Here is a 61,235-nt window from a genome sequence, read left to right as displayed (position 1 = left end):
GTGCAGTAGTTAATTGTCTTCAGAAGCATTTTTTGTTGTGCTGGCTAAAAGTCTCTTCACAGTCCAGTAGTAATGATTACAGTAAATTATCTAAATGTGTTTATATGTATTTTTATATTCTGAGTAAGGCATAAAACTAAAAAAAGTTCATCCAATTAAATATTGTCGGACCGACATCTCCCATAATTGCGATAAGTAGCTCAATCTGTCTGTCAGCAAATGCAGATTTGGGCTTGCCGCCGGCATGAACGCCTCGCTTGCATGTCTAGCTGGGCTTGCTGAATTGAAACTTTTTAAACTTCTGAATCATTCCTGAGTTATTTTTGCACGCTGGAGGAAGGACGACACCCTGGCTCAAGTATTACTCTTAGCGGGTAATGTTCTGTTTTAAAACTATTTAGTTTCATGCAGAGCTGATGTAGAGTGTGTTGTGTATTTTCGGTTTGATAAGGGCCTTTTACGGCATCGATAATGTAGATTTATATTTAGTTTAACAACAAAACATCAGTAAATAGCGCTATTCTGCCTAGCCTGCTTGCTGAGCTGGATCTGCTTTTATATTCACATTGGGTCATTTCTGAACAATGACAGCTTGTGACGCGCTCCCTATATTGTTTACCATGCTAGTCTGAATATTCGCTCTGAAATTGCATGTAAGTGTGGCTTAATAAGTGAAATTCCTGCACGCAACCGGGCCAACCACTATGTACACTTCTAACTGGGGAATGACATGAACTAGTGGGTTGTCTGCTGTCGTGTCGTCGCGGTGGTCGCGTTTGCAATTTCAGGAGGCGTAGCTTTGAAACACAGTACCTCCCCTTCCATCCAAAGCTAATCTGCTAACCGATTAGCATTTTGGCAGATCACCTACTGCACCTTTAAGAATAACAATGTGAGCTAGCAAAATAAACACTGTAAATTTAGATTTTGCACAGACTTTAATATAGTTCTTTCATTAAAAATATATTTTTGTCTGTGCTAAAAAACAACCTCAAAACAGTTCTTAACCCATTTCATGTTTGATCTAGTGATGGACAATACATCCACCATTTTTCCACGAGTTGCATTAGAGGGAAGACAAGATGTCGCTAGTGTGGGTTTTCACTGTGGAATAAACAATCTTCAGAAGTGTACTTTGTTAATAATTTTAAGAAAAGAAAGATCTAGTTTTCTTGCTGTTTCTTTCTTTTCTGCAGTTTGGATTTTAAAATAAAATCAGTTGTCTATTGTCTACACAACTCTTATTTGTTTTGGTTTTGTTTTCGTAATCAGACTCAGAAAAATTCATATCAAGTTTTGTACTTATTGTCCTAAATTTATTTGTAATCATCTTCCACATAGTTTTTGGTGTCAGGTCAATAAAGTGGATTTCTAGTTTATTCTGTACCAGAATGCTTGGCAAGAACAAACTATCACTATTTATATTACTGAAACAAGCTATTTTTAGTGTTTTCAACTAGCTTTTTGTTAGCAAGCTAAAAGTTTAGCATAATGCTAACTGCCTAGAAATGTGTTTTAGATTAGCTACATGGAAAAAAAAAAGAACTTGTTTCTACATCTTAATGTAAAATGTAGCCATAACTTAAGTTAATTAAAATAGGAGAATGAACTAGTAAGACATAACCATGATTTAACAAACAAAAAAACAAACAAACAAACAAAAAATTAAGTGGTCACAGTTAGAGTAGTTTGCCCAAGAAATGAAAAGTCTATCATCAACATTTTAGAGTTTCAGAGTTTGAAATTTTTGTGTGTGCATGAAACGTAACTCGGGGGGCCACTTCTTCAAATGTTTGTAGGTGGCGCTGTCGAGCCATATTGCCACACCTACTTCTGAAACCCTTATTAAACTATCTTTTTTACCACTTCAGCTGTGTGTGCAAAATTTCAAGAGTTTTTCGAGAATGTTTAGACCCTCAAAATTTCCTCACATAGGGGCGTTATGATAATAATGATGATGATGATAATAATAATAATAATAATAATAATAATCAGAGCAATTTCAATAGGGCCTACACATCTCCGATGCTCAGTCCCTAAAAAATCCTCAGGAGAGCTTATAATTCTGTCTATGAGGCTAGAGTAGTTTGCCCAAAAAATGAGAAGTCCATCATCATTTATTCACTATTGACTTGTCCCAAACCTTTGCTACTTTTGATGAAGATACTTAAAAAATTAAAAAAACTGTAATCATTATTGACTTCAATAGTATTTTGCCCTACTATGGATCATGTCAATTATTACCAGTTTCCAAAATTCTTCAAAATATCATTTTCTGATGTTAACAGAAATTATAATTTTGGATGATCTTTCCCGTTAAACTAATTAAAATTACTTAAAAACTATTTAGTTCAACATGACTATAATTTAATGAAATTTAAATGAGTGAGTGATTTAGTACATTCAACTTATTTACAACGTAAATAAGCACAACAGTCACAATCTCAGTAAAACAAATCAATAAAGCATAACCACAAATATATATTATATAATAATATATAAGTAATATATAAATATAAATAATATAAAAAAGTATATATATATATATATATATATATATATATATATATATTTTGATTTGTTTTACTGAGATTGTGACTGTTGTTCTTATTTACGTCCCCCATGTTACATAGTATCACAATAATGACAATAATGTTTTATATTTATAATTTACTAGTTATACTTCTATTATTATTTATCAGTTGAATTATTAGCCCTCTGTTTCCCTCCCAAAAATATTTTCCCATATAATTTTTAACAGAGCAAGGAATCTTTCACAGTTTGTCTGATAATATTTTTTCTTCTGGAGAAAGTCTTTATCTGTTTTATTTCGGTTGGAAAAAAAAGCAGTTTTAAATTTTTTTATGGTCAATATTATTATCCCCCTTAAAATTGTTGCTAGAAACCTTAAGTATATGTATGGTAATCAGAAAGCTTCTCCACAAACAAGTAGAGGGAGAAAATTACAAGACATTGCCTCAGAAAATTAATTTCAGAAACTTCATTTTGCATGATATTGCCATCAAATTCAAAGCAAATACTCAGGAGATGTGTAGCTTTTGACCTTTTACTTTTCTGTATTGCTTCAGGACTAATTTCAAATATTTGTTCATGAAATAATAAAATGTCTAGTGCGTTAAGTTAAACTCTTGAAACATTCGGCATTCAAGTCATATTTTTTTCTAGGATATTACATTAATGTTTTCCTGTGTAGCTTGCTGAAGTCAGGAACTGTTTACTATTTAAAGTTAGGCAGGTTTAAATCCCAAAAAGCTTTGTTTTTCAATTGTCTACAGAACAAACCACTGTTATACAATTATTTCCCTAATTACCGTAACCTCCCTAATTATCCTAGTTGAATCTATAAATTACACTTTATTATATAATTTGTTATTATATTATTAATTACCTCCAGAACTATCAAGAGTGTCTGTGCTCAGCGTGTCACGTCTTCAAACGCCATCACGCATTCATTACATGTCGACATAATCCTCTGAGGCGAAAGTCATTTATTAAATAAGCAAAACATTGACGCAGCTTCTTCTACAACAGCAAATTCTGTTTTTACTGTTGATATTTGGTGTCAGTTAATCAGGAAGGGACGATTTTGTTCTCTTTGACTCGATAGATGGAAACGCTGCTTCATTCGCATGTCTTTTATCTGATATATCAGTTTTGGGCATAAAGTTTATTCACATTTTTGGATGGAAACATAGCTAATGACTCCAAATGCAGCTAAGGCTCTAAAGCAGCAGAGCTTTTATTATGCCACAGTTCACCATTTCCTGTTTTTCCACGTATGAGCAGGGCTGTTTTATCATACTAAATACATTTAAGGCAAGGCAAGGCAAGTTTATTTATATAGCACATTTCATACACAGTGGCAATTCAAAGTGCTTTACATAAACAAGAATAAAAGAGACAAGTGTAAGAAAATGAAAATTATAATGAAAAAAGTTAAATGAAATTATAAAAAATAGATAAAACAGATAAAAATGTGTTAAAATGTTATAAGATAATGAAAAAGAAAAGAAAAACACAATAGTGCAATCTGTCAGACATAGCACAGTGCTCATTCAGTAAAGGCACAGCTAAACAGATGTGTTTTCAGTCTTGATTTGAAAATGCCTAATGTTGGAGCACATCTGATCATTTCTGGATGCTGATTCCAGCAGCAAGGGGCATAGTGGCTGAAAGCTGATTCACCCTGCTTTGACTGAACTCTTGGTACTTCTAGTTTATATGATCCTAATGATCTGAGTGATCTGTTACAGTAGGTTTGTATTCAATCAGCATATCTGTTATGTATTGAGGTCCTAGGCCATTTAGTGATTTATAGACCAGTAATAATACTTTAAACTTTATTCTGAATGTAACTGGGAGCCAGTGTAGAGACCTGAGGACAGGTGTGATGTGCTCTGATTTCCTGGTTCTAGTCAGAACCCTAGCCACAGCGTTCTGTCTGTCTATGTCTGACTGTCTTTTTGGGAAGACCAGTGAGGAGGCCGTTTCAGTAATCCACCCTGCTGCTGATAAAAGCATGAACAAGTTTCTCTCAGTCTTCACTGGAAACAAAGCATCTAATTCTTGCAATGTTTCTGAGATGATAGTATGCTGATTTACTTACTGCTTTGACATGACTATTGAAACTCAGATCTGACTCCAGAGTCACACCAAAGCTCTTTGCATAAATCATACAACATATTAAAACGTCATTGTTGTTTTACTGTTTTATATCAAATCTAACCGGACATAGAGGGTCAGGATGTCATTGACATGGAGACATGAACCATGTCACTAGTTAAAATTAGTTTTTTTATGGATTTGAACATTTTCTGAAATATTTAAAAAATGGGTAAATCAGCAAAATATTAAAAAAAAACATTTTACATATTGTCCCTTTAACCTGCTCAGGACATAACTTTAAATAATGATCTTATTAGCTAAGTAGTATAGGCTGACTACAGGTTGAGTAAACACTGCAATACAAAGTGCAGCATAAACTTTAATGTAACAATGACAACAAATGGCAATGCGGAGAATGCAACGCACACAGGTAAAATGTCCAACTAATAAATAAAAATCGACATTTTATAGCCTACCATTTTGTTTACAGCACTTTAAGCTAGAAACGTTTCTAATGCTGGGGGTCTGTGTGTTGTTGAGACAAATCACTGCTTTTGCCCAGAAAACACTGCAAACATTGCACAATTGCTTTACAAAGTTTCGAGATTCACTAAGCTCCCAGTTTAGTGGGAGGAGGGATTTGGGGATATGTCGATATTTTAGCTGCTTGTTTTCTAGTTATTTCTGACATATTGAGTGGCGGTTACTTCAGCAGGACGATGCTTCTTCAGCTGCTCTTATGGGGGACCCTGCTCTGTCAAATCTGCGATGGAAAGGCCTTCCCTCAACGAAAGTGTGTTTAACTCTGCATTGTTAATTTTAATGTGTAAAAATATATTCTTATCTTATCGACGTTGATTTTTATAATGTGTTTATCTTGTCAAATGAGCAGCAAGAGGACGGTTTGGGGACCTAATATGCAGCAAATGTAAGTAGCCTACCCTGTTTAGTTTCGTGTCCCGAAAATGAACGATTACATTAAAACAATATTAACTACAAATTAAGCATCAATATGTTTAACAATGTTGTTTGTTGTAAAATGTGCTTATACTAATGAAGTCATTGCTATTTTTTCGTACTATTATTTCTTTGGTACATATGAGAGAAGTGTGTAGAAAAATGTTTATAGATATACAGTCGAAGTCAGAAATATTAGCCCTCCTTTGATTTTTTTTTTCTTTTTTAAATATTTCCCAAATGATGTTTAAAAGAGTAAGGAAATGTTCACAGTATGTCTGATAATATTTTTTCTTCTGGAGAAAGTCTTATTTTTTTTATTTCAGTTAGAATAAAAGCAGTTATTAATAAAAGAATTGCATTTTAAGGTCAATATTATTAGCCCTAAGCTATATATTTTTTCTCGATAGTCTACAGAACATACCGTCGTTATACAATAACTTGCCTAATTATCCTAACCTGCCTAGTTAATCTAATAAACCTAGTTAAGCCTTTAAATGTAACTTTAAGCTGTATGGAAGTGTCTTGTAAAATATCTAGTCAACTATTATTTACTGTCATCATGGCAAAGATAAAATAAATCCGTTATTAGAAATTAGTTATTAAAACTATTATGTTTAGAAATGTGTTGAAAAAAATCTAATCTGTTAAACAGAAATTGGGGAAAAAATAAAGAGGGTGGCTTATAATTCTGACTTCAGCTATATCTGCATATCAAATTCTATAATGTAAAAACTGGTTGAACTGGAGTTCATCTGTAACTGAGTGTGTTTTTCTGTTTACAGTGAGCCGGTCAAAGACCCTTCTCCGTCGTGAGTAACTGTCCTCTGCCCTCAGTAAACACACATGCACAGATAATCATGGGTAATTTCACAGAGTTGTAATTTATTTACTTAACAAATAAGTGTGCCTTGTTGGATATATTTCAGTAAGACTAGATGCATCTTAAATATTATAACATTTTTATTTCTTTTTAGCTTAGGCAAAGTTGACAGTTTGTTTTGGATTGCAGATCATTTACATTGAAACAACATAAAATATCCTACAGTACCATACAAACACATAATACATAAACTACATAATAACGATTTTACAGTTCACATTAGGGCAGCACAAAGTACAATTTCAGCATCAATATGGCAATGTGATCATTCGCATGTATGCAGTGTTGATTGTGGTTTATATTTTATTATTTTGCAACAGTTTTTTGTAACTTTTGTAACTTTGATAAATTAATAACAATACATTTTATTGAATCGTTGGTAACACTTTACAATTACAGTACATGAATAATGAAGTATTAGTAAGTAAACTGAACGTTACTTTATTATGAACTAAGGATGAGTTAAGGTGCGCACTAATCTTTACAACCTGTCGCATGAGTTCATGTGTGGATAACGGTAAAGTCACAATATCATTATACATTAACATGTCAAAAGTTCATAATGGTTAAATTTAGCATAAGTTAATGTGGTAATTTATACTACATGATAATGCTTAATTTAAAACCCTCATAAACTTGTTTTGGTCACAATTCATGCTATTAACTGCAGGCTTACTACGTGCCTATAATTAAGATATTAACTGTTTAATAGTAGTTATAAAGCCCCTGTGGCCACCCCAATATGATTTAGTTGTTGATATTATTAATTTAAATGTACTTGCTTAAATTCACAGTATTTCCATGAATAAATAAATTAATTTATAATTAAACTGCAGCCACTATAATATTGATCAACGCCACCGACGTAGCTGATTCACTGAGATTGCACACTTTTTATTAAGAAATTATTATTTTTTAAATGAAAAAGTTGTGTTTTATCTGATTGAAAATCACAAATCCAAATAAATTAATAGATGCATTTTGAAATCGGCTTTTCAGAATCTAGTTTATTTAGCAACTACATTATTTTGCTGGTTTACTTTAGAGCCAAAAATCTCAATGATTTTGTGGATGTATTTTGCAAAAAGGTACATCATAGAAGTATATTTATTAATAATATTGTGGCTCAAAAAGGAACATGCATAAATGATATTATTGGAGTCTGTATAGTAAGTGTGTGTGTATGTAGTAATGTCTTTTGTTCGTTTGTTTGTTTTATTATTTCATTTATTAATCTTCATTAATTTTAGACATGGCATATACTGTATGTTGTACAATAAAAGTATGTGAAAAATAACTTACCTGAAAGGTGTTTTTAAACTAAATATTGGTTTTTATTTGGTTTGCATGTGTACCTGCTGTATTATTTAAGGAAATAAATTACAATATTAATGAGAAATTAATGAAAGAGTAATTAATGGAATTATTTAAAACGTCATTATTTCCTTTACCAGAAACAAAAACATAACATTACTCATTGTTCACAATATATACACAGTTCATTATTGTTTTGTGTGCCACCCTAAGATTTGGTGTGGCCTTACTTGGCCACCCCTAAGAATATTTTCTGGGGGCGCCACTAATCCCTAAAACCACCCAAATGCCCAAATGTCTACCTTACTAACTATTAATAAACAGCTAATTAGTAGTTTATTAAGCTTTTAGTGGTTTGTTAATATTGTGAATTGTGACCTAAACTAAAGTGTTACCGAAAAGTGTTGTCAACATCAACAGTTTAAATACAGGAGTTCATGAGTAGTTAGGGATGAGTTAATGGTGACGTGCCCCTTCAAGTAAAGTCATGATATAATTATACATCAACAGCTCATTCATGTCAGCAGGGGTGGACTGGCCATAGGGAGCACTGGGATATTTCCCCGTGACCTGACGGGCAATCTGTCCTGCCACCATGACTCTAGCCTGCCTGTTGACTCTGGAGGTCTCTTCACTTACCGATCGCACTACTCCCACCCTGCTCTTCACTTTCTTGATTGCATTATTTACATGTGGCCTGAATAACAGTTACTTTTTCCTGGGTAAAAATGCTGTTCCAGTTCGCCTCTGTATGTTGGTTTACTTAAATGTTAATTAATAAATTTATTAACAAACAATCATACACTAACAAGTAAGCTAGCCATTATTCACACATGAACTCATGTGACTCATGTTAAAGTTAGTTAGTTCATGATTAGCGCCTACATAAACTCATCATTAGTTCATAATAAAGTAATGTTTAGTTTACAAAATCTATATTCATGTACTGTTATTGTGTTACTGAATTGTTTATAAAAACAGACTGTGTGTTATTATTTTACATTTGATTATTTATTACTGTATACCTACAGTTTGACTCCTCAGAAAACCATAAAATGATGTTTATTTAAATTGTTTTTTTTTATTTTTGAACTATTTGACGCTTGTAGATTGTTTATTATATTTATGCACTCCTATACAGAATCATCCCAATCAATCTAAAATTTTAAATTATTTCCAAATGGTTATTTAACTCATTTAGTGCAGTTGTATTCATGTCGCAATATATATTGCAGAATACAAAAATATCCCAATGTTTAATTTTTTTTAGTATCGTGCAGCCCTAATTCACATGTTCATTAATAAATGTGAAAAGAAAAAGGAAATCGCATGAACCAATTTTTTTAAATATTTAAAAAATATGACACCAAATATATAAATAAATGAGAAATATACGTCAATGAATTATGCATCAATAATATATATTAACTATACTTCCAATCCTAATGAAAATTATAAAAGTTGACCATGCATGACCATATGTTCTAAAACCCAAATTCAACCAATTGTCAATAATTAATAGATATTTATTTTTCTAATGTTCAGTGGTTTTATTTTAGCTAAAATTATTATAAAAGTTAAAACTTGCACAAAAGCAAAATTATTTAAATAGAAATTTCCATCTCATGCTTTTTCAAATTGTTATGCAGCATAAACATACAGAAGGCTAATAGTCACATTATTTTCCTGTTTCCTTTTTCCACTGTGCTGTTTTTTATTCTCAGTCTCAATGATATGTAGCTTAACAAGTTGTCGTAAATAGTTTAATCCTCTTTTTATGATGTTGTAAATGCAACCAGGAAAACAGTATGTGGGGCTATTTGTTCTCAGGGAAACAGACCTTTGTTATCTACACTAGTCAACATTTGGAATTGGACTAAAACCTTTCCAAAAATCCAAATGTGTTCTTGCCTCAGGACAACTTTGATTAACTTTTTTGATCCCTTTCAATTGTTGAATACTGTAGTTCCTATGACTTGAGCTTCTGTAACTACTCGGTGCAAATGCCTCTTTTGTTTTGCTTGAGGTTTTCTCTTCTAGCTCCAGCAAAAATAAGGCCTGGAACAAAACAGAACATCCTGGTGGAGGGACACAACCTGGCAAAGGTGGTAAAAGTCACTGTCGTGGTTTATGACTATCCAAACTCCCAAACTGCCTTGTCGCGGGGCTCAGTTTCCCTCAATTCAGAAAACAACTACAGCGTCCTGCAAACCCTAGAGGTGAATTTATGTATGAATGCATGAATCTTTTCTGAATGCATCAGAATGACTTAAAGGGATAGTTCACTCAAAAACAGAAATTACTCACCCTCCAGTAGAAACAAACCCATCTTTCTTTTCCCAGTTAAACACAAAAGCAGATTTTAGAAGATAACTATCAACTTCCACAGTAGCAAACAAATACTTTGGAAGTCAATGGTTACCGGCCTGTAACGATTCTCAAATGATATGCTTTTGAGTTCAACTGAAGAAAGTAACTCAGTTCTGTGTAAGTTATTCCTTTAAGACAAACCTCTTTGGGCTTGTTAAACAATACCACAAATACCTGTTAACCCATTTCCTCTATAACATGAAAAAACTTGGTAGTTTTCTTTTTAATCTCGTTTTTTTTCTCTTTTTTTTCTGATTCAGATTTTATATATATATATATATATATATATATATATATATATATATATATATATATATATATATATATATATATATATTACAGTTTTTTTCTCCTAATTTGTCTGAAATCAACATTTATTATTATTTTTTTTCATTTATTGCTATTATTTTTTTAATTCCATGGTAGAAATATGGTAAGCTTCTGAACTTAATGAATAGCGCAAACCCGAGTAAGTCATTAGGGTATATGCACAGCTAGTGTTTTTTCCTGGTTTCTTCCTATACGGTTACACTTCCGGTGAATGGTTAATGTGACTTTTCTCATTTTTCTAAGGTTCCTTTTTGTTATGCGGGTCTGTGTTTTATTTAATTCTTTATTTTATTTTGTGCTTGTTGCGCTTGAGTTATAGGAGGAGTTTTTCTACCTAGCATGTCCAGGATTGAATGACGTCCGTGACGTCACTGGGGATTCCCAGTATAAAAGGCTGACAGCAATGGTCTCTCTCTCTCTCTCTCTCTCTCTCTCTCTCTCTCTCTCTCTCTCTCTCGCTCTCTCTCGCCCTCCCTCAGCTCGGTGGTGGCTTGCGCTCAGGCGGTCTGGCTGGCGGTACTCCGCATGCTAGGCAATCCATCTACAAGCCGCGCTCTTTAGTGTTTTGTTCTTGTTAACCTTTTGATTCTTTAGTTTGTAATGTGTTAACTAGTTTGTTTATTTTAATACTTTGATTTGGTAGCAGGTAGTGGTTTATTCTTTTCATAGTCACGTTTTGTTATTTTTTTACAGTAGTTTAGTGAAGGTAAGCAGTGGCCCGGAAGACTCACCTGTTTTTTTATTTCTTTCACGGGAGTTGTAGGTAAGATCTGTCCATTTAAAAACAGTATAGTCAGAGACCTGTTTTCCTTAGCTGCCCTACCTGTCTACTTGATTTTTGTTAATGTTTTGTCTCTTTTGAAAACATATGATTTATGAAAATTAAAGAGTATTGACGGGATGTCAATTTATTAATTCAATCGTCTGTGTCTTTCATATGTTCGGCTCAAACCTTGATTGTTCTTATTATTCTAGCCAGTTTTGAGTTTTAACACTTTTACATCATCGATGTTGTAAAGTAATTCAAATATAAACAGTTAAATAGACTTCATCATTCATTTAGTGTAAAATGAGACAAAACGAGATAAAAAGCTGTTTACGTGCACGTCAGGATCAGCAGGCAAGCGCAGAAACTCCATTGAAATTAATGGAGTAAAATACATTTCCATATTTTAAAGACATGGCACAAAAACGTTTTTAATTTATTGCAGTGCTGCTTGTACATTTGGAGACCCACATTATATCGTATATCAATCAGACAGTGAAAAATATAGATTTTTAAAGAAAACAGACCTTAAACCGCCAATTTTTTATGGCATACATTTCACCGGAAGCATTTAACCCAGGTTACTGAAGAATTAAAAATACTTTTGCATATACCCTATAATTTATCATATAAAATAAGCTACTAAAATGCTTATACAATACAATTTTCCCACTGTGAGTTTCGTAAATTCTGAAATTATTTTAGTGTTCATACAAGCTGTTAGTAAATAAGGCCCTTTGCTGAGGTTCTTTGTGGTTTATGATCACGTCACTTGTTGCATGTAAATATAATCAATTACGTTCTTCTATCAGATCAACCCAAATTTGCTACTTCCAGATGGAAAAAAGAAGTATGTGAAGCTTGTTGCTCAGTTCAGCAACATCTATCGTGCAGAAAAAGTAATGCCGGTGTCATTTCGCTCCGGACACATCTTCATTCAGACCGACAAACCTATTTACAACCCTGGAGACAAAGGTCAGCGCTCACATGCTGCTATTGAGCTGTTTTCATAGTACTCATTTACATGTACAATTATTCCCCCTTTTCCCCAGTGCGTTTTAGGGGTTTTGTGTCTGATTTGGAATTTCGTTCTTCTGAGAGAACCATATCTCTGGAGATTCAGGTGATTTGTCACATTAACCTAAGCATCGTAACCATGTTTGCAAGACAATTGTTTGTTTGTTTGTTTGTTTTCTGGAATATTAATGCTTACAGCACAATTTACTCATGTTTCAGAATCCAGATGGAATTGCGGTGCATGGTATTGGGAGAGTTAAAGCAATCGATGGGGTCTTTTCTGACATCTTCTCACTGTCTACTGTAGTCAAGTATGCATTCAGATTAGTTCAGTTGTGTTGTGTAGAAAATAAAACAGAGTATAATGCACCAAAAGATAAAAAGAGTGTTGAGATTGTTTAAAGGACATTCAGATGTAGTTTAGGGTGCTTGTCCACTGTTGTGTTTTCTCCCCCTAGCTAAATACACTAACTGACAAAAGTCTTGTCGCCTAAGTTTTAAAAACAAGAAATAAAACCTTGACTTCTATGGAATCAGAAGTGACTTATATGAAAGGCAAATGCCTCTAGATTATAATAATGTAATAATGTTCATATCTGGTGGCTGGGCTGGCCAATCCTGGAGCACCTTGACCTTCTTTGCTTTCAGGAACTTTGATGTGGAGGTATGAGAAGGAGCACAGTCCTGTTTACGGTGGTTTGTAATGTAATGGACTGCACAAATGTCTTGATACCTCAGGCTGTTGATGTTGCCATCCATTCTGCAGATTTCTTGTAAACCCCATACTGAATGTAACCCCAAACCATGATTTTTCCTTCACCTAACTTGACTGATTTCTGTCAGAATCCTGGGTTCATGTGGGTTCCAATTTGCTCTTCAGTAGTATTTGTGATACTTTTATAAATGGTCAACTAGAAGTCAAGTTTTTAATATATATTTGTTATATATATATATATATATATATATATATATATATATATATATATATATATATATATATATATATATATATATATATATATATATATATATATATATATTACTATTATATACTAAATTATTATTAATAATTACTTGTACTTTTATATAAATATCTTTAATCAGAAGTGCCATATTTTTCTGAACACATTTTTGAAATGACTCTGCCATTTTCAGCTTCGCAAAAACATTCTTCGGTGGATTTGTGTCCTTAAGGTCCACTCACACCAAAAGCCTTTAACAATATTATAATAAATTAAATATTTTAATAAATCTGAAGAAATATTATCAGAACTTTATAGAATAAAACAAATCGTCACCTTGGAATTATATGGTTCTATCTGTGTTCTGAATAATTTTGAAATTTTGAGCTTCAAAGTTTTTGCATTCCATAGCAAACATTATCTGTGTAACATTTGTTTTGTAAATAAAAAGTCTTAATATAAACAACTTATACAAAAATCCCCTAATGTAAATAAGTTGTCATTTAATAAGAATGTCAATAAATTAATTTTGACAAAAATGTCAGATTAAACCTTAAAATTCCAAGGTGACGTATTGTTAACACTTTACTTTAACACATACTTAACAAATTCTGTAAATCCAGAAAAACCAAAACCTTTTTTACCAAAACCTTATGTACATACGGTGGGGAAAATAAGTATTGAACATGTCATTTTTTGGAATAATATTTCTAAAGGAGATGTTGACATGGAATTCAACCAGATTTTGCTAAAAAAAAATATATATATATATATATATATACAAACTTACAAATAAAACAGAACAAAAACAATCTGAGTAAGTTAGTTGTGTAATAAAAATGGAATGACATGAGAATGTACTGAACTACTTAAACGTATTTAATACTTTATATAAAAGGCTTTTTTGGAGATGGCAGCTTAAAGACGCCTCTCATATAGAGAATGAAGTCACATGAATTGCTCAGGTGTGATTTTTTATTTTTTTTTCACAGACTTCAACAAAGGGTAAAAATCTTGATGATGCTGTGGGTTTCGTCTATCAAATCAGTTCTTTATTTTGTATTCGATTTGTCTTTGGATTTAATTCAGGTGATTGACTTGGCTATACTACAGCTTGATTTTCTCTCTCTGAAAGCATTTGGCCTTGTTTTGCATCATTGTCTTGCTGAAATAGTTTCATCTTCATCATCCTGTAGATGTTGGTCTGAAGCAGCAAATAGTACATTACAATGAGGAAGGGCAGAGGGTTGCTGAATAACTACTAAAAGATTTCAGCTGCTGTCTGGACTTTCACTGTCTTTCTACACCTTCCTTTCTTCATGTGTTCAATACTTTTTCCCTTCGTCATTTCATTTTATTACACATAACTTAATTTGTAAAATAATTAGATTTGTTTTCTTTGCGTATATGGATTCGTTAGGTTGTTACCAACATCCAGGGAAAATTTCAAATCAACAACACCTTTAGAAATATGTTTTCTGAGAAAAATGGTGACGTGTTCAATATTTATTTTCCCTGCTTTACTTGTGTCAGCATGTGTGTGTGAAGTTTTTTTTGTATGAATTGACCATAAGTATATTTTGGATTTTCTAGAGAGGGCAGATGGAAAGTTGTAGCAAAGTTTGATCAGGGAAAAGAGAATGTTTTCAGCAGAGAGTTTGAAGTGAAGAAATATGGTAATTATATTACCTTCAGATTTGTTTCTTCTACATATTTTTTTCTCTGTTTATGTGTTAACAACATTTCTCCTTGGTCTTCAGTGCTTCCAGCATTCAACGTCACACTTATTCCTAAAACATCCCACCTCAGTCTGGATGCAGAAAAGTTGGAAGTTGAAATAACAGCCAGGTGTGTCAAAAATTAAACTACTGTGAATTATCTAAAACCAATGATGCTTTAATTGAAATATTTACTCACCAGTGGCCGGTTGTACCAGCAGTGCGTAAGTTAAAATGTAGCCTAGTTGTGACTTAAAGGGATACTAAGTTTCAACTTACACACTACTAAATATTTTTGTGTTCCGGAATTTAGTTTAAATGTAAAGCTATGTTCTAACTAAATATTTACAGCAGAAAAGAAATGACAGCGAGATTAGTTTACATTAAGGAGCCCATGATGATAATGAAGAATGATCTCCCTCTACTCAAAGTCTTATTTTCCTCCCAAATCTCGCATATTGTTTGGGCTGTAAAAGAAGAGTTTAGTTTTCTTTCAAGGAGTGTTTTTTGTTTATTGTGTCCACTAATTAAAACAAGAATTTGTTCATGACTGGGTTTTTCACCCTGCTCTTTTCTCTGTCATATATAGGATGTATATATATATATATATATATATATATATATATATATATATATATATATATATATATATATATATATATATATACATACATATATATATATATATATATATACACATACATATATATATATATATATATATATATATATATATATATATATATATATATATATATATATATATATATATATATATATATATATATATATATATATATATATATAAATCAAGTGTAATGTTTGGTAACTTCATGTGTATTTGGCGTGCGTTCACGGCTCACAATGCAGATATGTGCATCGTCTGTTATTAGTGACTGACTGTAATTTAATGTACTATAAAAATGTGATGTATAATTTGACTTTCACAGGAAATTTGTATATAGATGCATTAGTTGCAGAACTGTAAAGTAGTTTAACGTAGTTTTAAAGTAATTTAAATGCTTTTTATTGGAAATTACATAATTCAGGGCGACTTAACGAAGCGCTTACGACCTATTAACTACAGTTTGCCTTAAGAACATGTGGTGCAACCGAAGTAAGAACAAATTTAGTTACAAACTAGCAAGTAGTTATTAAGTCCCTCCTTATGTTCCAGTTTAAGAACGAACATACAAACAACTGGTGCAACCCTACCCTACCCTTGCACTTTATTACATAAGATGTGACTTTTTCTACCAGTCTGATGATTTTTCTCTGAATTCTACTATCAATAAGACATTTTTACCACAAAACAAACACTCACAGGATATTTCCTCTTTTCACTCCATGTTCTGTAAACACTATATGGTTTAATATGGATAATATGGATAAATCCACTATATAGATAATATGGTTGTGCATGAAAAATCCAGTAGATCAGCAATTTCTGAAATACTCAAATCAGCCCATATGGCATCAACAACTATTCCACATTCAAAGTTAATCATTTGTCTTCCTCATTGTGATGCTGATTTTTACTTCAGCACATTGTCTAGACCATGTTAATTTGCATTTTGTTTATGCTCTGTAATTAGTATTTTGCATAAAAAATAACGTTTATATTTAACAATGTGTAAGAATATACCCAGCAAACAATTTTGTGTTTAATAGACGTCTAATAGACATCTAAATGTAGACAGCTTGGTTAAAACAAAGCTAAACTTGGGCTGTCAGTGAAAATCTAATAGACATCTAAGAATAGCCCAAAACTAGACTAGTGGTCAAATAGACAGATTAGACAGACTTTATTTGTGTAGTCAATCAATTCTGTTTATTTGATGACTACTCTTAATTTTTATTCTTAGACGTCTATTCGATTTTCTCTGACAGCCCAAAATTAGCCTTGTTTTAGCCAAGATGACTATCTTTAGACGTCTACTGGACATCTATTAGGCATCTTTTAGAAACAAAAAATGCTTACTGGCTATGATACTATTGGAAAGTTTGGTGAATTCTTTTATTGTGTTGATTCCGTACATGTGGTCACTGTATATATTTCATCCAGGTATCTTTATGGCGCGCAAGTGAAGGGTGTTGCGTATGTGCTGTTTGGTATTGAAATTAATGGTGAAAAGAAGAGACTCACATCTATGAAGCAAATTGATGATGTAAGTGTTAAGTTTAAACATGTTAACCGTTTAATTATCTTAGTAGAAATTTACTATTGCGACTCCGTGTCTATTACAGCTAAATGGAGGAAGTGTTAGTTTGACTATGGAGGAGATAAAGAGAGCTTATCCTGACATAAACAGCCTCCTGGGGTCTACGGTGTATGTTAAAGCATCAGTATTGACTAGTTCAGGTAAGGAAGTTCTACACCCTATAGCTTAACAACACACAAGCAATGCTCTAAAAATCTCCTATCCATTGGACATTAACAAGGTATCACTTGATTTGTAACTGCATAGCTAAAGCTTGGCAACTACTCACAACTTTTATCCTCTTCACAGGTAGCGATCTTGTGGAAGCAGAGAAATCTGGCATTAAAATTGTAAATTCACCCTACATGCTTACCATCAAGGACACACCAAAGTATTATAAACCTGGTCTGCCGTTAGCCATGACGGTAATCTAATATTCGTTGCAATGCTTACGGTTTTAAAACATACCTTTTAAATATAATAATTCAACAATTTTATCACCACTTTCAATCAATATAATTTAAAAAAGTCTAAAAGTCATATAAAAGTCGTCCAAATATCTTTATTCCTTTATATTAAATTAGTTGATATTACATCATGATGTTAGCATTTTCCAATTAGCAAACATGTGTTTTTTTTTTAGGTTATCGTGAGTAACCATGATGGATCTCCAACTCCTAATATTCCTGTTAAAGTCACCTTTCTTAAAAGGCCAATCAGTGTCCACAGTGGCACCATCAACATTCACATCAACATGCCGAAAAAGCGCATCCCATACGGCAATTCCCAGATATTGAAAGTAAGTCATTCGCATAAACACACACAAAAACAGCAAGCCCCATTTGTGCTGAAAGTTACTTTACTTTGTACCTATAGACCAGGGGTCACCAATCTCGTTCCTGGAGGTCCGGTGCCCTGCAGGGTTTAGCTCCAACTTGCCTCAACACACCTGCCCTGGGTGTTTCAAGTATACCTAGTAAGACCTTGATTAGCTTGTTCAGGTGTGTTTGATTAGGGTTGGAGCTAAAATCTGCAGGACACCGGACCTCCAGGAACAAGTTTGGTGACCCCTGCTATAAACCATATTGTACGACAATTTCAATGTGGTCATGTCATCGGCCCATGAACATTTCTACTTGTTATCAAACTAGTTTATAACTGTAACAAGAGGCAATTCAATCATATTGCAATGGTAAACAGCTACCATAACAGTATTTAACAATATGGGGCTCTTTTTAGATTCTCAGAAGCCATATAAATTAAAAAAGTAAATCAGGAAATACATTGGGATCATTTTTTTTCTTTACATTCTTCAAAATGGTCTATAATATACTCAGCTGGACCACTCAATGAAAATGAGCCATAATAGGAGCAATTTAGGTGTCTGCTGAATACTGTATATTTAACATTATATAGGTGGAGACAGTGGATCCGTCACTGAAACCAGAACAGCAGGCCATTCAAGAGGTATACGTCAAGCCGTATTCTACTTTTAGAAGTCACGGTAACTACTTGCACGTCTCAGTAGGAGCAAGTCGAGTGGTGGTCGGTGGCAGTATCAGTGTCCAAGTGTACATCAAATCCTCTTTACCAAACCACAGAGCCCTCGTGGAGCATCTCACATACATTGTGAGTGACCCTGGAGACATTTCAGTATTAAAGCGGACTGTATTGTCAGTGTTATTCATACTAATAATTCTTTTCCAGGTGTTAAATAAGGGGAAAATAATCCAGGCTGGTAGAGTGAATGTCAAAGGCCAGGACGTAACAAGCGTTCATCTACTCATTACCTCAGAAATGCTACCTGCATTTCGGTTTGTGGCGTATTACGTTTTGCCATGGCAGCATAGGGCTGAAGTGGTGGCAGACTCAGTGTTTGTTGATGTGGAGGACCGGTGTGTAGGTTCGGTAAGTTCTTGTGGTATTGATAAGCAGTTATTATTAACATTAAAGTCTTAAAATGCCTGGAACTGCTTTTGATATAAATTTGGCACCAGTTAATTCATTAATTTACTAATGAATGCAACATTTAATACTCTATTTGTGATTTTACTAGCTTAATGTTGGACCAGTGGATGGAGAAATAGTCAGTTCTTACTCACCAGGCAGCAGCTTTAAATTTCAAGTGAAAGGTGATGTTGGAGCAAAGGTCAGCCTGGTAGCTGTGGATAATGCCATCTTCTTGTTGAGTAAAAACCGCCTGACGCAGAAAAAGGTGAGTGGTTGTCATTTGCATTCAGGGATCATACGGTCATGAAAAATCTGAAAAAGTCATGGAATTTTGACATGGCATTTTTTAGGCCTGGAAAAGTTTTGGAATAAAAGAAAAACCCACAAGGTTTTGGAAAAGTCATGGAAATTACATTTACATTTAGTCATTTAGCAGATATTTTTGTCCAAAGCGACTTACACGTAAACATTAATAAAAGTGAGCGATTGCTCCATATTTTAAATGATCTTTTATTGGTCTCACGCAATCACCTGACGTGATTTTACAGGTAAGAATTCACCAAGCTTGAACTTTCGTATGCAGTGAAATGCGAAACACGTGCTTAGGTTTCTGGTCTGCCGTATTCGCATGTCTATGAATGGAAGTCTTTAGAGAGAAAAGTGCAGTGATGATCCCAGCTTCATAATAGAAGTACTTTTAACTACTATTACTAGTTTAACAAACTATTAAGATTAACTCAAATTAGTTTGACAAACATCTGTATATTGGAATTGAGGTTAGTTGTTTTTACTTTTCTTTTCTTGGCCAAAAACGTGCTCTCACATTATTAGGTGCTGTGTAAGCATCATCTATTTCACACAGATATACAAATAAATTGAAACTATTGCTGGTTTTATGATATGCTTATATAAATTTAAATGTTTCTTATGAATTACCATGTATTTGTAGACATTACATGAAACATTAGATCATGAAAATTGACTTGAAAGAATCTTTGTAGTAAAAATGTGTATGAACCCTGTGCACTGTTCTTTTCAGAACTTTCTCCTCAATGAAAAAAGTAAAACAAATAAAAAAAACCTCTTTCATTCAGGTGTGGGAAGTGGTGGATCAGACTGATATGGGCTGCACCGCAGGAGGAGGCAAGGATAATATGGGTGTTTTCAGTGATGCAGGACTGATGTTTCACTCCAGCACAGGAGGTTCAACTGACTCCAAAGAAGGTCTTTCATAGACACAGCAGTAACATTTTACATTTACATTTAACATTTATTTATTTTGAGTTTGCAAAAGAAAATACATTTATAACTTACATAATCTCTCATACAGAAATAGACTTACAAATCTTGCATATGCTTTGCGTTTTCGTCCGTTTAACAACAACAACAACAACTGTAACCAGTAAAAGATGGGGAGCTACAAATCCTTTAGAAGATTGCCTTTAAAGAAGAAAAGATATATATTTAGACACATAATATTCCATTTAAAAGTTACAATTCTAGAAAAAGTCGGGTATGTTGGTAAAAAAAAAAACTCCATTTACTCCAAATTCGAAAAAAGTATTCAGTCTGTGTTCTTGATGAAAAAGATCACCTTAGGTGTCTCTAATTTTAATTATTTTTTGTAATTACTTTTTACTAGCTGTTTCTTGTTTCTAGTTTCTTGTCTTTATTAATCCATTTATATTACCTAAATATAAAGATTTTCAAGTGAAAGCAATTTCTACTTCAAAAATGGTGTCTAAATGTATTTTAATCTCTTTCCAGCATGAGGTTAATTACTGACAATGCCAAAAAAAACATGATAGTGACTAGCTACTTTTCCCCCACACAAGTGCCCTTGCCTTTGTGTATTATTTGTGATAGTGTGATGAAAATCCTTAGAGCATTTTTCAGCAGAATTCTCTCCACATGGATGAGCTGGTATTTTCCAATAAGTTTTACAAATATTTCCCCAAACCTCATCTGAGATATTCAGATTTCCTTCCATTTTCCATTCAAAGCAGTAACATTTAATACAGTTCTGCTATGTGCGGTCACTTTGCTGAGTAAAGGTTTGAGGTCTTTTTTAATGCTTTTGAAAGAAGTGTCTTATACTCACCAATGCGGCATATATTTGATTAAAATACAGCCAAAGATGTAATATTGCTGGATATTATTATACTTGATTAATAGTATATTAATACATTTTAAAATGTCATTTATTCCAGTGATATTCTAAACCTGAATTATTAGCATCATTACTGCAGTCTTCAGTATCAGATGATCCTTCAGTAATCCATCTAAACTGCTGTTGATGATAATAAGAAATGTTTCAACATTGAGAAAAGTTGTGCTGCTTCATTATTTATCAGTATTTTTAATATTTTGTAACATTAAGTCTTTACTTATTTTATTTTAATAATAGAATGCATTTTAAATATTATTTAACATGTAATCATTTAAAAGTGTATATAAAACTAGCTGGAAATTTCATAATTGGGCACAATTAATAGTATGAAATGGAGGTTGTCAAAATGGATTACAAAATGCAGGAAAAATATTATTTTGAGAGTCACCTTGACCAATTGCTTGGATTTTTAGGTAAGGTTATTAAAGTCAGAGCACATATGAACCAGAAGTTTCAATGTTTAAACTATTTTTTAGAGTTTTTTTAGATGGAGAAGCATTATGAGCTAATAAAGTAATTTCATTTTAATTTCATGAAATCTAAGGGGCCGTTTACATGACAATGTTTTCAGGCAAAAATTGTAAACATTTTTAATCAAATTTGCCTGTTTGTTTAGTAACACTTTACAATAACAGTACATGAATATTGATGCGTTAATATGTAAACTAAACATTACTTTTTTATGAACTAATGATGAATTAATGCATGTGCTGGTCATAAACTAACTTTAACTACAACATGAGTTCATGTGTGAACAACGGCTACCTTAATTACTCGATAGTACATAATTGTTTAAATTAAGTACCACATTTGTTTATGCTTAATTTTACCATCATGAACTGATGACATGTTAATGTATAATTATATAATGACTTCACTTGGAGGGTCATCATTACCCCATTCCTTACTTCTCATGAACTCCTTATGCACATCTGTCTACTGTGTTTACACTAAATAACAATAGAAAAGTGTTGTCAACATCAACAGTTTAAGCACAGGATGAGTTCATGGTGATGTGCCCCTTTAATTAAAGTCACGCCATAATTATACATCAACACCTCATGAGTTCATGTTGGTTAACTTAAATGTAAATGAATATGTTAATTAACAACATGTACTAACAAGTAATTAAGATAGCTGTTATTTAAACATGAAGTCATGTGAATCATGTTGTAGTTAGTTCATGATTAGCACATGCATTAACTCATCATTAGTTCATAATAAAATAATATTTAGTTTGCATATTACAGTTTTTTACAATGGCTATGACAGTTTTTCTAATACATTTAACAAGTTTGCTAAACTCTTAACGCAGCAACACACCTAAAACACACAATTGGCAAAACAGTTAATTTCATGCTCAAAATCACACATTGTAAACTAAACTTCTAAACATTTTTTTAAAACACAATAATAAACTAACACACTACACCATGTTTAACAAAACACTGCAAACATGTTTCAAAATGACATAATTGTTCAAAACACTAACATGTGTTCTCTTTCAACAGAGACATTCAGTCAATCAGAACACACTGACAATAAAAACACTAGCATCAGCTAAAATTACAGAAACTGCATTAGTTTATGTGTCAGCTCTGCCCTTATATTTTAAGACTCTCTACATTTTCATTTTGTTGGTTTAGTAAATGCAGGCATTTTCTTTCTTTTACTGCAAAGATTCAATACAAAAATAAAGAAAAAATTGCTTTATAAAATTTACAGTTGATTTAAAAAAATACAGACACAGAATTGGTGCAGTACAGACTTTATTTGCAAAAGGACATCACTGCTAGATATACAAACAGAAAAACCATCGCAAGTACAATAAAAAAACAAAGTAATTTTCTATTCTGCCTGGTCTTCTGCATTTGCTCGGCATGGTAACGATGGCCCTTTGGCCTATTATGTTTCTCCTACGGCGGTGCCTTTTCGCTAAGTTGAAGCCAGCCTCGTCAACATAGATAATTTCATGTGGGACTTGATTGACCTCCAACTTCATGACTCTCTAAAAGTAATTAGACACAGTGTAAATGGTTCACTGTACTATAGCTAATATATGTACTAATGAATGCCAGGTTTATAGAGTCGTTTACTGCAAAACACACTGTGCATAAAGGAATCACTGTATTGCATAACCTTATCTGGACGTATTGGTGACGGAGTTCTGCAATGTGCTTACTGTTCCTTTCAAAAACCTCATGAGTCCTTTTTTAGAGCTTACAGAATGATCATGTGATTTGAAAAATCTCAACACATGAGTGTACTTTCTAGATGGAAATCATGTTCATATGGGAGATGGGAGCTGTCATATATATATATATATATATATATATATATATATATATATATATATATATATATATATATATATATATATATATATATACACACACACACACACACACACACACACATACATACATACATACATATATGCAGGGAATATGTTTGTTTCAATTGACAGTATGAACAGCTGTTTACTTTGGCTTTAGCCTATATAGGTTCTGTTTAGAGCATGATGTTATCTGTTCTGACATACTGTGTGAAAGCATTGGTAAATTTGACTGTAAAATTACATTGTTTTGGTTTTGGTTGAGTTTGTGTGTAAAAGAAGTTCAAGCATTTTAAATTTGTGTTAACTGGATGCATTTTGTGTCAAAGCAACAACAAATGTGTTAATTGTATAGCCCACGAAGACGGATGTTGTGCTAACCGTGTTAAGAGTTTAGGAAACTTGTTAATTGTATTGAAAAAAGTGTCATAGCAATTGTAAAAAACTGTAATACATCATTATTCACTGTTATTGTAAAGTGTTACCATTTTTTTTACACAACAACAGTGTTTTTGTGAATGGATACACACAAATCTAAAAAACAGAATTCAAAGAGGTAGGTTTTAAAAATGCCTCTGTTGTCGTGTCCATGTAAACGCATCAAAAAGACACATTACATACATAATACAGTGTTTTGGGCCATTTTTGCAGATATGTGTAAACGTGGATCATTTTGTAGACATGAAACATAAAAAAAAATAATGAGAAGATAATGAAAAATGTTTTATTTTTTAGCTATATCATTGTCTTTTAAACGTAGCCTAAATCTAACAAAAATTGAAATGAAAAAATATGGGTTGTCCATGGACAGTTGACTTTTATATGTACTTTTATTGGTTTGTTTCTCATAGACTGCTCCAGTAAAACTAAACGGCGAAGACGTTCTGCAGCCAAACTGCAGCTCAGAGATCAGCTCGGTGAGTCGGAATTATCAATATATCAGAAATTCTTAAAGGAGTCATGACATGGATTTTGCAGCTGGCCCAATAATATTATGCAGATTCTTACTGGTGGGGCTATTTTCAGGCAATACATACTATCATTGCGCCTGCTGCAGCCATGTTACAGCTGCAAAGTTCCTTGATTATTACGCTGGAATGAGAGTATAGTTCCTTGATATAGAAAATATTGTAGCAACTTTTCATTTTTAGTCAGTTTTAGTATGTAGTATGTAATGTATCTACAGAAGAGTCAAGCTTTAAGTAAGAAAATTATCAAAACTCTTTGCTCTTTTTTTTGTGGGAGATGCTAATGGTCTAATCTGTTTCAATAATCTATGCTAAGCTAAGCTAAAAGTTCTTCCACCAGACCCGGAGATTGACTGAATGCATTAAAAAAAATTTAAAACTCAACTCGTTCAGTTCCTATTTTCAAAACAAATGGAGTGTTTGTTTAAATCAGGATTGAATAAATACATTGTTAGAACATTTAAGTGTTGAATCTGTGTTGAAAAGTCAGTGCAGTTTTTTAGTTTCCATGTCATGTCTCTTTGAAGAAGATACAGAAGCACAGATATTCAGAAGCTAACCTAACCGTCTAATCATGTTTGTTTCTCTCACTCAGAGAAGGCCTATTCAGATGAGCTCCTGCAGAGGTGTTGTGTGGATGGCATGAAGGAGATTCCCATGCCTTATTCATGCTACCGTCGTTCCCTCTACATCACCGAGGACTGGAGCTGTGTGTTGGCTTTCCTGCGCTGCTGTGCAGAATACAGAGGAGAGGAGCTCGGCGTCATTACCAGACCTCCAACAACCACTGCTCCACCAACCACTGCTCCGCCAACCACTTCTCTACCCACCCTCTTTGACTTACCATATTTAGAATATGATTATATGGAAGAAATGGTTTTATTGAGAGCGAGAATGATAGAACCCATGCCAAAGCTGTATGCCAGAGCTAATGATGTCGGAGTTCGTCAGGACAGTTATCGTGAAGTCGTTGTAGAAGAAGAGGAAGAAGAGGGGGCTTCAGTGTTTGAGGAAGATGATTTGTCTGATCTAGAAGATATTTATGTGCGCAGCAAGTTTTTTGAGTCGTGGTTGTGGACCGATATCAGACTGCCTAGCACTGCCAAGTCTGATGGGTAAGAGTTTAGCATTTGACTCGATGTAGATGTCGCACTGTTGTTGTCTTGATTATTTAGTTTTTTCTCCAGGTTGGCTGTGTTTCCAGTGGACACCGTTCTTCCAGACAGTATCACACAGTGGGGGTTTCTAGCTGTCAGTGCCTCACCTGAGAAAGGTAAACAAATTTGACAAAATTAACAAATTTAAGTAGATTAAACAAAATAGTTAAGGTCTCGTTTATACTAATTTGTTTTAGTTTTAAAATGGCCTTGTAGAACGAAAACGATCCACACTGGCGTTTCACCTAGCATTTCTGAAAGATCTCTGTCCACACTACACTGCTGAAAATGCACATTACATGACCACACACAAACGCACTCTGGCATGCGCTGCATCATATGCGGTGGTCTGAGCTCCAGGTAGTCAGCAGGTATTTTGAACACACCTCCCTAGGTGAGAGCAGCACACATCAAACAGTTCATCTAGGATTTACCACTGGATGTCATCTAACTAAAGGTGTTAAGCATAATATTTTATTCATCTTGTCTCTATCTAATAACTTTTTGGTCTTTCAAACCCATTACGTGTTGTTTAGGCTGAGCACAAAGATAAGTTCATATATTGATTCTGATTCTGCACATTTGACTGATTGTTTGCCTTTATTTCCTATATTGTTTAAACTTATTGTATATTTTGATTTTATAATGACCATTATTGATTATTAAAACTGATATTCAGCAAAACAGACAGGGCATGTTTTGTAATTTACAATGCAAATGAAAGGAGGCAGTTCTGTTATAGGATCAGTTTGTTATAAATATGCACACAGTAAAGAGGACGGTCATAAAAAAAATGCAGCTACACGATGCCTTAACATTTGTGGTGTCTGTTAAGTTTTTGATAATAAATTAAAAATAGGCAGTTCCTTATATCATGTTTAGAAGTCCAACATCTAATGATGGTGTCAGGGATGTCTGTATAAAGGTCCCAAAAGCAGAGGAGGTCAGTTCAATAGGGTTTTTAATTAAATAAGCAAAAAATAAAAAATAAAAAAATTACTCAGCAACTTACTGAGATTTAAGAGGAGATCTTGGACTTTAATGAAAATAAATTAAAGACTAGACCACAGGCAGCGTGTAACAATTCAGGAAATATTCTAACAAAAATTTGTAGCACCACATGATAAAGAAAATCAGGAGTGGGCTGAATTTTAGCCAAAAATAAAGCTAGTTTTTGGTCCAGGCCTGGTAATGCAGGGAAATAGCAATGGCAAGACAAAGGATTCTCAATTCTCCAGCAGGGCAGATCAAAACCAGAATAGCTTCAGAGAACAGGACAGAGACAACAGACCGACAAGAAGCCTGTAAGAAACCTAACACTCTGGCAAGAAGAGAAGCGAAACACCCTCAGATATAGGACCAGCAATCAGCAGAAATGAAAGGCAGCTGGCAGTAAACAAGTGAGGCTACTAATTGTCAAAGACGATCAGCTTTGTGAAGTTACACAGCAATTTGGAGACAAATTAGAAAGTTGTCAGTAAGAAAAGATAGAAAACGCTTTCAGAAAAAGAAAGAGAAGGCAAAGTTCAAACCCGGGTTCTGACAGATAATAATGATATTAAAAAATAATAATATTAATAATAATAATAATTATTAAGCTATGCGTTGATCATTACTGCATATGAATGTATGATTATTTAATGTAATATTTAACAGGATAATTTAAACAATTTTTATTTACATGGTGTCCTCTAAATCTTATAAAGTCTTTGTCATTTTATTGTTAAAATAGTGAAACAACATAGCCAGAGTAATGCGAATGAAGTTAAAGTACACTGATGCCTTTGAAAATTTACCCGACATGTCCTGGGGACTTATAAGGAAAGGATGCAAGACCAACCTTGTGAACTTAATGCTGAAAAAAAAGCCCTAATCCAAATATCGGCAGCCCCGTTTTCAGATGTTCAGATGCTGACACGGAGCAACAGCGTTTTAAAACAAATATTCTTAATTCGTAAATTCTCTCAAATTTTGTCTTGTAGGTATTAAATATTTGTAACCAGGTCTTAATTTTCTTATGTCTATGTAAAACTACCCAACACGAATCCAATCCCCAACAATCCAACTCTTTTGAACTTTTAACCAAACTTTATTTACTATGTGGTTTATTTATTGTCCTTACAATCATATTTGTTTAAAATGTCTATTTATAGTCTATATATGGTGAGGACACTGTCCTGAACAGACTGTTGTGCATACATTAAGTTTATTACAGTTTTTAAAAGTTTTTTTTTTCAAAGATATGTTTTGTTGAAAAATGGGTACGTATATAACTAGGGCTTGCTTGTTGTAACGAAGGGTCTGACACAGAGAGATCCATTTGCAGTATGTTTATTTATCAGAATAATAACAATAAGCACACAGATGTTACTTGTGTGCAAACTCACATAAAACACAGTTGTATCAAGTCGAAGGGCTGGTGGCAGGTAAACACAAGGTGAGTAAGCAGGCATGGGTCAGAGGCTGGCGGCAAGGATCAAAGTCGGTATTCAGGCTAGGGTTCAGGGCAGGCAAGACAAGGTCGAGATACAGTACAGGTAAGCAACAGGAAAGCAGGCAAGGAAGAGTAACACTCAGTAATGTTTGCTGGGGAAGACCAAGACTTCGCACTGAGGTGAGTGTGTGTGCTGCTTATATGTGTGAGCATGGTGATTAGGAGATATGCTGCAGGTGTGTGTAACAATCAGTCAGTGGGGATGACGTAATGTCAAAAGTCCGGTGATGATGACCTCTGCTGGCCAGCGAGGGGAATGACTGGGTGACACTTGTTTTGACAATTTATTTAAAATATATGGCTAAAAAATAGCAAATAATGATATTATATAAAAAAGTCCTCTATAAGTCTGAAGTTTCATTCGTAATGGTCTTAAATAAATCTTAAAAGTCATAATTTTGACTTTGTGAAACCTGCAGAAACCCTGATTTAGCTTTCAATACCATCCTCAAATAAACAGAACTTATTATTTAGCTTGTATTGCTTTCTTTTTCTGCAAATTAACATTATTGTTATTATTTATTTTTTAAAATTTTGTTTGTTTTGTTGTTCTAGTAGAATCTGCTCATTCAGTCACCAAATTTTAAGAATATTAGTATTAGAAAATGCTATTTACAGTTGTCCAGGGACTGAGCAGTACTGTCTGTCTGTATAATTTTGGCAGGTGTCTGCGTTGCTGAACCGTATAACGTCCGCGTGTGGAAGCCGTTCTTCATCGACCTGCGTTTGCCTCACTCTGTGTCCAGAAATGAACAAGTGGAAATCAAAGCTGTGATCCACAACTACAAGAACTCAACACTGGAGGTTCGTTCCACACCATCAGTAAATGTTGTGACTTATTATTTGTGTTTTAAAGAGGTATTTTTCTCAGATATTACATTTAGTTACAACCCTTGGGCAATATAGGGGAGTGGGGTTGCACACTTGACCAAGGAGTTCAAACAAACACTCAGAGGAAATTGTCATTCATTCATTTTCTTTTCGGCTTCGAATGAACCGCCAACTCATCCAGCTTATGTTTTACGCAGTGGATGCCCTTCCAGCTGCAACCCATCTCTGGGAAATCAGAGAAAATTGTACAAAGTAAAAACCACAAACCAGAATTGCTGTACAAAAATGTGATTTATTACAGATGGTGATTAGTGAAGCAGTGAGTGAGCTATTTACAACCATCAACTAAAACAAAACATAAATTAGAAAGACTGGCTATTGGTGGCGCTAAAGCAAAGAAAGAATCAAAACCAAACAGTCTTACTATTATCAAATCCCCTCTAATCTTGTCTAATAAATGAAAATGTGAAAAATAAATCTTCAACCTTCAAAGATGTCTTACCTAAATTACACTATCCACTTATCCAAAAATACACAGGTTGGTGCTTACCCCCTTCCCTAGTGTATCTCTAGACAGTCAAACTTCTATGTGTTGAAATGTATGTCACGTGACCTACTTACCTATCAGTCTTTCTACCAAACCTCTGTACTGAAACACGAGGAAAGGGAATGAATGATTACACACAGGTAAGAACAGACAGTGACTAAACCAAAATGACACACAGTGTAAATAAAGGTGAGGACACACAATAATGTACATCACAATAAAACTGAACAAAATGGGGATATAAACACAGATTTAATCAAGCAACTTAGCAAGCAAGCACTGAGCACAGAAACCAATAACAAATCAAGCCAACAAAGGCTGTTTCTCAATTCTAAGAATGCAGAGAACAGACTTGTGTTCTTGTGAAGACCAGAGGTCTTGCCAGGTGTCCTCGGAAGAACGAACTCGGGAGACCTCGAGGACAGAGAACGCGTCCTTTGAGAAATGAGATGCTGCGTTCTTCCTGATGGTCACGTGACCTTCACACGTTTTTAATGGTAAATAATTTAATTATTACAGTGTTCATACAACCATTTATTGTTTTTCCCTTTTTCAATATATATATACTATGCATAAAGACTTTACAAATATACGCTGCACAATATAAATAAAACAGAATTTAATATGAATTTCAGCAAACAAACACCCTTATTGTGTTTTTTCCTTTAATAAGATGTCCATGGGAATGTTTATATTCACCATCTCATTAAGCGTAACTCCTGAGATAAATAAGTTATATCTCTGAACTTTAATTCTAAATAGATAAAAAATGCTGTGCTTCCCTTCTCCAGTCGCAATGACTTCTGGGACGTCTAGAGCAAGATAGGTGCTCAAGTCTGCATCGGTGCGTCCTCGATATCAAGAACACATCCGTGAATTGTCACGCGTCCTTCAAACTTGCGGTCTTGAGTATTGGAACTGAACTTTGGCAGCTGATGATGACATTACACGAGAACGCAAGACCGCTGAAGAACGCATATTGAAAAACAGCCAAAGACTGCCAAACTGCTCGCAGACAAAAAAATATATAGCGAGCTGCAGTAATCTGATTGGCTGAAACCGGAACCAAGTTGTTACTCTAGAACCAATCAGCATAAGCCAATCAGGTACAGCAGTAGGCAAAAACAAGGAAGTGAACTGGGGTAATACAAAGAAAAACATAAGACACATAATACAAAGATAAATAACCAATACCTGCTGGCACGTAACACATCTACACATATTTTACACAATAAAAAATATGTATATGTTTATGAAATTGCCATTTGCAATGTTTATTTTGCTAGCTTACAGTGTTAGTCATAAATTAATCCACAAAAAAGTGGTTTGTTTTGGTAATCTTTTATCAAAATCAAACAATTGACTTCCTCTCTGGAACGGCAGTGCGTTTATGATGACATCATTTTACCTGCTTCGGTGAAATATGCCTAGTCGCACCCCTCTAACTGTTAAGGCCTGTGCACACGGGGACGCTTTTTGCTCGTGTTTTCTGTTGACGTTTAACGCCTCCTGACTAAATAAAGGTTGCCAATGTGATCGTGCACACCAATGCGCAAAACGCCAGGCGCATTTTTAAAGAAATGCCTCATGCTCGGTTTTTACTGCTGAAGTTACAGTAAACAGCACTTTGAGGCCCTCAACTGGAAAACTGTCAATGCGAGCGCACATTGAAGAAGATGCCTAGAGGCGATATGAACATGGAGCTGTTTATTACACTGGTGAACAATAATCATTTCTTCATTGCTAGAGCTGAAGCTGCTACTGGAACCATCCATGCTTGTTCGAATCGCCAGTAACTTTAACAACAAACGTGTGAACTTTCTCTCTTCTTCTTCTGTGTTACAAGCGGGTGTCAGAAGCTTAAAGTTGTGTAGCGTCATCTAACATCAAGTAGTGATTTTGCTTACTCTTCTGCTTGACGCCAGTGAAAACCGATTGGGTTTGAATCTGGAAAAATGTCTCAAAACTCTGACGGTAAAGCAAATGAAAAACGTATTGGTGTGTACGAGCCTTTAGGCCGCGGTCACTATGCTCTTTTTACCCCATAGACTTCCATTCATTTACATGCAAATGTGGCAGATCAGAAATGCAAGCTAAAACGACAGGTTTCGCAGTTCACTGCATTGCAAAGTTCAAACTTGGTGAACTCTGACCTGCGAAATCACATCATCAAATCACAAGATAAATACATGACCTCTTTGTACAGAAATGTAAAATATGGACCATATATCATCTTGTTTAACTCCGCCCCTTTTTGTAGCACCGTAAGACAGAATTTTGCATGCTCAAAATCAAGTGTGAATGAAAAATGAGGAGGAGAAGTGCAAAAATAAAATCGCACCTCCTGCTTAAGTTTCAGTTGGCAATGCGTCATCATACTAGAATAAAAGTCTGCTGAAAATTCCGGTTTGCATGAACTTTAAAGTAGGCTTAGTTACTTTTTAATCAAACATTATTCTTGACAATATTTCTGACTGTTTATTATGCTACAATCGCAACAAACTGTTGCGTAATCTCCTGTGTTTTTAACTCAAAAGCATTTCAATTGTGTGCATATAATGAAAGTACATAACAAAAAGCATTCTTTATTGTCCAAATAATTATTGCAAATCAAATATTTGTGCAGACTGCAAATTAAAAAAACTGTGAGTTGTATTTTTTGTGCTCTGTATTTATTATGGATTCACTCCAATAAAGCCAACGAAGTGACACTCTGAAATTATTATAACAGGCTATCTTCGGGGTCTTAAAAAGTCTTAAATTTCAAAAACCAAATTTTAGGCCTTAAAAAGTCTTAAAACCACTCAAATATTGTGTTGTAGGTCTTAAATCATTTTAAACTTGTCTTTATTTTCCTATGTCCATGTAAAGCTATACCTATTCAGCCAATCCAATCACTAACAATATATTTCAATCAAAGTTTAAGAAACGTTTATTTATTAACTATATTTACTTATTTATATGGTTTAATTATCTTCCTCACAATAACATTTGTTTTTAATGTTTTTTAAAGGTTTTAACTAGGCTATTAAAAAAATCTTTAGCGTTTTTAGCGCCTTGTGTAAGTCTGACATTTCAATCAATATGGTCTTAAAAGGGTCTTAAAACTTAATTTTGACTTGATGAAACAGGGATGAAACCCTGAATAAGATTTTTGATTATGCAATTAATTCTTTCAGAGCAAATATTACAATTTTTGACTATTCGTAAAGACCTTTTATAGTTTTTTACAGCAAGTTTTATGTTGTACACTTAGGGCTCTATTTTGACAGTCCATGCGCAGAGCGCAAAACGCAGAGCGCCAACGCTTTCAGGGCGTATCAGAACACATTTTTGCTAACTTAAGGACGAGAAAATCCACTTTGCGCCATGGCGCATAGTCTAAAAGGGTTGAGTTTATTTTCTTAATGAGTTACAGGTGTGTTTTGAGAATAAACCAACCAGAGTCTTATCTTCCATTACCTTTAAGAGGCAGCAGCGTTGCACCGTAAGCGCATTGCTGGTAACATGACATAAAGTAAGTTCACTTTCGCTTTTGCTCTCGTGGATAGGGAAACCTTACCGCACAGACATCAATTAGCCTATAAATAATTAATTTTGTTTGTTAAGCGCAAAGATTTGTTTCAAAACTATTTCTAAATTCAGTTCTAATTTCCAGCAAACGAATAAATGATTAATAATAAAAAAGTTTGGTCAAAATACTGAGTTATTTCCAAATACACCTGCTATGCCCCGTATGGTCTAAAACCTGACAGGTGGACAAATCTAAGCTTGTTTTTAATAAAAAAATGTAAATATGGATATAATAAATAATAATGCTAATAATAATAACATTATACAAAAGCAAAATGAATGAACTGAAAAAGCCTCCCGAGATGAAGAAAGTATGAAGGCAGTGGTTTTTAAATTCATGTAGGCTAGAAATTAATATGTTTTGTAATATTTTAATCATTTATATTTATATCCTATATATATCCTTATTATATCCTATATATATCCTTAATATAATATATCTTTTTCATATGTAAAGATATTTGCGTATTGCATCTTGTGTGTAGTGTGTAAGCCAGGCGCACTTTGCGCCAGACAATAGACCGACTTTGTTCTGGTCTAAAGATCAGACTATTTACAGTTTCTCAAAATAGCAACGCGACAAAACACACCTGCTTTTTTTTAGACCAGAACGCCTATGGGCGCACATTTGAGCGTAAATGCATTTGCTATTTAAACAGCGTGGTCCAATGCCTCAAAATGACCCTTGCGCCAAGCTAAAAGTAGTAAAAGACTATTGCGCTGCGCCTTGCGCAACATTGCGCCGGGTGTATGATAGGGCCCTTAATATTTAGCATTGGATCACTCTGTTTAAGGCACACAAAGTGACATTTCATGAAATTAGAATTATGTTTTTAAATGTTTATTTAATAATTGCAGAGCAGACATTTAAATATTCCCTTCGTGCAAAGGCATAATAGTTATAGCTACTAGTTTTATATATTTATGTTTTTACTCCAACTTCTGCCAGCAAAGTGACGTTTTGTAAATTCAAATAGTGTTTTTGATTACTCAAACGACTGTAAATCAAATGTTTGAATATTTGCGTACGCCTTTAAAATTCATAACAGCAAGTTTTAGGTTGCGTGTTGAATATTTATCATAAATTTGCTCCATTTACGACCAGCAAATAGAATTTTGTGTGAAATTCAAATGATGTCTTTTAATTTGCGAATAATGAATTACTGATTGAATGTTCAATCATTCATGCACGTGCCTAGTTATAACTTGATTGACGTTTGTGTTCGCAGGTGATGGTGATCCTGGAGAAGACAGAGGACATGTGTAGTGTGGCCTATACGGGACAGCACAGACAGCAGGTTACAGTAGCAGCCGGTTCCTCTAAACTCATTACATACACCATCATCCCTCTCAAAACAGGAGAGCTTCCTCTACAGGTCACTGCTGTCGCTGCCTCATTCATGGGTCAAGATGCAGTGAAGAAGAATCTACGCGTAGTAGTGAGTGCCTATTAAAAATAGTGTGGTTTTGGGTCTTTGGCATAATATTCAGACAGTGTAACAGTGTAGTTTCTGATGGTTTTATGTGTGTGTTTTAGGTTGAAGGCATTCAGACACTTAAAGTGAGGAGCTTTGTGTTGAACCCATCAGAGAAAGGAGGCAGTGGTGAGACTGGAGTTTAATGAACGTTAATCATGTAATGACAAATATTTCAAACATCAGTGTGATTATTATATCACAATTAAAGGGACTTGAAACCCCCTCATTTGGTTCAAGTCTACCTTAGAATTTTTTCAAAACATGCTTCATAATGGAGCAGGGGAAAAAGAGGGGAGCAAACAACTGTTGTCACAAATGAGACGCACTGTGAGGAGACCCATGATTTTATAGTTTACAAAGTTAAAATGTAAAGAAATAAATTGTATTTAATGCCCTGCTACATATGTTATTCGTAATTTCATATACATACAACCACAATTTGTTATATCATTATAAAGATAATCATGTAAACACTATAAATGAGGAAGACTTCCCTCCTCCTCAATCCCAGGGTCTGAATGCAGACACAGTGGATTGCAGTACAGCAGGTCTGTTTCCGTGTCTGTTCAAACCATTAGTCCTACTGGTAATCAGGAGAATTTTAAATATAGGCGAACACAGCAGCACGGATATAAGCGATGTGTCTGAATGGTAACAAACTCAACTGATAAAGGACAAAGTTCGCCATTCTCCAATTCTCATACAGCTGTCCTTACAAAAATGCTTGCTGCAAACCAACAGGGAATAACATGCAACAAACACAGTGGATCATGAAAACAAACACATACGGCCCTTCATGAACGGCTAAATACTGGATGCCATGCTCACCCAGTCATTGGGTCTCACCACCTGGCAGGAGTTGCCTTGCCTTCAGAATGCATGTGCTCTCATGATTAATTAAGAAGCAGGCTCTTCTCATTGGATAAGAAACTCAGCTATGAATAATAATGAGAAATCAACATGTCATTACTCCATTTGCAGTTCTGCGCTACGTCACCGATTTTGATTCCGCCTCATTAACTATTTTAAACCAGGAAGCATGAAATTAGCTGACAAAAGCTCAAAATGATCCAGTTTTCCCCACAATTAAGTATGACAGGTGCTAACGTCTTAAACAATGCTCAACACACAGAAATCTGTTAAAATTAATCATTTCAGCTATAAAAAAGTTATACCTTGAAAATTTGCAGATTCTCTGGATTTACCATTTATAGTTATGTGCTTGAGTAAAACATTTTGTTTTGCTGTATTCTGTGAACTACTGGTGTCATTTTTTCAAAACTTAAAGTTAAAAATGTTTTTGGTGACACTTTATTTTTAAGTCACACTTCATGCTATTACCAAACTATTATCTAAGACTTTCAACTCAAGAAACTATTAATTAGTTACTTATTTTTGTAAACTTATTTTTTTAATATACATTTTTACTATATCTGCACAGAATTTGTACATGTTTATGGGAGTATCGTAACCAAAACGTAATATTTGAATTAAAAAAAAACTTGTTTAACGTTTAACTTTTATGTTTACAATGCAAATCCAATTAAATCCACTTATTTTGTAAACAAAGCAAATAGCTTGTATAATATATCCACTAAAATACAGAAAATATTGCTTTACAAACTGTATTGTAAATAAAAATCATTTTAACATTTTCATATTAGCCAATAATATTGCTGAAAAGAGTTTAAAAACTGAATACATATAAATGTACACACATTTACACAAGTAAATAAATAGATTTGATGATGGGCTAAAAATCAGTGAATTTCTGCATGCACAGATTTCAAGCAGGCCTTGTTATTGGGTATGATTAGAGCTAATAAATCCTTTTTTTTAATGAATAATTTCTATATTGATAATAGACAGGCAAATCACAGTGGCTCAGTGGTTAGCACTGTGGCCTCACAACAAGAAAGCCACTGGTTCGAGTCCCGGCTGGGTCAGTTGGCATTTCTTTGTTGAGTTTGCATGTTCTCCCCATGTTGGTGTGGGATTCCTCTATGTGCTACGGTTTCCCCACAGTCCAAAGACTTGCGCTATAGGTGAATTGGATGAACTAAATTGGTCGTAGTGTATGAGTGTGTGTGTGTGTGGGAATGAGTGTTTGGGTGTTTCACAGTGCTGGGTTGCAGCTGGAAGGGCATCCGCTGTGTAAAACAGATACAGGATGAGTTGGCGGTTCATTCCGCTGTGGCAACCACAGATAAATAAAGGGTCTAAGCCGAAGGAAAATTGATATATGAATTGACAGGCAATGAGCCAGTAGTTATTAGCGTGAATTGTGACTTAAACTAATGTGTTGTCATTTTTTTATTATTATTTTTGATCATCAAAAACAACAAAAGTAAAAAAATGTTTAAGTCAGTACAAGACACTCAAAAAAAGCCTTTATTGATATAATTTGATTATTAATTGATATGATTCCTTAAAGCTTCCCCACAGGCAAAAAGGGGAACAGGTAACACAGATACAGTTGGAGACAGTAATAAAAATGAATAAGACACGTGAGGTGTACAGCTAGAAAACAAATCCAAACAAAAAAGTACACAAAAAGGTCACATATATGTTAATTTATTATTCAAATAAGATTGAACACCACATTTCTTCAGTGTAAGGTATCAGTGAATTAATTTAACCAGTTAATGAAATGCTTTCATTTAGAGATCTCTGACCTGTGTCTGTGATTTATTATTTGTTTGTATCTAAGCTGGGCAACAGTTGATTCAAGTCAAGAAGCTGCAGTTGGATGCTGTTGTGCCGAAATCTGTACCAGAAACATTTGTCAATGTCAGAGGTATGATGTTTTATTAAAACATATTCATAATATGTTTTGAAAGCTGAATTTCTCCTCCCCTCATCAAGTCTTGATCTGTATGTCAATATAAAAAGATTGCAGAAATAAATAAAAGTTTTGTTTAACACCATTTAAGTACTGTCTATATTTATGATTTATATATCAATAAACACAAGCATACATATATTTGAGCTAATATTTGTATTTAGATATAAAATGTACAATATATGATACAAATTACAGTATATATCCATGTACTAATTTTTTTAAATAGTTTTGTTTCTATGTATGTGTGTAAATCACACATACTTAATAAATATATATACAATACATACATATATTGTGTCAAAACAAACTTTTATTTTGTATGCGATTAATCGCAAATAATCTTTTCCCAGCACTAAAAACAAACAAACGATTTTCTCCAGGTGATTTGCTGGCAGACAGTATTGATAACTCCATTAAGGAGGACTCATTAGCAGCATTGATTCGGATGCCCGGAGGCTGTGTGGAGCAGAACCTGGCCAGAATCACTCTGCCCCTCATCGCAGCTCATTACCTGGACCGCAGTGCAGACTGGGAGATTGTGGGAATCAGTCGTAGAGAAGAGGCCATCAAATACATACAGAAAGGTGCAATGACATGCAAACAGGGATGAACTTTGTTTCTTTTAGATACAAATGATGCCACTACTCAAAATTTATGTGTGTAAGCTTCTTAACAAGGGAAGTGCACCTATTACTCCGGTTTCAACCCAGCCAACATTTTTGTAAAGCGTAAAATACATGGGTCCAGGTATGTTTCGTTGAAGAGTTCACATGATAAATCCACTAGAGGGAGCTGACTACATTTTTTTGCAATTCAGAAATATATTACTCAGTGTACGTTTTATTGTACCATCCTCTTTTTGTCCACAGTCGTCATACAGCTCCCCTTGACCAGCGAACATAAGAGAAAAGTGGACTGTGACCACATAGTTTTACCTTGATTTTATATAGCTTTTATCTCTTTTGCTTTAACGTGCTTCACCAGACTTGAACTTGAGTGCACTGCATCACAAGTACAACAGCACATTGTCAAAAGTGCTGTACACTATAAGGTTATTATAGTTAACGAATACGAGCAAAAAAACGAAAACTAAAACTTTTAAATAATTTTTGTTAACTAAAATAATAATAAAAACAAGAGTTTTTTTTCTTTTTTTTTGTTAACTAGATCTAACTGAAACTGTATTGTGTACATACAAAATTAACTAAAAAGAAATGAAATTATAGCAAAAACTTCCTTTGTTTTAGTCTTTGTAAATATATTTATTACATACTGTAAGCCTTTTAGAAGTAAATCTATTTTGCACAGCCTGGTTTTTGACCCATACGGTACCTCTGAGTAATCCTGATGCCATTGGCCATATCAAGCCGGTTCTCCTCCAGTCATCCTCGCTGTTGCTCCCTCAACTAAAACAACAGCTGGACATGACAGCAGCACGGTGACGACATTAAATACGACCCAAGCAGACACTTAAAAGTTGTTATTTAACAAATTTGTGCCCAACAATTGGTTTTATTTCTGTATTAGGGATTGTGAACAACTCATTATTTTTAACCTGAACCGGTTTGAACCGGTTGAACTAGTTCACCAAATCGAACTGAATCATTTAAAACGATTTGCGTCTTCAGTAATGTTAAACATGTATTCTCAAGCAAGTTACTTTTTACATTCCTGATACCCCCTCTGACTGGAAATAAACCAAATTATACTGAGTTATTCAGTTATAACAACAGTACACTGAGATCAGATTTGAGAAGCGGTGAACTGATAATACTGCGCATGCTTGATTTAGCAGATGGTGAACCAAACGCAAACATTACATGACAGCCTGCTGAACTCGTAATAGATTTTAAATAAGTGAATCATGCTTCAGTTGGGTTGCAAAACATAATTGTAAGAAAGTTTTAACTGACTGAAATTATGATTGCTGACTACATATTTTTAATATGTTGAGTAAAACCTAGGAAGATTGTCATAAAAAATCCTTTGCATGCATATTGCACTTAAGGCTGCACTCTTGTGGGCTGTTGTATTTAAATTAGAGGATAGGTAGATGGTAGTGTTCTTGTATCAAAAAAATGTAACCTATCTTTGGTTGAGTTTTTATTGTACAATATTTATTCTGATGATTTTGAGTCTTGCACCTAACAAATATCCTAATTTACAAAAAATGAAGCTAAAACTAAAATAAAACTAAGCAATTTTTTAAATATAAAAATCAAAACTAGTAAATCTACCTCTTAAGCTATTTAAAACTAACTGAATTTTAAAACAAAAAGTCAAAACGAAAAAAAAAAAAACATCTATAAATAACGACAAACCCAAAACTATTGGTCTAACCTTGGTCCACAACTAAAGTAACAACATCAAATAAAATAAAAACCCAAAACATGAACATAATATAAAGACCTACAGTAAAAAAAGAGGATATATTGATGGCTCAGTATAGTTGCAGACTCAAAAGCCAGGGGTAAAATGTGAGCTATTGGGTAAACTGACCATGGTAGAAAACTTAAGATAGATAAATGAGCAAATATATTGGACTACAAATAACATTGTGTTTTGTATTTATTTGGTGTTGTGTGACTTTGTCAATAATATGTCCCTGTAAATATCAGTGTGAAAAGGAACAAAAGTTTTTGCAGTCACAGCATTCCTTTCAAATCTTTGTTTAGACTTTATTTAATCTCTTATTTGATTAATGGAAATGGTTTAAAGCAGAGCAATTAAATAGCCTTAGTGTACTTTTTATATTGAAATAAAATTTTGTTTGTGAATGTTTTTATTACAAAAGGTTTGGTAAAACTTCATTGAAGGTACAATTCTTGCTGTTAATAAACTATTAACTATGAGTTTTAGCTCAACAAACTCCTGATTGGCTGCTTAGTTAATAAGGTAGTAGTTAGGTTTAGATAAATAATATGTATTAAGGATGTGAAATAAAATCATGCAGAATATGTACTTTATAAGTACAAACAAAACAGCCAATATTATAACAATAATAATAATAGACAGATAATAAGCAAATAGTTTATAGTGAGAAAAGGTACATGAACTAAAGTGTTACCTATATTTTATTGCATCTCTAATATTATTAATGTGCTCCTAAAAAAATTTATTTTCTAGGTTATGAAAATCAACTTAACTACAAAAAATCAGACGACTCGTACCCTCCCTACGCCAATGAAGGCACCAGCACATGGTATTGATACTGACACAAGAATAATAACAGCTTTACATTGAAACTTTCTCAGAATTCATGTGTCTTTCTGCTCTGCCCTGTCAGGATCACTGCGTATGTGGTGAAGGTTTTCTCCATGGCGCATTCATTCATTAACGTCAATGAGAAGCATCTGTGTGGCCCTCTGCTCTATTTACTCAAGAATAAACAGGGTTATGATGGAACTTTTCAAGAGAACAATCCTGTTTATGACACCAGTATGACGGTAAGAACTAAAGGGACACTCCACTTTTTAGCCTCATTTTTCAACTATCCTAGAGGTAAACATTTGAGTTTTACAATTTTCCAATCCATTCAGCTGATCTACGGTTCTGACGGGAGCACTTTTAGCTTAGCTTAGCATAAATCATTGAATCAAATTAGACCAATAGCATCTCGCTCAAAAATAAACAAAGAATTTTGATCATTTTCTTGGCTTGACTCATCTGTTGTTACAGTGTGTACTAAAACAGTGTGTGAAAAGTTGTTTTTTCTTGGCCGATATGGCTACGTGCTAGATAATAACATTGCTCCTGCTGCAGCCATGGTACAGCAGTAAAGTTCCTTGATTATTATGCCAGAACGAGAGTATATTATTTCCTAGTCATATTAGCCTAGAAAACAGCAGCTTTTCATTTTCTGTCGGCCTTACTATGTAACTACAGATGATTCAAGCTTTAAATAGGAAATAATTGAAACTCTTTGGCCATTTTAAGTGAGATGCTAATGGTCTAATCTGATTCAATGATCTATGCTAAGGTAAGCTAGGATAAAAGTGTTCCCTCTAGACCCGGAGATCAGCTAAATTGATTCCAAAATGGTAAAATGCTGCTTTTTAAGTCAAGGTGAGTCTGTTTTAAAGTGTTCCTTTAATAACTGTGACACAATTATCAAAATGTATTGTCATCTTTATTTCTATAGAGCTTTTTACAATGTAGTCTGTGTCAAAGCAGCTAACCACTATCTGAATGTTTTGTCACAGTGTTGTGTTGTGTTGTGTTGTAGGGAGCTATGCGGGGATCTGAATACAAAGCATCTTTGACTGCATTTGTACTCATTGCTTTAGCAGAGGCACAAGATAAAGTTACTTGCCAAGATCAAGAAGTAAACATACAGGTATCTGCACTATTCACTTGTTAAAATGGCTGAAAATATCAGCATTTAAATATGGCTAGTTGGCTACATTCAATACTTTAAACAAAATATAAAACATCAATAAAGTGGAAGCTAAATAAAATAAAGATAAATGAATTGAATAATTTGTATAATAGCTAAATTGAACGGTTTAAGAACAGAAAAACAGAAGCTAAATTAAATGGAGTTGTAGCTAAATTAGACATTAAGCTATGTTAGATTGTTAAAGTAATTACTATTTGCAATAATTAGAATAATTAGCACACTAGCTAAATTAAACAAGTAATATCTACATTAAACAGCTCATTTAAATAATTAGAATAATTATTTTTTGTTAAATGTTTAATTATATAATTTAGACATTAGCTAAATACATAAATTGAATAATTGTTCATTAAAATAATTTGAACAATTCATTTTTTTCATCATCTTAAGGTCCAGAAGTGTATAAAAATATATATTATTATTTTAATAGTCTAAATACGTAAACAAGTACAGCCCTGATCCATTCTACCAGGCCTATGAACTATGTATCTACAAGACCAAAACTATTTGTACTGGCTATAATAATACTTTTTTACATATTCAGTGTATTTTTTTCTCCACAGGATAAGTCTAGACAGGCAGCAGGGTATCTGACAGAGCATTTCTCCCGGCTGACCAGGCCATATACAGCAGCTATAGCATGCTACGCGCTAGCCGTATCGAACAACGCCTGCGTGAAGAGCATGTTGCTCAAATTTGCCTCACCTGGTACTTACATTTTAAACGCACAAATATGAACACAATATGTCATCTTCTCTTTCTCATTATACTTTATTGTCTGTCCACAGATCATTCCCACTGGCCTGATTCAAACAATTATTTTTTCACACTGGAAGCTACAGGCTACGCACTGCTAGCGCTGATCAAAAGTGGCCACATGGAAGAGGCAGAAGCTCCATTTCGATGGCTGAATGAGCACCGTGGCATTGGTGGAGGATACGGCTCTACTCAGGTGAAGTAAACCTGTATGAATGATCTAAACTAACTGTCAAACGTTTGGGGTTTTAAAAGAAGCTTGTCCTGCTCATTAAGGCTGCATTTATTTGACCAAATAATACAGTTAAAAATTGTATTTCTGTAATGTAATGTGTGTATTTATTTAGCTCATTTATCGTGTATGGCCATACACCCAAAGCGATTCACAATCGTGAGGGGCGGTGGGGTCTCTTCACACCAGCACCAGTGTGCAGCATCCACTTGGATGATGCTACGGCAGCCACAGGATGATGCGATGGTGCCAGTGGGCTCACCACACACCAGCTATTAGTGGAGTGGAGAGACAGTGATACAGCCAATTCGGTGGATGGGGATGATTGGGAAGGCATGATCATAAGAGCCGATTAAGGGGAATTTGGCCAGGACACCGGGGTTATACCCCTACTCTTTACAAGAAATGCCATGGGATTTTTAATGACCACAGAGAGTCAGGACCTCGGTTTAACGTCTCATCCAAAAGACGGCGTCCACTGACAGTATAATGTCTTCTTCACTTTTACTGGGGCATTAGGACTCACACAGACCACAGGTTGAGTTCCCCCTACTGGCCTCTCTAACACCACTTCCAACAGCAACCTAGTTTTCTCATGTGGTCTCCCATCCAGGTACTGACCAGGCTTAGCCCTGCTTATCTTCAGTGAGTAACCGATCTTGGGCTGCAGGTTGATTTAAACAAGGTTGGTTTAAAAGGTTGGTTCAGAAATACTAAAATGATGATTTGAGAAACATTCATTACTATTGTCAGTGTTGGAAATTGTTAGGCTGTATAGGTTTTTTTCAATCAAATGGTTCTGGTGTCGCATGAAATTCAGATGGAGGGCAGAAAGTAAAAAATCTGAATGGGAAACACAGAGGAAAGTTAACATTTTTGCGATTTATACCATATTTTACAAGAGATATAAATAGAAAAAAACACATAAGTTGGGCATGATCCTTGGTCACACTTTATTTTGATTGTCGGTTTGTTGAATTTAAGTTACATTGCATCTACATGCCAATTAAGTAGACTGTGAGGTTGAGGTTAGGGTTAGTGTAAGTTGACATGTACTTGCAAAGTTACTTATAGTCATTTAAATGTCTGTTTAGCAGCAGTATCAAGGGATATTAAGCAGACAGTCTACTAATACTCAAATGGACCATTGAAATGAAGTGTTTCCTAATCCTTATATCATTAAGAGGACAGAGTTTTCTACTATACTAAATTATATTTGCCTGTCATTAATGCGGTACATACTGTATAATTACGTTACATGATAAAAAAATACTATAGTGAATACTATAGTGTTTGTACGCATACTTAAATTAAACTGTCGTAGTAATTATATTATTGCTGTGGTACAGCACAACTGTAGTAATAAACAAATTATTCAATAGGCTTCAGTTTTCTACGTTATAATCACAATGCACCACAGTTTACACTAACATTACAATATTTACCACAAAATATCAGTTTACTATGCTACAGTATTCTTAAGCATTCATTAACAAAGAGTTAAACACTTTACTAGTTTTTTCCACATGCGAATATCTTCTAGACATCACGAAATAACAGATGAAAGCATACAAAAGCGTGGACGTATAGTCTACATTATTATTAATTTTTTTTTTGAAAGAGTGAAAAATGCTCCACAATAATAATTGTCTAGTTTAGTCGCAAGTGTTGCATTTCTTTTTTTATTTTGTCGATGAACTTAGCATCAACAAACATTCACTACTGCCATGCATCTTGATTTTGACGTTACGGTTGATTATTCTGCCAAAACGCTGGTAAAGACATGGATTATTACACAACAAAATGAAGATTTCATTGAAGTGATTACATGGCAGGGTGGATTATTTATATTCTCCTGGATTTTGTATAAGTGTGGTTGTGTTTGTATCTGATTTCTATATAACACATTAACTTATTTCTACACATAGCTAGGCCTGTGTATAATCTTTATTGGTGCTGTCAAACGGATTGTGTTCTGAAAAAGTTTGTACATATGGATGTATTAAAAAATGTTTATTACATGCTGCCTTTTCTTCCGTTTTTCAGCCAGTTTCTTAAACCTTCTCCTTTTTTATTAGCTAAAATGTTTCAAGTCGATAAAAGCTGTTCGGCTTTTCTATTTTTCTATTTCTATTTTTTATCGTCATCAATAATGTCATGGGAAAACAACCTATACAGTACCATTCATAACTAATAATAAAATGTATTGTATTTTCTTTTGTTTATAGGACACATTAAATCAGGGGTCACCAATCTCGGTCCTGGAGGGCCGGTGTCCCTGCAGGGTTTAGCTCCAACCTGCCTCAACACACTTGCCTGGATGTTTTAAGCATACCTAGTAAGACCTTGATTAGCTTGTTCAGGTGTGTTTGATTAGGGTTGGAGCTAAAATCTGCTGGACATCGGCCCTCCAGGAACAAGTTTGGTGACCCCTGCATTAAATAGTCCGTGAAAGTAAAGACATTTTATAATGCGTCTCTGTGTGTATAGTATATATATATGAGTGTTACAAGGATCATGTAACACTGACGATTGCAGTAATAATGCTGATACTTCTGTTTTAAATAACAATAATGAAAAAATGAGAACACTATTATTTTAAATTGTAAGAATATTTCACAACTTTACAACATATTTGATCAAATAAATGCAGTTGTGGTAAGCAGAACAGACTTCTTTTATTCCTTCATCAAGTGAAGAACCATGTCTTGTAACATCATTTAGATTGATCACAATGTAATTGTACTTTTATTATGTGATAAAAGTCTTATAATTACCCCATTAACACTCCAGAGGATTTCTGATTTCTGTTTTGTAAAAATGTTGCTTAAGCAACTTTTCTTTACTCATCCCAAACTTTTGACCAGTGGTGTAGTTGTGGTTCATTTGTTTTCATATAATGATCATATTCCTCCATCAGTCCACCATGGTGGTTCTTCAGGCCCTGTCTGAGTATCTAGTGAAGAGGCCTCCTCCGTCAGACCTCAATTTGTTGGTTCAGCTCAGCGTTCCTGGTCGGAGTGATGTTCGCTGGACCTTCAATCCCAACTTGGCTTATGTGGCCCGTTCTTCACGAGTGAGTTTATGGATGTTCCATCTTTTGAATTCCTTTTTGAAGACAAGTTTGGTATGAAATATGACACACTTTTAATGTCTTCCAGGTCCCTCTTGATCAGGAATTCTCAGTGGCGGCTTCTGGGAACGGCAAGGGTGTTTTGGAGGTGCTAAATGTCAATGTTTACCAAGAATATCTTGAACTAGAATATAAAAATCGAGATATAATTCATCGTTTATGTGTAATAGGTAGTGACGGTTTACCATCAGCTTCCTGATGTGTATGAGAACAGCACATGCAACGGCTTTCAGCTGGACGTCTCCATCGCTGAGACTAATGGTGAGTTGACATAAAAGTTTGCAGTGTTTTCCCCCATACCGAGATGTACAGTGCAGGATTTATGAACTGTTGATTCTTTTAGAAATAATGTAACTTTCACAGACTTTTACAGTATTTTTTATAAAGGGATTTCTCCCTCCTCTGACATCATGGGGTGAAAACTTCAGTTATAGTGGCCACACGATGACACTATACCCAGGGTTTCAGAAGTATCAGAAGTTCAGAAGAAAATATTTTTTTTTTTTTTTTTTGAAATGTTTTTTAGAATACTTCTTTTTCATGTGGACGATGATCCAACTGGATGGAAAAAAAACTGTGGTTTTGACAATACCCATGTTCATGTGATCAAGAAACATTCATTCTGCCATGTAATGTAGCTTTATAAAAAGTCTAATGGATAGATTTCACCAATACTCTGTTGTTGTCCATTTTTAGAAAAAACCTCATCGGATGTAGAAAAGTCCTTCAGACTCAATGTCAATGTGAGGTGAGCACTTCTAAACGGGTTGACAGCTTTTTAAATCAAGTTAGCATTGTGTGTTTCCTATATTTTTCCAATTTTCACCTACACAGGGCTCTGGAAGAACGGCAAGTGAGGATGGTTATTCTAGACATCGGCCTGCCTACAGGCTTTGAACCTGAAAACTCTGATTTAGAGTTGGTAAGACCAAACTCATATGGCGTAACATTGTACAGAAGCTTGACAGCCTTTAAGGTGCAGTTCACCTCTAATTTTGGTCAAATTTAGAATCAGACTAATATAATAGTTAAGGCAATTCTATAATGCTTTGTGACAAGCTATTTCTAAGATGTTGGACATCAAAAAAAAGGTCAATGCTGATTATAAATACTATTATAAATGTTTGATTCGTGGAGTTTGGTATAGAACTCAGATTAGTTAAACTAATTGGTTTTTCCCCTCAGCTGTAAAGTTTTTAAACTTAAGGAAACTTTAGTTTTTTTGGTATAATGTGTTTTATTGTCTCGTCTTATGTGACGTACAATATGTATGCTACAATCAATTTCCCTCGGGATATTGGGAATATTGCATTATTTAGTATTCCATCACATTTTTCTTCAATATTGCACACCCCTAATGCTGGATTCACACCAAACGTGAAATTAAGTATTTGCTCTAGGAAATTACCTACAAAGTCAATGCAAATGTACAAATGAATGCATATAAAAAAACATCCTATGAGTAATCGAGAGCAAGTCATTCGAGGCATTTGGTGTGAGCCCAGCATTATAGACGTGAACATCTGCCATGACTTTTTCAGCTCACAAATTCAGTGGATCGCTACATCAACAACTTCCAAGTGGTGGACAACCTGAGCGACAGAGGATCCCTCATTATTCACCTGTTCAAGGTAACCTAACAAGAACTTTTGACTTAGATGTCTTGTTAATATGCTGCAAATGAATGCATGATTGAATATCTGTCTTTGTGTGATGTCCCGCACAGGTGTCCAACAAAGAGGCAGAAATCATCTCATTCAGACTCAATCAGAGGTTTAAAGTGGGGCTCCTTCAGCCTTCCACAGTCAAAGTTTACCAGTACTACAACAAAGGTTCATACTTTAATATAACGCATACTTGCAATATAACGTTATGAGTTAACCCTGAAAAAGCAAACAAACATGTAGCTACAAACATAAACTGTATAAACATCACTCTTCAGTTTACTAACACCACTGACATTCAGTTCACTCACTATTATGTGCCAGGAGAATATGACTTACTCTGTGACTTGAGATCACTTTGCTTCTGTCTCCCGCTATCCTGATCCAGCGGCGCAGTTTCATCTTCTCGAGATCTCTTTTGATCAGGCTCATTATCAGATTTACTCGTGGTTTAAAAAAATAATACACGCTTGACTGCCTCTGGCATTTTGAAAACACAAATGTTATTTATGTATCCCACTATGCCATGCGCATGAAACAATAATTACTAACCAATGAGAGCGATCGTAAATGTAAGAAAGCGATTGGTCAAAAGTGACTACCTTTATGTTTGTGCGCGCACATACAATCCACACAGCTTTGCTCGCTGTTTTTCACTCGGACTTGTTTACATTCTCTCTCTCACACACACACATGCAGAAATTTACCAAGCAAAAGTTAATGCCAGATCAGTTAAAATAAACATCAGAACACAAAACATGAAAATCTGACATTTGCCAGAACAAGATCCAGCTCAAATTAAGCACTAGTACCGCTAATATAAACTCTAAAGCAGGGGTGGCCAATCCTGTTCCTGGAGAGCTACCTTCCTGCAGATTTTAGTTGCTGCCCATATCAAACACACCTGAACCAATTAATTAGGACCTGAACACCGTGTGATAATTACAGGCAGGTGTGTTTAATTTTGGTTGCAACTGAAATCTGCTGGAAGGTGGCTCTCCAGGAACAGGATTGGCCACCCCTGCTCTAAAGTATTAAACTGGATGTTCCTGCTTGAGAGATATTTATGATTCTATTATTCTACTTTACTGACAATGTTTTTCTTTCTAATGGTTAAGTCTTGGCTGAAATATCTTGGCTTGACTGTGACTTTATATGATTTATTGCAGATAAAAGCTGTAGCAGGTTCTACTCTCCTCCTGAAGACAAACAGCAGCTGGATCAGATCTGTGAAGGCGACGTGTGCCGCTGCTCGCAGGGTCAGTCTCTTTGTGTTTTCAGTTTAACGTCTCACTTTTATTTAGAAACATCATGAATCCTTCCTTTGCAGGAGACTGTTGTGTAATGAAGGAAGACTCCGCGTCTTTTGGTAAAGAGCAGAGGAATGCCGCTGTATGCAACGGATTACATCATGGTGAATATTTCTTCAGAGTAAATTACTGTTGTTCATTTTTCCTGTCAATGAACAACTTTTCTTCAGCCTACAGAGTCAAGCTGATCAGCATCAGCCAGAGTCACTATTACCAGTATGAGATGGAGATTGTGCAGGTTATTAAAGAAGGTATGTCTGTTTAATCCTTTATGAAAGTATAAAGAACTAATTACCACTTATTTTTTTGTTATTCTGAACAATATATTGCACAATGGCAAATGTAGATGCACCTGTCTTATAGTAATACCAGTAAATTGCCATAGAATTACCAAAACAACTTTACCAGTAACTTCTCATTTTGGAAAAATGCTGAAAAGATTGTTCAGGTATTTCCAAAAAGGGCCCATTCATATATGATCTCTTAATGCCAATTTACCTGAAATTTTCCAGAAAAGTCTGTACATGTGGAAAAGGGAAAAGGATGTGCTGTTTTTGAGTTACACAACATTGCAATTTCTGTATTTCTTTCATTCATGTATGTCATGATAAAAGTTATTTATCAATTATCTCAAGATTATTTTAGTATGGTATAACAAAAATTCTTTTTCACATAGTATTAGTCATATTTTATGCAGAGTGTAAAGGGCACCTATGATGAAAATCAACTTTTGGAAATAGTTTGGACAGAACTGTGTGTAGGTATCGTGTGTCCACAGTCAAATTGTAGTGATATAAACACAATAAGTCTCTCTCTTTTTTTTTTAAATCTGACATTAAAATAGGACGACGTAGCAGTGCTGTTTTCCCACCCCCTGTAACGTGTACAATCATATCCACGAGACAAGATGTGCGCAAAGCAACTGGGATTAAAAGATCTGTTCAGCTCACTATGATCATCTGCACCTTAAGAACGATTGTAAAACCTTTTTAAAACAGTGCATGTTTGTAATAAAGAAAAGAGAGTAAAATCGCTGTACACAGCTGCATGTCAGTACAATTATAAAAGAAGACGCTTCAATCCTGGACATTAAATCAGGTTTATTTGGTACATGAACATATCGAAATCCATACAGCAATGGATATTAACTTATGTCCTGTCACATTTGCCATGTAAAGCAGTGCAAAGTCCTGTGTGCGCAAGTGTGTGTGTGTGTGTGTGCGCGCGCGCATGCAAAAAGCATTGAATAGAAAATAATATTTCAAATCAACTGTTTTTTTTGTAGTGTTTCCTTATATAATACCCCACATTTCAATTGAAGAAACTCATTAATGCACTAAAACTTCTTGGATATAACATACAGCACACATACAGGGTTCAGTCTGTTTTTCTCATTTTATAGGCAACCTGCTTATGTGTCTATATCATGTTTTTAGGGACGGAGGAAGGTCTGAATGAGAAGGAGAGGAGGATGTTCCTCTCTCATGCGAGCTGCAGGACCAGGCTTAATTTAAGAGAGGGTCAGGAGTATCTGGTCATTGGGCCGATCACTGATGTTTGGAATGCAGGAAGCACAGTGTCCAACAAGTGAGTGAAGTACTACCACTGATAACATATACAGTTAAAGTCAATAATTATTATTATTTTCTAATAATTTTAAATAATTAATAATTATTTACAAAAAATTATTATTAACAAATAATTAATTAATAACAAAAAATAAATATTTTTTTGTTTTTCAAATATTTTCCAAACGATATTTAACAGAGCAAGGAATCTTTCACAGTACTTACAATTAAAAAAAAAAATTCTGGAGAAAGTCTTTTTTGTTTTATTTTCACCTAAAAAATTTTAAAAGTATTTTTAAAATCAATATTATTAGCCCCCTTTTTTTTGTTTTGATTGTCTACAGAGCAAAACATTGTTATATAGTGACTTGCCTAATTACCCTAACTTAATTAATCTAGTTAAACCTCTAAATATCACTTTATATCTTGTAAAAAAATATCTAGTAAAATATTATTTACTGTCATCATGGCAAAAATAAAAAAAAATCAGTTATTAGAAATTAGTCAGTTAAACTGTTATGTTTAAAAATGCATTGAAAAAAAATCTTATTTCTGTTAAACAGAAATTAGGAAACAGAAATATACAGGGGGGCTAATAATTTTGACTTCAACTATATATCTATTTGGGTTCATATTTGATCATTTGCTTGTGTTTGCTCTCAGGTATGTGTATACGCTTGGGAAAGAAACGTGGGTTGAGCGCTGGCCAGATGAGTCTGAATGTGGATCAACACTGCAGAAGAAATGTGACGAGCTGAAGAGCTTTGCAAAGAAACTGATTGAAGACGGCTGTCAGGCTTGAGACTTTATCTTATGTGTTATTTTGATTCTTAAAGTCCACGTGAAACAGAAGTGCTGAGAAGTTTATTTCAATAGGTTGATGTACTTACAACTAAAACAGAATATTGAGTAGGGGACGGGGCTTTCTTTTGCGCATCATTCCCTCATAGCAAACTAACGGTAAGAGAAGCTATTAATAAAAGCAAATGGTCAGTTTGGTTGAAGATTACCAAAACAATTTTTTTCCAGTATATTAACTTACACCGATTAATTATTGACCTTAAGAATATCAATGTGAGCTAGCAAAATAAACACTGTAAATTTTGATTTTGCGCACACTTTAATATAGTTCTTTCATTAAAAATATATATTTGTCTTAACCCATTTCATGTTTCACCTAGTGATGGACCGTACATCCACTATTTTTCCACTTTTTTGCATTTTGTCACTAGTGTGGGTTTTCACTGTGGAAAAAAAACTTCAGAAATGTACTTTGTTAATAATTTTAAGAAAAGTAAGATCTAGTTTTCTTGCTATTTCTTTCTTTTCTGCCGTTTGGGTTTTAAAATAAAATCAGTTGTCTATTGTCTACACAACTCTATTGTTTTGGTTTTGTTTTCGTAATCAAACTTAGAATAAATTCACATCAAGATTTGTATTTATTGTCCTAAATTTATTTGTAATCATCTTCCACATGTAGAGTTATTGGTGTCAGGTCATTAAAGTGGATTTCTAATTTAATCTGTACCAGAATGCTTGGCAAGAACAAACTATCACTGTTTATATTACTAAAACAAGCTATTTTCAATTAGCTTTTTGTTAGCAAGCTAAAAGTTTACCATAATGCTAACTGCCTAGAAATGTGTTTTAGATTAGCTACATGGTAAAAAGAACTTGTTTCTACATCTTAAAGTAAAATGTAGATTTCACAGTATGTCTGATAATATTTTTCTCCTGGAGAAAGTCTTATCTGTTTTATTTCGGTTGGAATAAAAGCAGTTTTTATTTTTTTATGGTCAATATAATTAGCCCCCTTAAAATAGTTGTTAGAAACTTTTAGTATATGTATCAGACAGCTTCTCCACAAACAAGTAGAGGGAGAAATTCTCAAGACCATGTCTCAGAAAAATAATTTCAGAAACTTCATTTTGCATGATATTGCCATCAAATTCAAAACATATACTCAGGAGATGTGTAGCTTTTGACCTATGACTTTTCTGTATTGCTTCAGGACTAATTTCATATATTTGTTTACGAAATAATAAAATGTTTAGTGCGGTAAGTAATTTTTTTCCCATTACTTAAGCATCTATAACTTTTTTTTCCATTTTGTACATTATAAAATCTACATGATGGATAATAAAGCACAGAGAGTCTTCTTTCCAAAGAAACATGAACCATGAATGTAGACCAAATTATTCAGCAACTGTTAATGTTTTAGTTTGAGAAGGTCAGTTTTGAGAAAATGCCTCTGACGGTGAAGGAAAGAAGGACACCGATATAGTCTCAGAAAATGTTTTACAAAAAACTCGTTTTGCATGAATGTTTTGCTGTGTAGCTTACTGGAGTCAGGAACTGTTACTATTTGAAGTTAGGTAGGTGTAAATCCCCAAAAGTTTAATATTAGTTTTTCAATTGCCAACAGAACAAACCACTGTTATACATTTATTTCCCTTATTACCATAACCTCCCTAATTATCCTAGTTAAGCCTTTAAATTACACTTTACTCAAATACTAGTGTCTAGTAAAATATTATTTACTCTCATCATGGCAAGGATAAAATAAATCAGTTATTAGAAATGAGTTATTAAACTATTATGTTTAGAAATGTGTTAAAAAAATATCTTGTTTTCGTTAAGCAAGGGAATATACAGGGGGGCTAATAATTATGACTTCAACTGTTTCAAATGCCTAAATCCTGCAGTGTAGTCCATCACCACCAGAGGGCGCATTTTAACAAAAAACTTCAATATTGAAGAAAGCTCTTCCTTTTTTTAGCATTAGGTTAAAATTGTCACACATCACGTTTTACATACATAAAGTATTGAACAGTCTTAATTTTAATCTCGCCTTCAAAGACATGCTCGCTCTCTCCTAACATAATCCCATGTGCAACTCATAAGAAATTGTGTCTATGTCAAATGTGTGTGTGTGTGTGAGTATGTGAAAGACCCTGAAAGCTTAATGTCTAGTCATAACACAGAAGAAACTGTGCCCGTTCAGACTGAAGGGCACAGCGAGAGACGCCTCTTGTTTAGATCGTCGGCTAAGTTTTATAATATTTACAGTAACAGCATGTCCTCATTCTCTGGCTCAAACTGCTGCGGTGCCATTAAAAGGAGCAAACCAGGCACCAATCCAGAGGCACAATTACTGGCAACATCGCCTTCCTCATCGCTCTGTTCCTCCATCTCCATCACCTGTGCCAGCTTTTAAAAGCACCAACAGGTGTGCGGTTCAAAGATAACCAGTGCGGTTAAGCCAAACCCGCTTTATCTAAGATTAGCCTGAGATATGCATGACTGTACTGATGGACCATTATATATAGTCCAGGGCAAAATTATTAGCCCTCCTGTCATATATTTATTCTTTTTCAAATATCTCTTAAGTGATATTTAATGAAGCAAGGAAATTTTCTCAGTATTTCTGATAGTATTTTTTTCTTCTGGAGAAAGTATTATTTGCTTTATTTCGGCTAGAATAAAAGCAGTTTTTAATTAAAAAAAACAAAACAAAACAAAAACATTTTAAGGTTAATATTATTAACCAGCTTAAGGAATTTATTTTTTTTCAATTGGCTAAAGAACAAACAACTGTTATACAATGACTTGCTGAATTACAAAACTTGTCTAGTTAACCTAATAAACCCAGTTAAGCTTTTAAATGTCACTTTAAGATGAATACTGGTATAGTGAAAAGCATCTAAGAAAATATTATGTACTGTCCTCATGGCAAAGATAAAAGAATTTGGGTACTAGAAAAGAGTTCAATGTTCAGTTAGTTTCTTCTTTCCATTAAACAGAAAAAATATTTAAAAAATAATTAAAGCTGCAAGCAGCGATGAAACATTGCCAAGGCCTAAGATGACATTAACCAACATTTTAGAGTTTCAGAGTTTGTTAAAGTACAATGCCTGGAATGGCAGTTTTGTATGTGTGCATGAAACATAGCTTGTGGGCCACTTCATGAAATGATTATAGGTGGCGCTGTCGAGCCAAATTGCCACACCTACTTCTGAAACCCTTATTAAACGATCTTTTTTACCACTTCAGCTGTGTGTGCAAAGTTTCACGAGTTTTTTGAGATAATAATAATAATAATAATAATTATTATTATTATTATAATTATCAGAGCATTTCCAATAGGGCCTACACACCACCGATGCTCGGTTCCTAAAAATTCTGATTGGATGTTGAACATTGGAGTGCAGTTATTTTCAGATAAACCCACAAACTCTCATGGTCATTCATAACTTTTGATTCAGTGGCTAATTCATATTCAATTGTATGATCTCTTTTGTACTTTTTATTATGATTTGTTCATGCCCCAATGAAGTGTAGGGTTAGGGGTGGGTTCTAGTGACTAGCCTCCTTTTTTTGAAATAATAGATTTTCATAGATACTAAATTATGTGAAAAAAATAATAACTTGACTTCTAGTTGATCGTTTGGTATCAGAAATGGCTTATATGAAAGGCAAAGGCCTCTAGTTGACACTTACCAAAATAAAATATGATCATGTCTTGATTTTTAATTATTTAATTAGGACAGTAAGGTCTGACTTTGCTTAGACAAAAGTCTTGACACTTAACAGAAATAATGTACAGTATAGAATATAAAGTCATGCTGCAGTGGAAACAGAATTAATATTGTGTATATTGTGTGTGAGCTTGGAGGACTGCATCCACACATCTCTGCAATGACTCAAATCACTTATTAATAAAGTCCTCTGGAATGACAAAGAAAGTGTTCTTGCAGAACTCCTAGAGTTCATCAAGATTCTTTGGATTCATCTACAATGGCTCCTCCTTCATCTTACCCCAGACATGCTCAATAATGTTCATGTCTGTTGACTGGGCTGGCCAATCTTGGAGCACCTTGCCCCTCTTTGCTTTCAGAAACTTTGATCTGGAGGCTGAAGTATGAGAAGGAGCTCTATCCTGCTGAAGAATTTGCCCTCTCCCGGGGTTTGTAATGTAATGGGCAGCACACATGTCTTGGTTCCTCAGGCTGTTGATGTTGCCAGATCTCGTGTATGCCCCAATACTGAATGTAATCCCAAACCATGATTTTTCCTTTACCAAACTTGACTGATTTCTATGAGAATCCTGCGCCCATGTGGCTTCCAGTGGGTCTTCTGCAGTATTTGTGATAATTGATATGCAGTTTAAAAGATCATTCTTCAGAAAAAAAAATCTACCTTCTGCCACTTTTCTAAATGATCAACTAGGAGTCAAGCTATTATTTGTTGCTCTTACAAGTGGGATCGACAAGACTTTTGTCAGGTAGTGTAGTTCCAGATTTACTGCATTACAGTTCCATATCTCTGTGCACAGTAATTTCATTTATTTCACAGTGTACAACACTCAAAAATCAATAACAAACTTTATTAGTACTGCATACATGACCAGTTTAAGCACAAACTCCGTTTCAAAACAGTAGGTTTGTTAACCATAGTATAAGCAGAATTAACTTCTGTCCATTGAGTTATTGGATAATAATATTTACCTGGCCGCTTTACATTGTGGCTGCATCACCACCTTGGTTGTACATTATTTTCTAATAATTCTCAATTATTTCTTTAACCCATGTATTTTCAATATTTAAAATGCTCAATGCTTACTATTTAAAAATGTCTTGTCTTCTTCAGGGTGATGGTGAGAGACCTTTTTTTGATTTTCATACTATTGTAGCAGGCTGTTTCTGTAAGTCATTCCATCTCTCATTCACAAGCTTGGACTTGCACTGTCAGTGCTGGCACTCAACATAAATACACTCATACCGTCATTACTGCACTTAAGCTTTTCTGGATTCTCTCATCTTAGAGACATCATAAGAAAATAAACTCTCTCTCTCTCTCTCTCTCTCTCTCTCTCTCTCTCTCTCTCTCTGTGTATATATTGCAGATTCATTTAAATAAACCATTCAAATCAGAAGTTTCTAATATAAACAATACGTCACCTTAGAATTATAAGGTTCTTTCAGATATTTTTGTCAAAATTGATTCATTGATACATTCATATTAATTGGCAGCTTATGGCATATATATATGTTGTTTACATTTTAAGACTTTTTGTTAAAAAAAATAAAAAAATTGTTAAGTGTTACACACATACTGTTTGCTATGGAATGCAAAAACTTTGAAGCTCCACATCTCAAAATCATTCAGTATGCTGATAGAACCTTATAATTCCGAATATTCATGAATTAATTAATTTTACTTCGGCTTAGTTCCTTATTAATAAAAGGTTTGCCACAGCGGAATGAACCGCCAACTATTCCAGCATATGTTTTATGCAGTGGATGCTCTTCCAGCCATGTATTTTTGCCTGTAATGAAAATGAAATACAATATATAATATAATAAATACTATAATTATAATGCTCATATATTTACAAGTTGCAAAACACTGTATTAATGGAAAACGTTATATAGGTAATATTATATTTTTTATTTGACATGGACATCACAGTTACATTGGACAACCGTCCTTTAAGATGCTAATTTTCAACACCTGCCTAAGGGAGGCTTGTTGTTTTAAAAAAAATAATAATAAATTGTCCACCTCTGCTGTGAGAATAATTTTTCAGCAGTGCACCTGTCTTTACAATGTTTGTACTGCCGTCACAACAACGTCTTTTTCACACGTACTAAACGGTCTCATAAAAGCCTGGGCTCGGCAGCGAGACCTTTTTGATCTATTATTGTGGTAAATAAAGGCTGATCTAACCAGGCTTCAGATGAGGCAGCTCAAAAAGCCCACCTGCACAGGTGCGTGGGCATGTTGCGTGTGTTGGTCTGTGTATATAAGTGTTGAAAAAGCTCATCGTCATCAGCTGACCGCGGGAACGCTACCCTTTCTATGGGCCCCACGTGCTGCATTTTTGAAATGCTACTAATAAGATGAATCACTCGCTAATGAGGGCTTTTCTCTGAGCTGATGATGTCACCTAGCTATAGTTCTCACTCCCTCACGCACACACACAGTTAACACAAAAGTGAGAACAATGTCGTCCCTTCCTGCTAATAGAGCCTCATCTAAAGGGAGATTCACTCAGAAATGAAACCCTGGTGCTCTTCTAATGTCTTTACATTTATTAAATTGCTAAATTAGAAGACAAACAATCAGTTCCTGTAATCTGTGTGTTGGATGCAGGAGAAATGGACAGAAATAAAGACCTACTGACAAGGATCAAATTGTGTGTTGGAGTATTTCTGAAATTCTGACTTTTATTTACTCCTGGTCAGCAGGAATGTGGATCAATCAACAGTGGTCCGAGAAGTACCAAAACCACAAACCAATGTCAGATTGTTGAGATCTCAAAGCCTAGCAATGCTCCACTGGGCAATGAGGATATAGTCCAATCTGGTCCAACAGAAGGTCTACTGTGACAAAAGTAAGATAAAAGCTGGTGGTTGTTGGAGGGATGTGTGATATTTGGGATTAAATAGTCGCACACCATTTAGAGTATGATTATCCCCTTCTATTGTCCAAAGTGCTAACGACAGAGTCATGAGCAGTGGAAGAAAACTGTCTAGTCTGAAAAGTCCTGTTTTCTTTTACATCGCACCATTTACCTGGCAAAATACAGCCTCCTACCTTCACAATGTTAGTGCTGCCACATGTTACATCACAGCCTTTTCCAGAACCTTTTGATTCACTGTTCCTCACTGGTGGAATAATCTTCCCAATCCCATTCAAACTGCTCATTCACTGCTAATGTTCAAACGGCAAATGAAAACTCTTCTATTCGATGAGTACTTGATTACATATTTTCAATAAAATTCCTTTCTATTCCCGCTTTCATTTTTGTAAACCGTAAGAACTGGCTTTTTATAAAAGTTGCTTTGGACAAAAGTGGCTGATGAATGACTAAATGGAAATGATGGATCCTGGATCCACTGTTGGGATGGCAAGATGTTGAAGGATGATTTGTGATTATGACAAGTGGCATGCTGCCTACAGCCATGGGAGTAGATCGAGTCTGGTGGGCCAAGAGGGTACCAAGCACACCAAAATCAAGTCCCATGAAAGGATAAAAGTTGGAGTGATGGATATGAATGTTGAGAGGGGTCCAGGCCTGGGACATACATGCGGTTGTTTTGCTTATGATTTTGAGGCAGTCAGCCTTGAAGGGCTTCTGCTTATTTGTATTTAGTTGTTTATTTTTGCATTGAAGTTTACATTGAACATTCGATGGTTCCCACATCCTTCTTCCCTCAACTATGAAGCTTGGGAGGAAGAAGGGAAGTACTTATAGCCTTGCTATAGTTTGTCGGTTCTTGCCCTCTTCACCTCAACTTTATATTTTCTTACAGTAGTGCAATGTTCTTCTGGTAAACCCTGGCTATTCATATATGTAAATTTGACATGTGCTACCTACAGTACCTAAACATTTTAGCACGTTCATGACAGTGGTCCCTAGATTTTAGTCAAGTTGAGCATCTGTGCTTGACCAGTCTGATCTTATGAGGAAACGTAACTATTCCAAGCTTTGTCAGTTTAGTGATTAATTTGTGAAATTTTTACGAGTTCAGTCATACGAAAACATACAATTTTCAAAAGGAGGCGCGGCACCCAACGTTGCCCCCAAACCCAACCATCATTGGGGGAAATGAAAATTATACTAAATTGTATGAATGAGATTGTACGAATTCATAATAATCAGCTACTAAATTAAAAAGTTAAGAATTGCTGTGAGATTGTGTTGGCTGGACCGACAATTTCAATCCAAAATAACTCCAACTGGCCTTGTACTGGATTTGAAGGATCTGCTGTTTTAACATGTTGCTGCCAGATACCACAGGACACTTTCAGGACCTATTCGTTTTGGTGCCATGACAGCACATGGAAGACCATCATCATATTAAAGACACAATATCTTCGATTTTTTTATTTGGCTGTGTACTTACGTTCTTCAAATCTTCAAATCCAGACAATTAGCAATTTTTAACTAGTGACAGAGACATCAGTCTTACTTTACTTCATACTGCTGATCATGAGAGTTAGGATTAGGTGAAGAACTCTTTGATTTGTCAAAACGGACTCTTTTATCTTTTCCTGGACTAATCAGAGTGAACTGTTGCACTTTTGTTGTCCTGTGATGGCCAGAGAAGGCCAAATATTGTTAGTATACAAAACATTTTGTCAAGTAAGCAGAAGGACTTCGCTTTCGGTGAACTGTAAGCAGTTACAACATCGCGTTTAAGGTATGTTTTCTTTAAAAATCAACGATCTTCACTGCCAAATAATCTACGGTATAAAGTGGGTCTTTGATTGTACAAGAAGCACTGCATTAAATTACATTTTCCCACGCCATGTCTTCAAAATATGAACATTTATTTTACTCCAATGTTTTCAATGTTTATGCGCTCGCCTGCTGATTCGGCATGTGCATGTAAATGTGTTTTCCTTTTTTAAATCTGGTTTACGCTTGAACAATTAAATGAATGGTGAAGTCTATTTATTATTTTTTTTTTTATTGGGTTTTTCACAACATTAAAACAAGACACCTGAACAACGCATTACAACAAAACAACTCCAGAATAATATACAAAACTTTAAAAATAAATAAATAAATAGCAACAGTAAAAAAGTAAAAAATACAAATGAATAAATAAATAAAATAGAAAAATTATAAATAAATAAAAATAAAAAAATAATAATTAATAAGGAGTATTTTTTTTGCATACAACATCAAAAGTAGTTCACTGTTTGACCTTGATGCTTTAAGTTCTATTCTGCTGTCAGGTCCACTTGGTTGCAAAAGTGTAGAAAGGGGTTCCAAATGCAATAAAAGTCTTTTAACTTCCCTTTGATAATGTACGTTAGTTTTTCCAGAGCAAGATTACAGGACATTTCCTTGATCCATTGATTAGAAGAGGGCCTTTGAGTCTCTTTCCATTTTAATGCAATAACACGCTTGGCCTGCAGCAAACTAAAATCTATTAGTTTGCGCTTCTTTGTATTCACAACCAGAGTACTTGGGTATATATGAAATAAACACAGCTTGGGGTCAAGAGGAACATTTTCCTCTGTTAATTGACTAATCAAACAAAGAGTCTCCTTCCAGAATTTCTGCAACTCTTTACATGTCCACACACAGTGATAGAGTGTACCTATTTCTTCTCTGCATTTTGTACACATGTCAGAGATATTTGAATTAAATTTATTAGCTTTACTGGGGTAATGTATGTTCTAAAAAGCCATTTATACTGCATTAGTCTACATCTAGTGTTGATACTATGGGTTTGGGCAAACACACATGATTCTTCCCATTCTTCCTTTGAAATATTTTCCTGGATATCATTTTCCCATGCAGATAGGTAAGATAAAGAATTTTCTTTTGACCCCTCAAGAAGTAAATTATAAAATGAGGATAGGTTACCCCTGCTGTTCAAGTGTTTTAAGGTGTGATTTTCAATGGTTGACAGTGGAGGTTCTGTATAATCTTTCCTTTGAGAGTATACAAAGCTCCTGACCTGTAAGTATTTAAATAAGTGATTCTGAGGAAGGCCATAATGTTTCACCATTAATTGAAAAGACATCAATGAACCTTCTTCATACAAGTCTTTAATTTGACTAATGCCTTTAAGCATCCAGTTTTTAAATCCAATATCATTTCTACCAGGTATAAATACTGAATTACCCCAAATTGGTGAAAGACCTGATAATTTAATTC

At 34.4% G+C, this 61,235-nt stretch overlaps 1 protein-coding gene across 3 annotated transcripts; it reads left to right on the top strand.

The window, feature by feature from the left end:
* Positions 1 to 5,312: 5,312 nt before the first annotated feature.
* Positions 5,313 to 51,930, top strand: c3b.2 (complement component c3b, tandem duplicate 2). Of its 3 annotated transcripts, NM_001442330.1 has the most exon segments (42): positions 5,313 to 5,419; positions 5,519 to 5,554; positions 6,369 to 6,395; positions 9,807 to 9,999; positions 12,059 to 12,221; positions 12,299 to 12,369; positions 12,483 to 12,574; positions 14,819 to 14,901; positions 14,986 to 15,073; positions 17,009 to 17,111; positions 17,191 to 17,305; positions 17,454 to 17,569; positions 17,788 to 17,943; positions 18,561 to 18,773; positions 18,852 to 19,052; positions 19,201 to 19,359; positions 20,189 to 20,318; positions 24,451 to 24,516; positions 25,163 to 25,682; positions 25,755 to 25,840; positions 28,883 to 29,022; positions 34,399 to 34,608; positions 34,707 to 34,773; positions 37,358 to 37,444; positions 37,873 to 38,076; positions 40,619 to 40,694; positions 40,779 to 40,938; positions 41,718 to 41,828; positions 42,455 to 42,599; positions 42,680 to 42,843; positions 45,800 to 45,955; positions 46,041 to 46,100; positions 46,183 to 46,273; positions 46,709 to 46,760; positions 46,847 to 46,934; positions 47,554 to 47,643; positions 47,739 to 47,844; positions 48,846 to 48,935; positions 49,007 to 49,090; positions 49,157 to 49,237; positions 50,423 to 50,573; positions 51,218 to 51,930. In NM_001442330.1, coding segments are annotated over 42 exon segments (5,244 nt in total). In that variant the 5' UTR covers positions 5,313 to 5,345; the 3' UTR covers positions 51,357 to 51,930.
* The last annotated feature ends 9,305 nt before the right edge of the window (positions 51,931 to 61,235 follow it).

The sequence above is a fragment of the Danio rerio genome, chromosome 22 (genome assembly GCF_052040795.2).
Source record: "Danio rerio strain M-AB ecotype USA chromosome 22, GRCz13ab, whole genome shotgun sequence".
NCBI classification, from domain to species: Eukaryota; Metazoa; Chordata; class Actinopteri; order Cypriniformes; family Danionidae; genus Danio; species Danio rerio.
Note: the sequence above shows the minus strand (reverse complement) of the source record. Positions and strands in the feature narration are given on the sequence as shown.

What these genes read in the sequence shown, in the direction of transcription:
- c3b.2 (XM_087303082.1), top strand. Translation starts at nt 5,346, where the DNA reads ATGCTTCTTCAGCTGCTCTTATGGGGGACCCTGCTCTGTCAAATCTGC. An exon ending in AAGGCCTTCCCTCAACGAAA is followed by an intron (nt 5,420 to 5,518) that starts GTGTGTTTAACT and finishes TCAAATGAGCAG; the next exon opens with CAAGAGGACGGTTTGGGGAC. An exon ending in CCATATCTCTGGAGATTCAG is followed by an intron (nt 12,370 to 12,482) that starts GTGATTTGTCAC and finishes CTCATGTTTCAG; the next exon opens with AATCCAGATGGAATTGCGGT.